The 63978-nt window shown below is 46.5% G+C and overlaps 1 protein-coding gene across 1 annotated transcript; it reads left to right on the forward strand.

Moving 5' to 3' along the window:
• The first annotated feature begins 24762 nt into the window (after positions 1-24762).
• LOC149452911 (uncharacterized) lies at positions 24763-42386 on the forward strand. Its single transcript, XM_089688812.1, has 7 exons — positions 24763-24825; positions 28256-28397; positions 34572-34677; positions 35241-35428; positions 35771-36058; positions 36786-37167; positions 42365-42386. Exons 1-7 carry the CDS (start codon positions 24763-24765, stop codon positions 42384-42386), a joined length of 1191 nt encoding a protein of 396 aa, XP_089544938.1.
• The last annotated feature ends 21592 nt before the right edge of the window (positions 42387-63978 follow it).

Below are 63978 nucleotides of genomic sequence, written 5' to 3' on the forward strand. Positions count from 1 at the left end.
TTTCGGAAATGGAGTCCCCGCTCAGTGGAAGGCAGTTTGTGTTCACTTCTGAGGAGTCTGGAGAGGATGAGGATACCTGGCCAAAGCCTGCCAAGCTGATTCCCAAGGACAAAGCGATGTTCGTGCGGCTGGAGCGGATCCCCAGCTCAATGATCCCTAAAGACCAGGTGATGGAAGTAGCGGCAAAGCCGGCAGGAGAGCCGCATGCAGGGACTGTGAATAATGGACCTGATCAGCGTGTGGTGCCAGCGGGGGCAGATGTTAGCATGCCTGTGAGTGCAGATGCCAGAATCCGGTTAATGCAGGAGTCGGCTTGCCGGTAATTGCAGATGTCAGCCTGCTGGTCAGTGCAGGTGTCAGCTTACCTGTGAATGCAGATGTTGGCATGACGGGGTGTGTAGGGGATGGTTTGCCAGTGTGTGCAGATGTCAGCCTACCAGGTAATGCAAATGTCAGCCCGCTGGTTAATACTGATGGTACCCGGCCAGGTAATGCAAATGTCAGCCCGCTGGTTAATACTGATGGTAGTCTGCCAGGTAATACAAATGTCAGCCCGCTGGTCCATACTGATGGTAGCCTGCCAGGTAATACAAATGTCAGCCCGCTGGTCAATACTGATGGTAGCCGGCCAGGTAATACAAATGTCAGCCCGCTGGTTAATACTGATGGTAGCCTGCCAGGTAATACAAATGTCAGCCCGCTGGTTAATACTGATGGTAGTCTGCCAGGTAATACAAATGTCAGCCCGCTGGTTAATACTGATGGTAGTCTGCCAGGTAATACAAATGTCAGCCCGCTGGTCCATACTGATGGTAGCCTGCCAGGTAATACAAATGTCAGCCCGCTGGTCCATACTGATGGTAGCCTGCCAGGTAATACAAATGTCAGCCCGCTGGTCAATACTGATGGTAGCCGGCCAGGTAATACAAATGTCAGCCCGCTGGTTAATACTGATGGTAGCCTGCCAGGTAATACAAATGTCAGCCCGCTGGTTAATACTGATGGTAGTCTGCCAGGTAATACAAATGTCAGCCCGCTGGTTAATACTGATGGTAGCCGGCCAGGTAATACAAATGTCAGCCCGCTGGTTAATACTGATGGTAGTCTGCCAGGTAATACAAATGTCAGCCCGCTGGTTAATACTGATGGTAGCCGGCCAGGTAATACAAATGTCAGCCCGCTGGTTAATACTGATGGTAGCCGGCCAGGTAATACAAATGTCAGCCCGCTGGTTAATACTGATGGTAGCCTGCCAGTTAATGCAAAAGCCAGTCTGCTGAGTCCAGTGGATGTGGTGAGCCCCCCCCCCTCCTGTGGGTGGCAGGGTGCTTAGTTTCTCTGCTGTAGTGAGAGGGGGAAGGAGTGTGGCAATGTCATCTGAGAGGAGTGGTGGAGTTACGGGTGTACAAAGGAGGAATGTGGTCCAACTGAGATGGGAAGGAAGGGGTTCCCCCCCTATAAGAAGGGAAGTGGTTGACCGCTTAATGGAAATGGGGTTTAGAGCACAGGAAATTTTTGCTTTTATAGCCCCGGCGGGCACAGGGGAGTATGATATATACTTTCAGAGGGCGGAAAGTTTAGATGTGTTTTTGATCCGTTATGAGAAGGATTGCAAGGGGACCCCAAGGTGGGAGGGGCTAGTCCCAAAAGTCATCTCAAGGCAGTCATTGGTGAAGAGTGTTACAATTCTGGTGCGAAACGAATCGATCCCACCAGCGGATATAACCGTTTGGTTGGGGAGGTATGGTGATATGCTAGCTCCATTGAGGAAAATGTTGGATGACAGGGGGATTTGGACAGGAGGGTGGGCAGCAACAATGAGACTACACACGGAAGATGATAGAATTAAGCACCTACCTACTTCAGCCTTCATTGGCAAGGACCGTTTAGTTATATTCTATGCGGGGCAGCCAAAGGTATGCCACAGATGTGGCATTAAGGGGCACTTTGCAGCAACCTGTGAAGTGCTCAAATGCTCACTATGCCAGGGTGTTGGGCATACGGCCCGTGAATGTAACTTAATTAGGTGCAATTTATGTCAACAGCTGGGACATTCTTATAATCGTTGTCCTGAGGCCCTTCATAATCTGCCAGGATTAATGGAGGAGCTCGTTAGGATGGAGGCTGAGGAGATGGAGGTGGTGCCATCTCCCCCTGGTAATCCTGCCACCTCAGGTGCTACAGCACCAGAGGCACCCAATGTGACCCCGAATGTGCCTGTGCCTCCCCCCTCTGTGAAGTCCCCCCCTGAGCCTTTGCCTCCCCATGTTTCTCCCCCAGTGTTGTCTACCCCTGCCCCCAGTTTTCCTGTCCCCCCTGCCCGGAGAAATCGGGGTGTGAGGGCTAGGAAGGCATCTGCAGCACCTTCTGTGGTACCGCCCCCAGTTCTGCTCCCGTTAGGTCGCCAAGATCCTGTAGGGGATGGGGTGGCTTCTGGTGGTGTTGGGAAAGGGAAGCTTTCAGTTCCTGCCCCTGAGGATAGTGGATCAGGAGGAAAAAAAGAGGGTAAGGGGGAAGGGAGGTCGGTGGTGAGGAGTGGGAAGAGCAGGGTAGTGTTATCTCCTGCATCCTCCATTTCTTCTTTTGAGGTGGAGGAGGTTTTTTCCAAAAATCGTTTTGATATCCTTTCAGGGGAGGAAGGAGACTCTGTGGGAACCCTCTCTTCAATGGATAAGGGGGAGACTGGAGGGTCTCTAAAAAGAGTCGGGTCCCCTGTAAAGCAGAGGAAAACAAAGGTTAAGAAACGACCATCTCAATTACCTTGATGGCAGTTCCCGCTCCGATAAATGTGGCAACCATTAATGTTGCCAGCATAAAGTCTGTAGGTGCTAGAAGTGTGGCCTTATTTTTGCTCAGCAGTATTTGTGCTGATGTTTTGTTTTTGCAAGAGACCCGGCTCAGCAGTCTGGCTGATGTCCATCTGGCGAAGAGGGAGTGGAGGTGTGGTCCCTCTTTCTGGTCTCTTGCGGCCGAGCCTTACAGCGGAGTTGCGGTGCTTTTTACCGGCATGGTAACGTGTCGGCGGGTCATTGAGGTGGAGATTGGAAGATGTATGGTCTTAGACGTCCTTGTGAAGGGGCAGGAGCTAAGGCTCATTAACATCTACGGTCCCCAGTCTACATGGGGTAGGAAATGCCTCTTTTACAAAGATTAAGCTTTTCCTTTTTACGTCCCGGCAAGTTGTCTTTGGAGGAGACTTTAATACTGTCACTAGGCTTAAGGACAGGAAGGGCTCCATTGGCAGGCTGGAGTATGACAGCGTTTTTTTAAATGCGATAGTCAGGGAAGCAGGTCTGGTGGATGCCTTAATTAAGCGCAGCTCGGACAGCACAGGATTCACTTTTAGGCGAGGTAGAAGTGAGAATAGAATAGATAGGGTTTTTTTTAAAGGGGGACTCCGCCTTCTCGGCACCTGTGTGTCAGGCGGTGGAGTTTTCCAACCACCTTTTGCTGACTGTGTCTTTGAATGTTTCAGATACGCCACTGAAGGGGAGGGGTGTCTGGAGATTGAATTCGACTCTGCTGGATGATGAGGATGTGAGACGATCCTTTGAGGATTTTTTTCAAGCTCAAGAGACCACCCTGGATTGCTGCAGCAGTAAGTCAGAGTGGTGGGAGCTTACCAAAGTGCGGATTGGCAGGTTTTTCAAGGCCCTAGGTAAGAAAAAACAATTTGATAGGTATGTTGCCTACCAACAGCTGCGGAGGAGGCTCGATCGCCTTGTCTCTGATGGTGGAGATTCTGGGGCAATCTCGGAGGTTAAGCTTCTCCTAAGGAAGTATCAGTATGACCGGAATGCCTCCTTGGTTCTGGAGAGGGATTATGGGAAGTACCATTCGCCTGACCCTTACCAGAACTGCAAGCAAGGTATAGCGATTAAGACGGTCACCGGTCTGAGAGATGGTACGGGATCTCTGATGAAATCCAGGTCAGGGATCTTGGAGGTCTCAAGGGCATTCTTTGAAGATCTCCTGGGGGAGAAGCACCTCGACCAGGCAAGGATGTCGAGCTTTTTGGAGTCTACGCCAGGTCTGGAAAATAACATTCCGCCCACAAGTTTGACAAGCGAGATCACAGTTGAAGAGGTTGTCAAAGCCATAGATAGTCTAGCCATTAAGAAGACACCTGGGCCAGATGGTTTGACAGCAGAATTCTTTAAGGCTTTTAAGTCCAGCTTGGCACCTCACCTTGTGGAGGTCTCTAATAGCTGTCTGGATGAGGGTTCACTCCCTCCCTCCATGAGGAAATCGGCTGTGATCTTGTTGTCAAAAGGTAAGGACCCTTCGATGATTGAGAATTGGCGCCCCATCAGCCTTCTCAATGTCGATAGGAAGATTCTGGCCAAGATCCTTTTCTGGCGCTTGTCGTCAGTGGCAGACGGGTTACTTTCGCAACGTCAGCACTGCTCGGTTCAGGGCAGAAGTATATTCACAGCGGTGTTAGCTGTCCGGGAGGTTCTGGAGCAATGCAGGGCTGATGGCAGTGGGAAGTATTTGCTGGCACTGGATCAGGCCAAGGCCTTTGATCGGGTAGATCATAAGTACCTCTGGCATCTCCTTGACCGGTATGGCCTGGAAGGGAGGTTTATTGGCTGGTTGAAAACATTGTACAGAGGGGCGGAGAGCTTAATGTTGATCAATGGTTGGGTTGGGCGACCCTTTGAGGTTGGCTCTGGGGTGCGCCAGGGGTGTCCACTGAGTCCCTTGCTCTATGCCTTTGCCATTGACTCCTTCGTTAGGAGGCTAGATGGCAGGGCTTTGGGTGGGGTGCCAGTGGGTGCTACTGGTGAGCCGCCTTTGAGAGTCGTGGCCTATGCCGATGACGTGTCTGTTTTCATCTCTGGGACTGAAGAGGCGCAGGAGGTGGTCTCGGAGATGGAACAGTATGCGGAGGCATCAGACTCCAAGATCAATCGTGAGAAAAGTGACGTTTTCTGGATGGGTAGGGAAGGTGAGAACTTCTCGCTTCCGGATACCTTCCCGGAGCCCCAGCCAAAGATCAAAGTGTTAGGCATCACATTTGGCCCTGATGATTATGGTAAATCAAATTGGGAATCCAGGTTGTCTGATGCTGAGGGTAAAGTGAGATGCTGGAAGGAGTGGCGGCTCTCCTTAAGGGAAAGGGTCGATCTGATCAAAACCTACCTGATTCCGGTCTTTTTGTACGTCAGTTACGTTTGTCTCTTGCCAGAGTCTCTCTATACGAGGGTCTACAGCTGTTTCTTCCAGCTATTATGGGGGAACAGACTGAACCTAGTGAAGCGGAATGTGACCTACCTGTCCAGGCGGGAGGGTGGCCTAGGGATGGTCAACCCGATCGTTTTATTCTCTGTTATGTTTGTAAAACATAATTTTGGTAATATGCTGAAAGAGAAGCCGCCTTCATGGGTAGGTTTGTTTCGGGATTGGTTTAGACCCTTTCTGAGCTGTTGGGAGAGTGGCGGGCCAGTGAGAAGCCTGAGAGTCAAGCACGGTAAGCTCCCAGCTTATGTTGCCCAGAGCTTGAAAATACTTAGGCGGTGGTGTGTGATGGCGGAGGAGGTCAGATCGCTTCCTGGGAAATTCCTCAGAGAGAGGGTCGTGGCCATTGCCTTTCATGCACCGCTGGCCTTGAAGGATTGCCCAGGCCATAGTCTGCGGGAGGGCTTAAGATTGATAAATATGGAAAGGATTGCCTTAAAGTTTAGGGACCAGGCCTGGCTCGCGTTCCATGGCAAGCTATATGTGAGAGGGAACTTGAAGGGCCGTTCTCTGGACAACCGTGGTTGTCCGAGGACGGAGTGTGGGGGTGAAGTGGAGACTATGGACCACTTCTTGCTTCAGTGCTCTTTCAATGTAGAGGTGTACAAAGAGGTGGGGAGGGCTCTAGACATCCCCTTCCTGCACTGCATGTCTTATGCAGAGTGGGTATATGGGGCCTTCAAAACACAAGTGGATTTTGATTTTGACACTCTTTTTTTTAGTTTGTCTAGTGGTCCGTTACTACACTTGGAACGCACGGTGTCAGGTTTCCATTCAGCAGAAAATTTTTCCTGTCTCGGTGGTGGTGTATGACATCCTTGGTGAGGTTGGGAAAATTCGGGGTCTTGAGAGAGACAGGCAGCGGTGAAGGACCTGGATAGAGGCGTGGAGGAATATCAGGTCTGTAGCCGCAGTCTGTTGAACTCGGTGAGCATTCTGTTCTTTTTTCCTCTGTGTTTTCACTCCTTTAGATTTTGATGAGAAGAGCTTTTTGAAAGGCTATGTGCATCTGAAGATCCATGTTTCTTGGCCTTTACTGTGTGTTTGTTAGTAGTATGTTTTTTTTTCTTTGCTAGTATAAAGTGGGGTATGTCCGTAATTGCCTAAAGAAGGTTACGGTTGGTTTTCATGTTTTAAGGTATTTACGGAATTTCTTTAATTTCTTTGTGCAATAAGATATTTGTTATGTTTGTGCTAAGGCACATATAAGCTATAAAGGCCCTATGTTATGTTTGCTGGTATGGCCATAAAGGCCTGAAATTTCTTTTTGCTGCATTTGTGTGGTTTCTAACATGTTTTTTTATTTTAGGAGGATGTTGTAACCAGATAGGGTTTTTCTTTGATAATAACCAGATGTATGGTTTTTTATATTTATTTTGTATATATGTATTTTATACCTTTTTGTAAGAAAATTTTGTTGCTGGTCACAAGATTTTATCTAATAAAATATTTCCAGCTATTCCACAAGCCAGAACCCCGGTGCTAATCACTCTTCCACTGTCCACACTCCCCTGCACCAGACACCACAAAGGTAGCCTGCCACCACCCAACAGTTTATCCGCAGAACGGTCTGTTGAGACACCACACACACACAGATCTCCGTCTGGCAGATCTGTTACCTTTGCAATCTGCGTGCAATCTGCCCACTCGTAGTGCAGTTGCATACAGATTGGCAATGAGCTTAACCGAGCATTTTAAAGGCACTAAAATACAATACAATCTAAGCCAATCTAGTCTCTCCGAAGATATGAGCACATGCTTAACTACACAGAAGTTCACTAATTAATTTTAAGATTAAATTTCCCAAAGTGGACGGGGCATAAAATATGTACAAAATATAAAAAGTTACAGAAATACAAAAGATATAAGAAGACACACAAATGACTAATTACTATAAAATAAAAAGGGAATAAAAAGACAGAATAACACTTTACCCTGCGGCTGGAGCAAGCCAGAAAATCAGCAATCCGCTAGTCGATCGACCAGCTCTGTACGAATCACAAATGTCCAAATGTCCGTGTACTCAATTTATTGGGATTTGGACATGGGTGGGACATTAGTCTTCGGCCAATTGACCCTGGGGGAGGTGGTCCTGACCTGCCCACAAGAGGTACTGTGTATGGACCAAACACCATCCGACTGTCGCCATCTAACCATTCCCTGCATTTTCCTGGCTTCCTCCCCAAGCCACAAATATGATTCTTATATGCAGATGTAGCGCACAGCAGGCCCTGCACAAAGGAAGCATGTTCATACCTCTTCAACTAATATTTTAGCTTTTATGAGAGATGAAACATACGTCTTTGATGTGAATTATACCTATAGAGCTTTCCACATCAGGCAGACCGTCTGTCTGCTGTCATTAGCTCCAAATCGGTTTTCCCAGAAAGTGATAACCTGATTGCCACACAAAAGGTGTCACATCCAGGAACCTGACTTTAGACTAATTTACGCTAATTAATGCTAAATGATGATTGAGTCTGTAAGGCCTATTGAGTCATTGTGTATACATACACATCTGTATCCCAGATCAATTTTTGACCATTGCTTGTACCTTCTATTCATTTCCCTACTGCCCAGGGGCTCAATATACATCCTTAATGACCAGGCTGTTCCTGCACACACATTTGCAATGAAAGGGCCTGACCTCATCTAATCTACTCAACCTGTTAAGGCTATGATTCCATATTTCCACTCAAATCTTACATGTCCGTTACAGTCAGGATGGTTAACCCCTTTGCCAAGATGGAGGTTGAAGCCAAAATGGTTGAACCGCGTCCATCTCTGTGTGTATGCGGTCACACCTCCCAAGTGTCAGGACAGTACCAATACCCCCCAAATGTCAGTACATTACAAATCCCCCCAAAATTTCAGGACAATACAAACCCCCCCCAAATGTCAGGACAGTACCAATACCTCCCAAATGTCAGGAAAGTACAAATACCCCCAAATGTCAAGACAGTACCAATACCCCCCAAATATCAGGACAGTACAAATCCCCCCCCCCCCAAATTTCAGAACAATACAAATCCCCCAATTGTCAGGACAGTACCAATACCCCCCAGATATCAGGACAGTACAAATCCCCCCCCCCCAAATTTCAGGACAGTACCAATACCCCCCAAATTTCAGGACAGTACAAATCCCCCCCAAATGCCTGAGCAGTACAAATACCCCCCCCCCCCCCCAAATGTAAGAACAGTAAATTACCCCTTTTTAGAAAGTAGACAGTCTGTGGTATTTAGTAAGAAGCATGGTTAATTTTTTTTCACAATTTTGTAGAAACAAATTTGTTGAGGCCCAAAAATGCCAGGGCAGTAAAAATACCCCCAAATATCAGGACAATGCAAATAATAACTGACCCGTTTTCTAATCCATCTTCACTCTGTCCAAAACAAAAAAAAAAAAAGTCTTGCCTTTATACTTTCACTCTGGAAACCCTAATAAAGATGTCTGACTTTCCCACATGAGTGACTGTAGTTTTAACAGATCCCTGGCAGCTCTCCCTCCTATCATAAATTAGCAATTCCTGATAGACTGGTCAGCACCCAAGACTCTAAAACTTCAGTATATTTCATAACTCATTAAATAATACCAGCACAGCCAGGACAAGGACATATTTACTCCCCTTAGATAATTTGTGGTGTTTTAAGCCCAAACATTCCTATATTAGAGGATATCAGGAAGCACTGGAACATCTTATCCCTCCTGGGTAAAGTAGACATCCGAAACATGCCATATTTATATCCATGTCAAAGCTAATTTCATGCGGACAATAATATGCAGGTTAGCAGACTGTAACCTGTAGGTATTCAGAGATATTGATACTTATAGAAAGCTGTACCTGGGATACAGTCATAAACACAGTCACATCCCGGGGCCACTCCTCAGCCGTCTAATTGGTCAGATGGTCTCTGTCAACACCCCCTTGATACCAAAGAAAAGTGGACTGCACACAGCGACTCTGAAGCAACTTTCAGGGAATGGTGGGTAATCTTCCTGTAATGTCGGATCCAAACCACATCAGTATAGATGAGGATCCAACTTGAAGGCAACTTCCATTAAAGTCTATGGGCACAAGTCGGATAGAAGTCGCCTTGAAGTAGTGCAGGAACCTGGTCTAATGTCGGAGCGACTTCAATAGTGCTAATTAAGACGGCTCTCATTGATTAACATGGGATTTCACATGTCATGCGACTTGGGGCCTCACAAGTTGGATCCCAAATTGTGGCAGTGGGAACCCAGCCTAAAGGTTTTACATGAAGAAATAAAAGCTGATACCTGTAAGCACCTCTATCAGTGGCAAATGGTTTGTCTTAACCTTGTAATCAGTATATCTGCAGGACAGCTTGTTCTGTTGAAAAAAAGCAGACTTATTGGCTGGATCATCAGGTGAAAAAATAGAAGGAAGAAAGCCTAAAAAAAAAAGAAAACAATTGCAGCCATGACATCTAAGAATTGGTAAGCTGCAATATAATACATGTTTGCTTTTGGGTTTAATACCGCTTAAGGCGCGGTTCACACCTAGGCGATTTGCGTTTGATCCGTTTTTGTGGTGCGTTTTGCGTTTCTGCACATGCGTTTCTAGCCATGTTTTGTGTCTTTTTCCTTTTTTCAACTTGTTGCTGAGCAGAATAAAATATAAAACACATAAAAAATGCATCAAAAATGCTTTTCTGCAGCATCTCCATTTAAGTTTATACAACAGAAAACGCAACATTTTGCGTTTAAAAAAGTCCCTGACCCTTTCCAAAAAAACGCACCGGGTGAAAATGTGGAAATGTGAACCTGTCCCATATGAAATCATGTTAAATGGACTGCTGCGCATTTCTGCAAAATGCTGCGAAAATCTCATAGATGTGCACCTAGACTTAAGCGGCTTGAACAAGCAGAACCTTTGTTGGTTTGATGGTCCTGACATGCCGTACAAAGCCCTCCCACCTAAACACTGCATTTGTTTGCTGTCTTGCTGAATAAAATCGCAGGACAAGCAAACTACATCTAAACTCCTCGAGCGCCTAGTCTACACCCGCCTATGCTCTCACCTCAACGACAACAACCTCCTCGATCCCCTACAGTCCGGCTTCCGTCCCCTACACTCCACCGAAACTGCCTTACTCAAACTCTCCAACGACCTGCTAACCGCCAAAGCTAATGGACACTATTCAGTGCTCCTACTCCTTGACCTCTCTGCGGCCTTCGACACAGTCGACCACCCCCTCCTCCTCAAAAAACTACACTCCCTCGGCCTCAGAGATTCTGCTCTCTCCTGGATCTCATCCTACCTGTCACAACGCTCTTTCAGCGTTACCTATAATGCTACCACCTCCCCCTCACTCCCCCTCTCTGTTGGGGTCCCTCAAGGCTCTGTCCTCGGGCCCCTTCTCTTCTCCATCTATACCTCCTCCCTTGGCCAACTCATACACTCTCACGGCTTCAACTACCACCTCTATGCCGACGACACACAAATCTATCTCTCAACCCCCCACCTCACCCCCTTGGTCTCAGCCCGAATCACACACCTACTGAGCGACATATCAGACTGGATGTCGCTCCACTTCCTTAAATTGAACCTCTCCAAAACCGAGTTTCTTGTCTTCCCCCCAGCCCGGACACCACCCCCCATTGATTTCTCCGTCACGTCCAACAACGCTACCATCAAACCCGCCCTGCAGGCCAGAGTACTGGGTGTCATTCTGGACTCCAACCTATCCTTCCAGCCCCAAGTCCAATCTTTAACAAACTCGTGCAGACTCCACCTCCGCAACATCGCCAAAATCCGCACGTTCCTAACCCCAGAAACCACTAAACAGCTCATCCACTCCCTCATCATATCACGACTCGACTACTGCAACTCCCTCCTCACTGGCCTGCCTCGCCGCTGGCTATCCCCTCTTCAGTCCATCCTGAACACGGCTGCCAGACTCATTCACCTTTCCAACCGCTCTGTCTCCGCCACCCCCCTCTGCCAATCCCTCCACTGGCTTCCGATTGCGCAACGGATCAAATTCAAAATCCTAACGCTGACGTACAAAGCTGTCCACCATACTGCCCCGAACTACATCACTGACCTAATATCCAAGTACCGCCCAGCACGCACACTCCGCTCCTCACAAGACCTCCTTCTCTCTAGTTCCCTGGTCTCCTCCTCCCATGCCCGCCTCCAGGACTTCTCCAGGGTGTCACCCATCCTCTGGAACTCCCTGCCCCAACCCATCAGATTATCACCTACTCTCCTCTCCTTTAGGCACACCCTGAAAACCCATCTCTTCAGGGAAGCCTACCCCACCCCCTGCTAACTTGCCTCCCTCCTCCACTCTTCCTACCACTCCATCCCCCACAGCTATCTCCTCCTGTGCCACCACCCCCTCCCTCCTAGATTGTAAGCTCGAAAGAGCAGGGCCCTTGATCCCCTCATGTTTTGCATTGTATTGGTATTGTTCTGTCACATGTTCTGTCCCCCTTTGTAATGTACAGCTTTGTAATGTACAGCGCTGAGCGAACTATTGGCGCTTTATAAATACTGTATAATAATAATAATAATAATAACTTGGACTATATCTGGGGGTTTCCTGTCTCATGCGTGGATATACACAGTATAGATTTCACATTCATACAGTACATCTAGAAATGTCTCACATTTTATTCAGGTGCAGGTAATCAGATCTCACCTTCGATCACATTCAGAATGTGATATCTATAGAGGGGCCATCGCAGGGCAGCGTGAGCGACTTCCACAGTCAGGACGGCTCTGTCATCTGTATCTGCGTTTGGAGTTAGAGAAATTCTGCAATCACATTTGTGGTTTCCATCTTTTGTTTCTTTCATCTCCACTTCCATTTCCACCGGTAACGTTGTATCATACGTTGTATTATTGCTCCCACCCGATGGACGGACCACAGATACCCATGAGTGGATGGGATGTTTTTTCATGTCATTACGTCTTTTCAGGTATAAATTTATGTGAATTTCCTTTGTTCTGAATCCGGTTATCCGAAAGAATAGAGTTGTCTCCTCCATATGAGGAAGCCACGTCTCCCCGATGATGTCTGATATAATAGTGTCACCTATAAAACAAGGAGAAGGAGTAACCATAACGTCACCAAAGGTCAGGATGACACTATGTACAGGTGGAGGTTTCATTATCCCACTGCAGCTTTTTATCTCCAAAAAAACAAAGTTTATTGAAAACAAGATACAAATTATCACACGAAAATGTACAGATGAAGTGTACATAGGACATACAGCAAAGCATGTATCACACAAAGGCAAATGAGGTCCAACACAAAACCAAACAGTGTGGATGAACTAGGCCACGACAGGGTTGTGCCTGTAATATTTAGGTATGCTTGTCAAGTGCTAAAAAGAAAGAGACGTTTGGCCTCCTACCATATTGTCTTGCGGTAAAAATCTGTACGGGGGAGACGAGCAAATACCATGCCTAAGTAGAAGTCAATACTACAGAATACGATGATGGAATTGTGCGAATGTAGGAGTAATTGTCGTGGGAACCGCTGACGAATTGCAGGAGGTGATGCTGACCACCTACTCAATGTTCTATTGGAAAAATTGTCCGAAACGTGTGTAAGCATATGAAAAGAAAAGAAAAAAGAAGGCGAGAAAAAAGGGAAAGAAAGAAAGAGAGAAAAAAAAAAAAAAGGAGGGGAGGGGGGGAGGGAGGAAGGGAAGCAAATATGGAGGGTATAATAAGAGAGGGGACAACCGACAAAAATATCTTATCCTCAATACAAACAGTAGCGGGAGTGGGTGGAACCTACGCTTTCATCGGCGTCGAAAGAATGCGCGTGTAACACAGGGGGGAGTATGATGGCACCCTCAGGTCAAATACTACTAAATAACACTATCGAGAAGTCCAAATCAGGTTCAGACGGGCTGCTCCATGAGGGATCGATACTCCGGGGTAGTCAGAAAATGGGTCCAACAGGCCCATACGTGAGAGAATTTCGTAGGAGTGTCGAGGGCAGTCGCAACCAGTTCTTCCATGTCTGCCGTTTTACCCACTCGGGTGAGCCATTCACGTATAGAGGGAGAGCGAGTGGAGCCCCACAGAACCGGAATACAGAGTCTGGCTGCCCACTGCAGCTTTTATTGCTTTTTCTGCTCACGCCATCAACTCCACGTTTTTTTCTGGCTGCCTCTGCACAGGTCATTGTACCAAAATAAAAACAGATGAAAGGAATGGAAAGAAGTCGGCCAGTCAGGTTTTAGTGCCGTCTGTGTGACCATTAAGGAGATCCATCTTAGTGTAACTCACTCTCTTAGAAACCACTAATTTAACAATTGTTTCTGAAACTAAAATGTTTAACCCCTCACCCTCCTGAGGATTTACCCCCCTTCCTGACCAGGCAATTTTTTGCGATACGGCGCTGCGTTATTTTAACTGACAATTGCGCGGTCATGCAACTCTGCACCAAATGAAATGTATGCCTTTTTTTCCCATAAATGGAGATTTCTTTCAGTGGTATTTGATCGCCTGTGCAGTTTTTAATTTTAGCGCTATAAATAAAACAGGCCGACAATTTTGAGAAAAAACAATATTTTTGACTTTTTGCTAATAAACATGTCCAGTAAAAAAATTTTAAAAATCAAATTTCATCATAAATTTAGGCCAAAATGTATTCTGCTCCGTGTCTTTGCTACTAAAAATCCCAATGTATGTAAATTAATTGGTTTATGTGAAAGTTATAGTGTTCCCAAATGGCGGTATATATACTGGGATATTTTTTTTACTAGTATAGCAGGAGTGCAGGACTGCAGCGGGCATTATGACATTGGGGGGAACTGACTTGGTGTCACTGACATCCCCAGTGACACCAATACAGTGATCAGTACTAATAAAAAACACTGACAGGGTACTAATGGCACTGGGCATTAAGGGGTTAACATGAGGGGTGATCAAAGGGTTAACTGTGTGCTGTTTTACTACATGGGCTGTGTCTGTTTTTCACTGTAAGCGTGCTGCTGAAAAAGGGGGATGGCTACTCTTAAGAGCTGTAATTCCTAAACCCTTCCTCCAATTTGGATGTACATACCCTCAAATTAAACCTGAGAGAGTGCACTTCCACCCCGTATTCATGATATAGCTTGAATATGTTTTGGTAAATACCTGAAAAAAATCTGAAAATTGTGCCTCTGACCAAATATATATGGAACTAACTGTAAATGTGCTACATAGGACAACCACCTAATAACAGTGTTGCGCTTTTCTCATACCACAGTGAACTGTGACTTCAAATAATATTCCCAATATCACTGAACTGGTAAAAAATACTACAAATAATATGCCAAAATCTGGTGAAATAGTTCCGTCATTCCTTATTCATAATTGTTCCAAATATAAATTTTTTCCATCAATATTCCTTATCTTCTTTCTTCATATACAGTGAACCTCCACCATCAGTGACACCAGCTGTGCCCTCATCTGAAATTTTTGACCTCACAACTAAGTTTGGTCAAAAATAACTTGTGTCCTCTAGGTGGACATATAGTGATGGTGTAACATCTACCGAAATCCTCCTTCCGTGTTGGTTCAGCTCCTTCTTATAACTCCTTCTCCACTCAGCATACATGATCAAGGTGCTCCATTGTACCTAATGATATTCGCATATATTGTATACAGCTGCTATTAGACACCATCTAATAATGGGAAGCTCCCTTTGTATTCCCCTTCGTGATCTCTCTCTGGACTGGGTCAGCTGACCATAAGCGTCGTGACTTCACCAAACCCCTCCCCCAGGGAATATTATTTGAAGTTACATTTTATTGTGCTATGAGAAAAGCGCAACACTGTTATTATGTGGTTGTTAAAATGTTTAACTAGTTGCAGACTTTGGGCATGCTACACATTCACAAAAAAAGGTCATACTTGTACACAGGGCATGTGTAGCATGTCCAGTCCTCCCTGTCCCAGTACACGGCAAGTCAGCTCTGATTAATCACAGCTGCATTGCTGTAACACAGAAAAGGTCCTGGAAGCTAGAACTGTCAAAAAAAAAGCAGCCTGACAATACTTGTTAACAACATTTAAGAATTGTCAGACGGTGGGAGCCTTCTTCCGGTGCAGAGCTTGACATTTTATTAAAGAACTTGTCAAACTCTGTTGTGTTTTTACTCACTTTTTACACTTTTTGGTGAATGAGTAGGGATACTATGTAACCATACTCTTTCACATGGGGGGGATCTGGGGGCCCCCTTGTTAATTGAAAACTATTTTAAAAAATGAACAGGGGTATATTTTTCTTTTTCTACCTGAATGCCTGGTTGGGATGTGAATGGGAGGGGGATAGACACTGCTGCAGTAGGGGGTAGTCTCTGGGACACTAGCATGGGCCCTAATTTTTGTGGCTGATGTTATAACACTCCACTACATGCTGGAGAAGTGCTCGGTACATCATCAGTATGTACTTCTCTACTGGTGCTGGTCTGTTGCAGTTCTGTAGGATGTTCAGTATGCCTGACTCTTAGTAGGGAATCATAGGTGGCCATCGCTGAATTGCTGATTTTGACAGGTTCATATTCTTAATCAGAATCTGAGAGTTCCTTCATGCTACCCCCATCTGTCATGTTCAGAATTTGAAAGATATCCTCACTTGTGTACTTTTTATGGGACATGTTTGGCAGTGGTTGGCACTGAGGACACTGGTTCTGGCTAGCACTCAGGTTACTGACACAGTCAGGCTCTGGTGACATTGTACTGGTGTGACAATGATCTTGTTTCATGTACAGGAATGAAGACAACACAAGCTGCTGGTGTGAGGAATCACGTTGAACAACAGAACTGCATCCAGGTCAGGCATAGAACAGGAAGCAGGAAGTATAAGGCGATGCAATATTACCGTATACAAGTAGGGTCACAGTATTTGTAGAATGACTCTATAACATCTCTCTTTTTTACATTCAATTCAAACCTTGTAAACAATTAAACTAAAACACATCCTGAACAGTCTTGAACATGGCATACTGTGTTACTGGTAGATACACTACAGATTGAGTCTATCTGGTGGTCTTGAAACTCGACCACTACGCAAGGCCACAGGGATTTTGCCTGGGGAAATCTGTTCAGCTCCAGAAGTTGTTGATAAGGAGCTACCCTCTTTCCTGGCTGGTGTGTTTGGCAGAGAAGAACTTGACGGGATATGTGGCTGCATTATGTCATCCTCATTGTATCCCGATATGACAGCAGAGTTCTCTCTGCTTTGAGTATATGGTCCAGTAGGACTCGGGGCATTGAGCACCTCAGGAGGATCACGTGCAGGATGCTCATAGGCTTGTGCGGTAAATCGTTCTGCCCTTCGCATGTCCACACAATTGCGGCGGTAGTATCAGCAGACAGGTCAGGAAGTAACTCAATCTCCCAAAAGTCAGAATAGTGATCAACAATTAGTAGAAAATCCTGGCCAGCAAAATTCAGTAAGTCCATGCTTACAATTTGCCAAGGCCGGGTGGGCAGCACATGCGACATCATAGGTTCTTTCTGTTGTGCCGCGCATATTCATTGCATGCCGAGCAACAGCTAACAAAGTCTCTAATCTCGTTCTGCATGTTGGGCCAGTATAGGGTATCAAGTGCTTGCCTATAGCATCCTTCTCCGCCAATGTGACTGGCAAGAATACGAGTCAGCATCTCCCATCTTAAAGATTTAGGAATGATGACCCTTGGCCCCTTGTACAGTATACCATCTTGAATGGCGATTTCATCTCTGAAAGTCCAATATTCTCTCACAAGTAATGGGGCTTCCAACTTGGAATCAGGCCAACCGTTCAGAACAACATATTTAAGAGCCTGCAAACTCTCATCAGTTTCAGTGTGCTGTTTTATCTGAAGCAGTCGTTGGTCCGTGACGTTTAAATAGTCTGAATGATTAATCTGTGACAGGACATCCAGGTCCCGTTGAACATTGCAAACTGTGTGTTGTGCATACTCCAGTGTACCACCTGCTGCTGTAGCTCTGCTAAGAGTGTCACTAATGTACATTTCAGGACCAGGTTTATAGACATTTAGGCAATAGTTTTGTAATGTGAGCAACATGCTCTGTAGACGTTTGGGTGCACACAAAAGTGGTTTCTTGAAAATAGGAATCAGAGGTTTATGGTCAGTTTCTGCCATGATCTCGTCGCGCCCATAGAGGTAGTGGTGAAAGCTTTGGCAGGCAAACACTATACTCAGACACTCCTTTTCTATTTGTGTGTAGTTTTGTTCGGTAAGAGTCAGTGCTCTTGAAGCAAAAGCGATAGGCTGGCCAGCTTGCAATAGGCAACACCCAAGTCCAGTTTTGCTTGCATCACTTTGAATAGTTACAGGTTTTGTAACGTCATAGTACGTCAGGACAGGTGTGTCCGTGACCAAGCGTTTGATGTCCTGCACTGCACTATCATGCTTAGGAAGCCAATGCCAACAGTGTCCTTGTCCAGAAGCCTTCTCAATGGCTCATAGACCTCTGAGAGGTGTGGTAGGAATTTTGCTAGGTAGGTAACAAATCCAATGAAGCGCTGCAGGGATTTCACATTTGCTGGCTGCCGCATATCCAGTATGGCTCTGATTTTTTTCTGGGTCAGCCTTCAAACCCTCCCAGGTTAGAATGTGTCCATGAAAGCGGACCTCTTTGAGCTTGAATTGCAGTTTTTTCATGCCAAGTCTCAATTTTACCTGCCTACAATGATTCATCAGTTCCAGCAGTTTGCCATCATGATCTTGCTCTGCTTCCTCATCTGTGTCCCCACAGCCAACCACAAGGATGTCATCCGCTATTGGTTCAATACCACTGAGTCCAGCCAATAGTTCATGTTGTATACGTTGAAACACCTCTGGTGCAACTGATACTCCAAAAGGCAGTTTGAGCCATCTTTTCCTGCCCCATGGAGTCCAGAAGGTTGTCATGTAACTACTTGCATTATCCAACTTACACTGTAAAAATGCATCCTGGGCATCAACAAGCGTGAACAGATGTGCCTTAGGCAGCTTGTACAAAACATCCTCGAGAGTTGGCATGATGTAGTGAGATTGTCTCAGTGCCATATTTAAGAATTTGGGATCTATGCATATTCGTAGCTTATTTGGCTTCCTTACAATCACCATGTTACTTATCCAGTCAGTTGGGTCAGTCACTGGTGCCAAGTGTCCATTGGCCTCATACTGGTCAAGCTGTGCTTTAACTGCTTGTTTTAATGCCACCGGCACATTGCGTGGTGCAAATTGGACTGGAGGGACACTCACATCAAGGTGGAAATGAACTTCCCTTGGTACAGATTCTACAGGCCCAGTAAACACATCACTAAATTCCTTTAACAGCAGTTGTTTTGTCAAGGGCCCCTTGGATAGATTGTCCATCACATTAAGCTCTGCAGGGACGGAGAAACGTATCAGCCCTAGATGCTCACTGGTTGAGCCAGACAACAGTGGCTTTTGGCAGGTTTCCACAATTTCAAACTCCAGCTTGTGTGTTAGTCCACGTATGGCACATTCTGTCCTGAAGAGCCCTAGAGATTTCATAATCGCACCTGAGTATAACTTTAACCTGGTGTCACTTGGCAGTAGACGTGCTTCTGGTGCGGACACCATTTGTCTCTTAAGCACATTATATCACAAGTTGCTCCTGAATCGAGCTGACAGGATTGGGGCTTATTATTTAAATGTAAAGTGACAAACCATTTCTTTCCTCTGGATTGCACAGCGCCGATCAATTCACTGCTGTATATAACTTCAGTGGTGTGTGTCTCTTCCTCATATGCGGATGTGTTCTCCACGTTGTGTAATTTGCCTATTGATGGCCGTCGTTTACTTGACAAACAAACGTTAGTAAAATGGTTTGTTCTTCCACAAGACTTCCAAGACTCCCCATAGGCTGGACACGGCTCTTTAATTCTTTGATGCACAGTCCCACAGTATTTGCAAGCTGTAGGGTTGGCAGTATTGGTGCTAATCAGGCGGCGTTGCTGAAGTTTGTTCATGTTGCCATGCTGCATTGCAATGTTTATGCTGTTGGTCTGCTGTCTGTCCTGTTCCATAACTTTCAGACGTCTGTCAGTGAGCTCTGCTGTACGGCACGTCTCAATGGCTGTGTGTAGAGTGAACTCATGTTCTCTTAGGAGGCGCCTGCGTGTGCTCTCTCGTTAGCTATACCAACAACAATTTTGTCCCTTATCAATTCGTCTCTGAGTGCCATATTCACAAGTTGCTGCCTTTTCTCTCAAGCATGTAACAAAGTGATCCAAAGATTCTCCCTCTTCTTGTTTGCAGCATCGAAACACATCCCTTTCATAAATGACATTTGTAGCAGGTATGAGATCATCTTCCAGTACATTTACAATGGCTGTAACATTGTGTTGCTGATCTGCTGTGAGGGTCACATTGTGTTTATACACATGCCTGCATTCACTGCCCATGACTCTTCTCAGAGTTGCTGCCGGCACTCCTGCACATTTCTCTTTCCAGCCTGTAGCCAGACAATAATCTTCACATTCAGCTCTGAAAGATTCCCAATTGCTGCTCCAATCCCCACTCATTGTCATCCCCTCTGGGGGAGGTATGCCATTCATGGCAGCCATATTGTCAGGAAGCCTCTGAGCTATCAAATCTCAGAAAATCCTCAGTCTCAGGCTGTAGTTCACAAACCTGTGTTTCCCAAAGCTGCTGTGCTCCAAACAAGAGGCTCAGTCCTGATTCTAGTCACTTCTGACACCATGTTTCATGTACAGGAATGCAGACAACACAAGCTGCTGGTGTGAGGAATCATGTTGTACAACAGAACTGCATCCAGGTCAGCATAGAACAGGAAGCAGGAAGTATAAGGCCATGCAATATTCCCGGATACAAGTTGGGTCACAGGATTTGTACAATGACTCTATAACAGATATGTTGCTGACTTGTGGCTCTGCTGACACTGGCACTGGTGTGGCTAGTGATCAGGACAATGTTGCTGGTTTAATTGGCTCTGCTGCTGGACTCTGATGCTGGTCAGGCAACACTGACTGGTGTGGTGATAAGGAATACTCTTGATGGCTGAGCTTGTCTGGTGACCCCTGAACTGGTGTGGTAGAGTTAAAAACACTCTTGGTTGGCTCACACTGGTCAGGTGACACTGTGGCTAGTTAGCAGTGCTGGGTTGGTGACACCTACACTGGTGTGGTGGTAATTAGAAATACTATCATTGTTTCTGGTGTACACTGGCCTGGCAATGATCAGAAACACTGTTACTGATGTGGCTACTGAGTCCGACTCGAACATCTAGCCCATCTCTAGCTGACTGCACTCATTTAGGGACACTGTGACTGGTGTGGTTAGTGATCAGGGACACTGTATGTGGCACTCCGTTACACTGTAATACACTGACAAACTCACTGACAGTAGAAACAGATCAGTCTCCTCTCCCAAGTGCTTGGTCCCTGCAAGGAAACAGAGCTGATGACTGCAACATGCAGCCTTTGTTTACTTTTGTGATCTCTGTGATTGGTCAAAGTGATCACATGGTGCAGGGCCAATTTCACTTGTCAAATACCGTCTCCTGTCTTCTTTTCACACTACACTTTTTTTGTGATGTACAGTATCTCCCAGAAGTGAGTCCACCCCTCACATTTTTGTAAATATTTGATTCCCTCTTTTCATGTGACAACACTGAAGAAATGAAACTTTGCTACAATGTGACGTAGTCAGTGTACATCTTGTATAACATGTAAATTTGCTGTCCCCACAAAATAAAGTAATCCACCACCCTCAGAGGAAGAGGGACATGGGGTGATTGGCAATAATTCTAATGTTCATGAAAATAAAGTTCATATATTATAATGAATCCAGTTGAGGATACACACTGTTACATTGTCAGCAGTCTCTCCTTCAAGCAAGTTCTGTAGTTTTCACCCCAATGGTCATGTAAACACAGAAAACAGGGGAGAGAGAGCGCCACTGTATGAGCGTGGTAGTGATAGGAATTCAATAACATTCAATAAAAGGGGATTCTGCCCCAAAACATTCACACCCATAGTGTGATGTCATCATGGCCGGCCCCTCTGGCCAGTCTTCTTGCTTCCTGCTATCCGCAGTAGCCTGCAATCATACACACCTTTGCACAGCATGCTCCCAGCAAAAGAGACTCGGCTGTCACTGGGATGCCCGGGCCCCATGACTCTGTTTCGGGTCACCTGATTGCTGTGATAGCCTCTGATTGGCTATCATAGTGGTCAGTCGCTGTGCAACCTAACCCTGTGGTTTTTTCTCTCTGAATAGGAAGAAAGAAAGAAGGAAAGAGAAAGAAATGCTTCCTGTAAGAGCTTTACTACTCCAGGAGACTATAACCAGATTCCCAAGGCCATCATGCACCCGATTTCAGCTCAGACATTCTGAACCCATGTGGAAGAAACCCGTGTATACAGGGGAGGAGGAAATCCCGCGGTTGCTCATCACAGCACTCGCTCACAAGGTATCTTCTAAATGCCAACAGGCCAAAATGTCTTAAGATGGCACCTGGAAGCAGCACACTTCTCCTGCCACAGGTGGCTCAGCCCTAGCTCCAAGTGGCGATGTTACTATACAACCTTTTCAAACAAATCTCATGGAGTAGCCATATTTATTCCCTCCTTTCTAACTTTGGATGTACAGCATTTATAGAAGGACCCGGATAGTAGATTTATAATACTTCAGGGGTTTCCGGGTGGCAATGCATTTACCATAGCTGCTGTATACGCCCCTAATGATTCTCAGGCCTCCTGTCAAGGTCCTACCTTTTCCCAGAGGTTATGCTGTTCCATGCGCTGGCATCCATCTTAGGTTTCTGCAAAGCATGGTGGGAGCCTTTTATGCTTTCAGGCCTCTGCGGTCCATCCCCCAGAGGGGTGTGGTTGATCACACTTAAGCCTGTTGTCTGCACTTGCTCTTTGCACTCGTGTCTTGTATGTTCGTGTTGCAACAAGCTCTTGTTCCACTCTCGTGGCTCTCCTGGAAACCGACTCGGCTTTGACTAAGACTATTCTCTGCCTTATCCCTTTATCTGACCTCCCGTTGCTGAACCCGGCTCGTGACCTGTGTATTCTTGCCTACCGTCTGGTACTACGTACAAATAACAATGGGGTAAGTGAGCGCAAAAAGTAATGAAAAAAGACACCATACAGCAGCTAGCATACAAGGTAAATCTCAACACCTTACAACTTAAAATCACATGAAAACAAGGTATGCAGCGCTAAACAAAAATTAAATGTAGAGAACTAAGTTCCCAATAGTTCCGTATGAATAAAGTTATGATGCTGGTAGCCAGTTCAGGTTCCAAATGTGATAGTTGAACCAAACCCGTTAGAGTACAAAAATGTTCATAACATCAAGGCATCAATATACAATCCTGAAGAAACCAACAAAATTATGCGCTTACCACAAGGGCATACAAACAAGGCGTTGTATGCATATACTCTGGTGTGTCGTCAGTGGGCAGGAGAGCCTGGTTCACATTGCAGACAGCATCCGGTCACCAGGAGGAGATATCAGCACACACTCTGGGATCCCATCCAGCTCATTAGATAGGTCCAACGGCGTCCAGCCTCCCAGCATATACTTCTCCTATGGTGGTCCACCTTTCATGACTCGCAAATGAATGAGTCATAAAGCAAAAACGATATGATAGTGAAGTATGTCTTTATTATAAATTTTTCCAAAAGAATGTATATGTGACTCACATGAGCAAAAAGCCAGGTCAGATGTCAACCTTCCTGGTGATCTAGAGCTCCCTGGTGTATAATGGCGTCAGCTGGGCGAGTCCTCTAACATGTTTCGAGCTATCCACGCTCGTTATCAAAGGGGTGACTCATGACCCAGGACGCCTGCTAAAATAAACGCGATCGCGCATGCGCATTCAGCACCGCGCGCCACTACGAGCCAGCGCGCATGCGCCGATGACGTCACCCGCCGACCACGACGGCACCTAATGCGCATGCGCGGGAACGTCAACCGCTGTGCATATAAGGAAATACCACAGCACCATTCACTAGTATAGAACTGGGAGACAAACAGGAAGTTCATTGGTATTGTACCCACCCGCATGCGCGCTGGCTCGTAGTGGCGCGCGGTGCTGAATGCGCATGCGCGATCGCGTTTATTTTAGCAGGCGTCCTGGGTCATGAGTCACCCCTTTGATAACGAGCGTGGATAGCTCGAAACATGTTAGGGGACTCGCCCAGCTGACGCCATTATACACCAGGGAGCTCTAGATCACCAGGAAGGTTGACATCTGACCTGGCTTTTTGCTCATGTGAGTCACATATACATTCTTTTGGAAAAATTTATAATAAAGACATACTTCACTATCATATCGTTTTTGCTTTATGACTCATTCATTTGCGAGTCATGAAAGGTGGACCACCATAGGAGAAGTATATGCTGGGAGGCTGGACGCCGTTGGACCTATCTAATGAGCTGGATGGGATCCCAGAGTGTGTGCTGATATCTCCTCCTGGTGACCGGATGCTGTCTGCAATGTGAACCAGGCTCTCCTGCCCACTGACGACACACCAGAGTATATGCATACAACGCCTTGTTTGTATGCCCTTGTGGTAAGCGCATAATTTTGTTGGTTTCTTCAGGATTGTATATTGATGCCTTGATGTTATGAACATTTTTGTACTCTAACGGGTTTGGTTCAACTATCACATTTGGAACCTGAACTGGCTACCAGCATCATAACTTACCGTCTGGTACTGTCTGTCCCGTTGTTATCAACCCAGCCTGTCCGACTACGCTATCGTTTCCCATCTGGTTCCCACCAGCTATACGCCATTACCGCAGCTGGGGTTACTTGGGGGCCGCAACCTGGTCCCTGACTGCGTCAAGTCCATCCCCACCATCAGGCGCCCTGGTGAAAGGCAGCCTGTGGCTTAGACTCCGCGCCCTGAGGGACTCCGGTCTGTGGGTGGTGTTTGTCGTCAGTCGGTGCGTGACCCTACCACTAGGCCTGCCTGTCCATTCCACCGCTCCTGCCCTGACATTACACGAATGCCATGAATCCTGATGGTGCAGGTATGCCTTTGCTCCTCATGTTAGTCGCCAGACTTGATCAACAGGATCTCCTGTTGGATCAGTTCGCTCAGGCGTTGCAGACTTTGCTTGCACGCACTGCGCACCTTGCACCTTGCTCCGGGTGCTATTAGGCTGGTTGTCACTCCGGTGGTTGCTCCCGCTGCTGCTCCGGTTGTTGCACCTACCGCCGCAGCTGCTGCTGCACCCGCGGTGCCCAGAGGTATGACTGGTTCAGCCCCTCTTCCACAGCGCTTTGGGAGTGAGCCGAGTCAGTGTCGTGGGTTCCTCAACCAGGTGGGCATTTATTTTCAGTTAATACCCCATGCTTTTCCCACTGAGAGGTCAAAGGTGGGCTTCCTAATCTCGCTGCTCTCAGACAAGGCCTTGGCAAATCCCTTATGGGAGAACAATAACCCGGTGATGCACGAGTTTTCCGGTTTTGCCGACGCCTTCCGTAGGGTATTCGACGTGCCGGCTCGCTCCGCCTCGGCTGTCAAGCTGCTCATGTCCATGCATCAGGGTTCACGGACCGTTGTCGAATACGCCAGAGAGTTTCGTACCCTGGCGGCAGAGGTGGGCTGGAACAATAAGACTCTGGTGGCTGCTTTTTATCATGGCCTTTCAGATGCGTTGACGGACGAGATTGCAGCCAAGGAACTGCCTGTGGAGCTGGAAGCACTCATTTCCTTCTTAATCCTGATTGACACCAGGCTCAGGGAGAGGCATTCACTTAAGGAGCACCTGCGGAGGCCTCCCAACCGACTGGCGCCTGCGTTTTCTGTCCCACCCGTTCCTCCCACGCCTCCTGGGGATGGCTTGTCTGGTGGTGAGCCCATGCAGCTGGGGTTTGCTTGCCTTTCCGAGGAGGAGCGGGCCGCTCAGCGTCGGGAGGGTCGCTGCCTGTACTGTGGCCTCGGTGGGCACTTTCGGCAGTCCTGTCTGGTCCGTCCGGGAAACGCTCGCACCTGAGATCCTGTCGGGGACAGATCTTGGGTGGAGTTTCCTCATCCCCGGCGTCCCGCAAAGATAAACCACTGATCACTGTTGTCTTTTCTTGGGTGGAGGGCTCAGTGACGGCCCAGGCGTTGGTAGACTCTGGGGCTGGCGGGTTGTTTATGGACAGCTCGTTTGCTGCCCAGTACTCCATTCCACTGCAGGCTCGAGTTACCCCATTGGTTCTCGAGGCGATAGATGGCAGGCCCCTGCAACCGCCGCAGGTTACCCACGAGACCCTGCCGGTTGAAGTAGCTATTGGGGCTGTTCACAGGGAGTTGGCCTGTTTCCAGGTAATTTATTCCCCGCACTATTCCATGGTTTTGGGGTATCCCTGGCTCCAGAAGCACAATCTGACCTTTAATTGGGGAACGGCCGAGATCCTCTCGTGGTCTCCACAGTGTGGGGCCGGGTGCATCCGTGGGCCGGTTAAGGTGTTGTGTGCCTCCTCGGACTCTGTGTTGCCTACTGACTATGGGGAGTACCTGGACGTGTTTGACAAGGTGCGCGCCGGTGCCTTACCTCCCCATCGTCCTTACGACTGCACCATACCCTTGCAACCCGGTGCCACTCCTCTGCGTGGCAGGGTGTATCCTCTTTCGGTTGTGGAGAATCAGGCCATGGAGGAGTACGTTGCGGATGCGCTTTCCCGGGGGGCACATTCGTAAGTCTACTTCCCCAGCAGGAGTGGGCTTTTTCTTCGTAAAAAAGAAGGGAGGTGAATTGAGGCCTTGCATCGATTATAGGGGTCTCAATCAAATCACAATTAAGAATGCCTACCCAATCCCGTTGATTACCGAGTTGTTCGACCGCCTCAAGGGAGCAACTGTCTTTACTAAACTCGACCTTAGGGCGGCGTACAACCTCGTACGGATCAAGGAGGGCGACGAGTGGAAGACCGCGTTTAACACCAGAACCGGTCACTATGAATTCCTGGTGATGCCCTTCGGGTTGTGTAACGCGCCCGCGGTCTTTAAGGAGTTCATAAAGGATGTCTTTCGTGACTTGTTGCAGCAGTGCGTGGTGGTTTACGTGGATGACATCCTGGTTTACTCGGTCTCCATGGAATCTCATATCCAGGATGTCAAGCGGGTGCTGCAACGGTTACGTGAGAACTAACTTTTTTGTAAGCTCGAGAAGTGTGAATTCCACCGATCCCAGGTTGCCTTTTTGGGCTACATCATTTCAACGGTGGGATTTTCCATGGACCCTCAGAAGGTTGCGGCGGTTCTGCAGTGGCCTCGTCCCAATGGTCTTCGGCCCATTCAGCGCTTTTTGGGTTTTGCCAACTATTATCGGAAGTTCATCAGGAACTTCTCCACGCTGGCCAAGCCTCTCTCAGATCTAACCAAGAAGGGCAGTAATCCTCATGAGTGGCCATCAGAGGCCATCGTAGCTTTCGAGGCTCTGAAATCTGCCTCATCCCAATCCTGGGTTGCCCTTTGTCCTCGAGGTTGATGCATCTCAGACGGAAGCAGGCGCCCTCCTGTCACAGCATCGGTCGCCCAATGGACCCCTACTTCCCTGTGGGTTCTATTCCAGGAAGCTTTCCTCTGCAGAATGCAACTACCAAATTGGAGACGGAGTTATTGGCCATCATTCAGGCTCTCAAGGAATGGAGGCACCTGCTCGAGGGCTCTGTGGTTCCGGTCCTCATTCCTACCGATCACAAGAACCTGACGTATCTCTTGGAGGCCAAGAGATTGACGCCCCATCAGGCCAGATGGACCTTGTTCTTGTCGCGTTTCAACTATGTGGTTTCCTATTTGCCTGGCTCCAAGAATGTCAGAGCTGATGCATTGTCGTGGCAATACTCTGAGTTGTCCAGGGAGGACTCTGAGCCAACCTCGATCATACCTCCGGATCAGATCCTGGCTGCCATTCGCACCAGCCTGACTTCTCCCCTTGGGGAACAGATTTTGGCGGCTCAAACTGACGCTCTTCCCGAGAGAGACCGGATGGTAGATGTTTCGTACCTGAGAGATTGCGTACCCGCCTGCTGCGTACCTACCATAACTCCAAGACTGCCGGTCATTTGGGGAGGAACCAATTGTCCTGGGTCGTCTCTCTTTTATTCTGGTGGCCATCTCTCCATTCCAACATCGCCTCTTATGTAGCGGCATGTTCGGTTTGTGCCCAGAATAAATCTCCTCGGCATCTTCCATTGGGCCTGCTGCAACCCATTCTCAATGGGGAGCATCCCTGGTCACACCTGGGCATGGATTTTATTGTAGACCTCCCTGTGTCTCGGTGCCATACGGTCATTCTCACGGTCATTGATAGTTTTTCCAAAATGTGCCATTGTGTTCCGCTCAAGAAATTACCAACTGCGCAAGAACTGGCCATGGTTTTTGCCAGGGAGATTTTTCGCCTGCATGGGTTGCCCATGGTGATTGTCTTGGACCGTGGGAGTCAGTTCGTGTCCAGGTTCTGGCACGCCTTCTGCTCCCAGTTGGGTAATAGGGCTCTCCTTCTCTTCGGCCTACCACCCGCAGTCCAATGGGGTTGCGGAGCGTTGCAACCAGGCCCAGGAATAATTCCTTTGCCGCTATATCTCAGACCATCAGGATGATTGGGCCGATCTCCTGCCATGGGCGGAGTTTGCCAGGAACTCAGCTGTCAACTCCTCCTCTGGGATGTCTCCCTTCATAGCCAACTATGGATTCCAACCTGCGGTATTGCCTGAGAGGTTCTCACCACAGGACATTTCGGCTGTGGAGAACCATCTTGCTGCCCTGCGTTCTTCATGGGGGCAGATCCAGAAGTCCTTGAAGGACTCCGCACAGCGCCAGAAGTTCCAGGTAGATCGCAGACGGCTCCTTCATACCAGGCCGGAGATCGGGTGTGGTTGTCTACTCGCAACCTCAATCTTCGGGTGCCCTCACCCAAACTGGCCCCCCGTTTTGTTGGTCCTTTTCGCATCCTCCGCAAGGTGAATCCGGTTGCCTATGCCTTTGCCCTTCCTCCTGGGATGCGTATCTCTAATATCTTCCATGTATCCCTGTTGAAGCCTCTGGTCTGTAATCGCTTCACTACATCTTTGCCTCGGCCTCGTCCCATCCGGGTTGACGGTCATGAAGAGTATGAGGTGGACCGTATCCTGGACTCTCGATTGGTGCGCGGTCGGGAGCAGTTCCTGGTTCACTGGCGCGGTTATGGTCCCGAGGAGCGTTCCTGGGTTCCTTCCGCGGATGTTCATGCTCCTGCCCTCCTCCGCGCTTTTCATGCCCGCTTTCCTCAGAAGCCTTTTGTTGAGCCGCGGAGGGGGAGGGGCCCTTGAGGAAGAGGTACTGTCAAGGTCCTACCTTTCCTCAGGGGTTATGCTGCTCCATGTGCTGGCATCCATCTTAGGTTTCTGCAAAGCATGGTGGGAGCCTTTTATGCTTTCAGGCCTCTGCGGTCCATCCCCCAGAGGGGTGTGGTTGATCACACTTAAGCCTGTTGTCTGCACTTGCTCTTTGCATTTGTGTCCTGTATGATTGTGTTGCAGCAAGCTCTTGTTCTACTCTCATGGCCCTCCTGGAAACCGACTCGGCTTTGACTAAGACTATTCTCAGCCTTATCTCTTTATCTGACCTCCTGTTGCTGAACCCGGCTCATGACCCGTGTATTATTGCCTACCGTCTGGTACTGTCTCTCCCGCTGTTATCGACCCGGCCTGTCTGACTACGCTATCGTTTCCCATCTGGTTCCCACCAGCTATACGCCATTGGCGGCAGCCATTACCGCAGCTGGGGTTACTCGGGGGCTGCAACCTGGTCCCTGGCTGCGTCAAGTCCATCCCCACCATCAGGGGCCCTGGTGAAAGGCAGCCTGGGGCTTAGACTCCGCACCCTGAGGGACTCCGGTCTGTGGGTGGTGGTTGTCGTCAGTCGGTGTGTGACCCTACCATTAGGCCTGCCTGTCCATTCCACCGCTCCTGCCCTGACACCTCCTTCTTTAAAAAGTATTTTGATACCCTAGATCAGTGCCACTCACCTCATCTGACTGGTGGTGACTTTAACCTAGTTGCCCATCAGGCATCAGATAAAAGCTGAGTCACTGGGTCATCTAAGGCTTCTCCTAAGTCTTTATTGAGGTGCCTGCATTCTTTGCAATTGATTGATACCTGGTGGGCTCATAATGTCAGAGCACGAGGTTATATATTCTACTCGCCCCCTCGTGACAGTTTTGCCCAATTAGACTACATATAGCACACAAATGCTCTTGGCCAATTCTCATCCTCCATTCCTGCTCTTGGTCCGACAATCATGTCTGTCAATTTTCTACTTTTCACATTGGTCTAGTCCCTACGTCATACACATGGAGAACTAATGATCCCAATATCACTCAACACATTTCTAAACAAATCAATGATTACTTTACCATCAGCAATTTAGTTTCTCTTTCACCCGCCTCCCTTTGGATGACCCATAAGGCTGTCATAAGTGGTCATTTTATTAGCCTAGCAGCAGCTTGGAATACAGCCAGACATCAATACCCTCACTAGGGATCTCGATCGTCTCTATAATCACCATAGTCACCATCCTTCCTCAGATCTATTATCCCAAATTAACTGTAAACGGGGGGGGGCTTGAATTTTTTCTTTCAGCGGTTACAGAAAAGTCTCTTCGCTGGTCTAGGGCTGAATTCCTTCTCCATAGTAACACTGCTTCTACTAGAAAGTTAAAACAATCAAAAAAGAAGTTCTAGACATTTTCACCAAACTTTCCCGCACATTATTATCCATCCCGCATGCCATCTCCTCTTCCTCCTCTCTTGATGGGCCCAACAAGGTGCTTGCTATGGGGGCACTTGACAGGCAGGAGGAGCCAGGTGCGCCAGCGGGTGACCTGAGAAGAGGAGGATCCAGGCTGCTCTGTGCAAAACCACTACATACAGCAGGTAAGTATAACATCTTTTATCACATAACACCATTAGCATTGCATTATCACTGTTACTAAACCCACAACAGTACAATCAGTCTGTAGATGCAATAAGCATGCTTGTTATACTCAGTGCAGAACCTAAGGGGTTAATCCTCTGCAGTGTGTAAAAATGCTGTTTGATCCTGTCTTCTCTGATCCTCCCTTTCTTATCTCCTAATAAGACATATCATGTGCAATCACTCTGCACATGCTCAGTTTGGTGTGTATTGCTAGAGAGGCTTTTTTTTTCTTGGAAGGGTGTATGTGATTAACACAGGATCACTCAGCACTGTCCATACAGAGGTCAGGGGTTCTGCATCCTCCTAGAGTGAAATGAAAACTCCTCCTACAAGTTTTAACATGTTCTCTTCTGGATGCTGGTAGAAGTCACAAGACTGCTATATACTGCTGATGAGAACAGGGATTTAGCAGTTTATATTTACTAAAATAATTGCATTTCCATGTTCTGTGTACTGTGGTAGAGCAGATATAGTGAATGCGGGGTCCGGGGAGAGCGGATACAGTGAATGCGGGGTCCGGGGAGAGCGGATACAGTGAGTGCGGGGTCCGGGGAGAGCGGATACAGTGAGTGCGGGGTCCGGGGAGAGCGGATACAGTGAGTGCGGGGTCCGGGGAGAGCGGATATAGTGAGTGCGGGGTCCGGGGAGAGCGGATATAGTGAGTGCGGGGTCCGGGGAGAGCGGATATAGTGAGTGCAGGGTCCGGGGAGAGCGGATATAGTGAGTGCGGGGTCCGGGGAGAGAGGATATAGTGAATGCGGGGTCCGGGGAGAGAGGATATAGTGAATGCAGGGTCCGGGGTTTAGGAACACTTTAAGTATAAAACCCTTTTTCAGTACCTACAGCATACCCACTACTTACCTGCTACTGTATTGTACACATTCAGAGTCCTGCATGCAGAGATGGGCTGTTTTAGGGAAGCGTGTTCCACCTCTACACCAAGCATGGCGCCGTCATCTATATCTGCACTCGGGGTGATAGTAATGGAGCAGAGATACTCGTACATTCCTATACAGGATTTTGTCATCTCAACAGGTAACAATGTATGATGTTTAGCATTTCCTTCCAGAAGAGGCAGAACAACAGAATTATTGGATGCTTTCCGTTTTGTAGATTCCCAGGAGGCAATAAGCTGTTTTTTTATGGCATTACGTCTTTTCAGAAATACATTTATCTGGATTTCTTTTTGTCTGAAATGTGTTATCCGGCAAGTTAGAGTTGTTTTCTTCATATGAGTAATACGACGATCCCCTGAGATCTTAGATATGGTAAGAACACCTATAAAACAATGAGAAGAAGTCAAATACATTTCTAGTTCATTTTACTCTATATGCCTTATGAATGTATTAACCCCTCGCCTACCGGGCACTTCTACCCCCTCCCTGCCTGCCGGGCACTTCTACCCCCTTCCTGCCTACAGGACACTTCTACCCCCTTCCTGCCTACAGGGCACTTCTACCCCTTCCTGACTACCGGGCACTTCTACCCCCTTCCTGCCTCCCGGGCACTTCTACCCCCTTCCTGCCTACCAGGCACTTCTGCCCCCTTCCTGCCTACCAGGCACTTATACCCCCTCCCTGTCCCAGGCCAGTTTTCAGCGCTGTGACATTTTGAATGACAATTGCGCGGTCATGCAACACTGTACCCATATGAAATTTTTATCATTTTTTTGAGACAGAGCTTTCTTTTGGTGGTATTTAATCACTTCTGGGTTTTTTATTTTTTGCTAAACAAACCAAAAAAACTGAAAATTTTGGAAAAACACGTTTTTTCTTAGTTTTTGTTATAAAATTTTGTAAACAAGTGATTTTTCTCCTTCACTGATGTGTGCTAATGAGGCTGCAGTGATGGACACTAATAGGCTGCACTGATGGGCACTGATGAGGAGGCACTAGTAGGTGCCACTGATGGGCATTGACAGGCATCACTGATGGGCACTGAAAGGCAGCATTCATATATGGCACTGATAGGTGGCACTGACTGGCACTGTTAGGTGGCACTGATGCACACTGATAGGCAGCACTGACTGGCACTCATAGGTGGCACTGACGGGTACTGATGTGATGGATTTGGTAAAATGCCTATTCTGTTTCCTGTTTAAAATATACATTTTATACATATTTATTTTTATTCTTTTATATTTTTTTCATATTTCTAAATATATGTGTTGTGTGTGTATATATATATATATTGTCTGCTGGGCTTTGCAGTCCTCCTTAACTTGTTTTGTTCAGAGTGATGCTCTCAACCCCTCCCTTCGCACTGAGAGGATTTTACTTAGACTTTGAGTATGTGAGGGGGAGTGAAAAAAAGATAACGGGATGAGAAGCAAGCTTCAGGTTTCTACATTTTTCCTATATTTCAGCCAAGCAAAATGTGCCTTTTAGAATGTGACTGTATATACGTAATAGTGACGTATACTCTATTGTTTTCTATGTATAAAAGGTTAAGCACCGCCCTGCAATAAACAGAGATGAGATGATGTGAAAGTGGTTGTACTGGACAGTTGTCTGTGTAATTATTTTCCGGCGTGCACACAATCCATATCTCAAAATTAGGAACAGCAGCAGAAATCCTACCCTGAGCCCAATTGTGGTTCTCACAACCTTTTTAGCTGGCTGCCCAACGAGGGGCCCCAAGTTCTGACCGATGGAAGTCCGCGTGAGGGACTGAGCGGCTGGTCGGGACAGACCAAAAGGGATTTGCGCAACCCTAAGTACGGTAGGTACTTTTTATACTTACCACTGTACGATTTGTTTCTGTCCAGTCTTAGCTGCCAGTTTTGTCGGCTTCCAGAGGTCATCTAGAGCGGCAGGTAATTTTTATTTCTCGCCTGGGGCTGTTTAACGAACCTGCCATTGGATCTCTGCTGACTGTGTATTTGTTCAGTGTCTGTCGTCCTGTGTGACTGTGATAACTCAGTAGACTGAAAGATAAGTTGCAATGAGTGTCCTGACCAGGTGAGCTGTGGGCCCCTGGAAGACGGAACCTTGCAATAAGTTGCAATGAGTGTCCTGACCAGGTGAGCTGTGGGCTCCTGGAAGACGGAACCTTGCAACAAGCGTCTACGGACGGTGACTCGGGGTTGACAGTGTGGGAGACCCCTGAGGGTTTAGCTCAGCTGCTGAGGATTCACGGAGCGAGGGGTGGCAGGTGTAATGTCCTGTTCTGAGTGTATTTGTGGATTACTGTTTGTTCTGAGATAAGACAGAAAGCAGCGGAGGAGGGATATTAATTTAATAGTTGCCCGCGCTGCCTCTGAAACCATTAGCTGAGACTACGGTGAAAGAACAGAACAGAGTGAGAAGAGTTTGGCTACGAGTTGGGTGACCCAGAGAGAGGGGGGAAGATGGGTCAGAAGACAGCCAAGCCAGAAAGGATTGCTAGCATGTGATATTGTGAAGAGGAGAGAAGGAAGTGAAACAGTTAAAAAGTTATCTAAAGTAGCGAAGGTTTGTAAGCTGAAGGTCAGCGTTGCCTGACTTCAGCCGGAGGACTGGCGTAAATTTATTGCAGGAACAGAGAGGATTGTTATGTGATAAAGGTTTGCTGAATGTGACAGAAGCCTGGTACAAAACTGGAAAAGCGTTGCATAAAAGGATAGTTGGAAAGAATTCAAGAAAATGGTGATTGTACATTGTATGTGTATCACAAAATTAAAAATGGAAGTGTGCTAAAACCACCGCCCTATGTTGGAATGTGGGGCGGAGGAGGGGAGGGACAGCCCTGCCCTTCGTCTAATGCCTACTTTATTCCCATTAGCAGCCATCTTACTGCACCTGTATTGTCACTTCCTGCCCTGCCCAGTACGCTTCCTGGTAGCAGCCATCTTGCTGCACTTGTATTGTCACTTCCTGTCCAGCCCAGTGCACTTCCACCTGGCGGCCATCTTGGTACACCCGGAAGGCCTAAATAAGGCATATACCCAGTTCTCCCTGTTCTAAACCAGGATGGTTCCTACCACACTCCCGTTTTTCCCAATATGGAAGCGTCACCTTCACAAGTCGGATACATGAATGACGATGCATCTGAATGGAGTGATCAACAACTGCAAGGGCGCCAACAGATTTGACTCCCAAACCCACGCACAGTGGGGTACAACCTAAACAGGAACAGTACACAAGACAGCCCCGTAATTCAAGATTACCGGAAGGGGCACCGGTAATGTATGTCACTTTTACCCCATCACAAGCAGCGGCCTTAGTGACGAGTCTGCCTGACCCAGAGAAACAGCCAATGCCCTTTTACCGCAGGGTAGTGCAGATACAAGAATCTTACTCAGCTGCTTGGAAAGACCTGCTCAGTCTATGCCAAATTAAAGCAGGACATGTTTTCTGGCCGGTTATGCAGACGGCCTTCAATGATGCCTGCCTGACAAGTGTTATTTCCTATTCTTCAGGCGTGGAGTTCTGTGCCCAGCTCCACGACTCGGCAAAGGAGAAATTGGTGGATCAGACTACCACGATTCAAGGCATCACCCAAGATATAGGGGAGTCTGTGGAGAAGTATTATGCCAGACTCATACAGGCCTTTGATGATCTGGGCTTCTCTCAATATGAAAAGGCACACACACACACATGCTCTCAACTGTTTTTGTTTCAGGGCTCAAAGAGGAGATCAGGAAAGGTCTGATGGTGGCCCGCCCTGAATACCACTCTATGAAGATGTCTGACTTACTGTTGGTGGCCAGAGGCATAGAAAACCAAAAAGGGAAAAAAAACAGCGCCCCTTATGGTGGTCAATGACGAAGATCCCACCTACACTCGTCCACCACCATTGTCCAATATGAGGGAAAGGATAACCTGTTATAACTGTTGGAAACGGGGACACTTTAGAAGAGAATGCAGAGCCCCAAAATATCCCAGACAAGACAGGGACCCCCGGAAGGGCAGCGCGGATATCAACCACCACACCCCAACTCTCGTTAGGAAATGGGCAAACCGTGTCACCCCTTATGGCAGTATCCTCGAACAAGACTGGGGGACCGTGTAGCTGTAATCCAGGATATTCCCCAACCTAAAGCAGCTAAATAACTGCATGCCTTTTTTGGACTCATATCCTACTGCAGGGCAAGGATCCCTGATGCATCGATCCTTATGCAACCACTCTATGATGCTCTCAAGTCTGTGCCATTTACTTTGTCAAGTGAGGCCCTGGACAATTTTATTCTGCTGAAGCCAGCAATATCCACTGCTCCTGCCTTGGGACTTTCAGATTATGAGAAACCTTTCAAACTGTTTGTGTCAGAAAAGCAAGGTCACGCCACAGGGGTCCTAGCTCAAGAACATGGAGGGCAAACCAGACCCATTGGGTACTATTCTTGCCATTTGGACCCCATAGCTAGGGGTGGTCCTTCATGTCTAAGAGCTGTCTTCGCTGTTCAAGCACTGTTGGACAAAACTTCAGACCTTGTTTTAGCACACCCCCTGCTTCTTCTGGCACCGCATGACATTGCTGCCATCTTGAATCAGATACAACCCCGACATCTGTCCACGGCCAGACATCTATGGTTGCAAATCTCCCTCCTCATTCCTGACAATGTGACCCTCCAAAAGGTGTCTCACCCTCAACCCAGCCACCCTTCTTTCATTTTTTGAGGGGGAGAAGAAGGTGAAGGAGACCCCTGCACTACTCCACATGACTGCCTTGAAATGATGCGTATGGAAACCACACATCTCCCTACAGTGAGTGAAATTCCTCTGGAAAACCCTGATTACACACTTTTTGTGGATGGCTCCAGATATGCAGATGAAGGAGGCAAGTACCACACAGGTTATGCTGTGACCTCGGAATTTGAAATTCTACAAGCAGGAGCATTATCACCAACTTTATCTGCCCAGGAAGCAGAGCTTCAAGCCCTCACTACAGCGTGTAAGATGGCAGAAGGTAAAAGAGCCAATATTTACAGAGACTCAAGGTACGCCTTTGGAGTAGCTCATGACTTCGGTATCATCTGGAAAGCCAGAGGCTGGAACACCGGTAAAACACGGTCCAGCCATCAAGGATTTAATGGATGCACTGCTCCTGCCTCACCAAGTGGCTGTCTTGAAGGTTAAAGCACATGGTAAACTGAATTCTCAAGAGGCCAGAGGGAATCACTTGGCGGATATAGCTGCCAAAGAAGCAGCGAAAAACCAACGAAAAACGTCTGTTGGCCGAAGGAGGAGAGTGAGACCTCAGCACAGATACTTTTGGCGGTGCATGTGCCATCTGACAAGCAATACCTGATTTCTATGCAAATGGCTGCTTATACAGAAGAAAGGCTGGAATGGATTGATAAAAGGAGCAGACTAGGATGGAGAATTGTATTCGATGAAAGGAAAGACTTGTTTACCAAAACATATGTATCCAGCAGTTGTCCAATGGGCGCATGGACATGCACATCTCTCTAAGCACTTAATGAACTCACTGATCAGCAAGTATTACTGGGCTCCAGGGATAACCACCTTAACCAGAAATTACTACGCCTCGTGTGTAGTATGTGCAAGATGCAACCCGGGGAGGACGGAAAAGACACCGCATAAATATCTGGCAAAACTCCTCTATCCATTCCAGAGGGTACAGATTGATCATATACAGATGCCAAAAAGTGGCCGATATGAATATGCCCTAGTGGTGGTGGACATGTTCTCTGGTTGGCCGGAAGCCTATGCTGTTACAAACATGACAGCCAAGATCACGGCTAAGAAACTACTGAGTGAGGTAGTCTGTAGATTTGGGGTCCCAGAGGTGATAGAGAGTGATCAGGGTCCAGCCTTCATAGCAGCCCTTACAAAAGAGATTTGGACAGCACTGGGGGTCGAGTTGGACCTACACACCCCATATCACCCTCAAAGCAGTGGGAAGGTAGAAAGGATGAATGGGACTCTAAAAAACAGGATGCTAAAGATGGCCCAAGAGACTAACATGAGTTGGCCAGACAGTTTGCCCATTGCTCTGTTTAGTGTCAGACACACCCTCTGGGGGAAACATGCCCTGTCCCCTTATGAAATTTTGTTTAGCTCAGCCCCCAGACTTGGCTGTTACTTTCCGCAACAGTTGCAATTACAATCTGATGTGTTAACTGATTATGTGACTGCATTATCACGTGAATTAACCCATATCTATGTCCAAGTGTTTTCTCCATTCCGGATTCTGAGTCAGATACAGGAATTTACATCCTATTACCCGGAGATTGGTTATTAGTAAAGACATTTATGAGGAAACATTCCCTTGAGCCAAGACATGATGGTCCATTCCAAGTTCTGCTGACCACAGCCACTTCTGACAAGGTGGCCAGGAAGAACACTTGGATACACGCCTCCCACTGCAAGAAAGTTCCAACCCTGAGGAAAAGGTGTCATCTACACCATGACAACTATGTTGTATATCCTTTTTCTTATGAGTCTGACAGAGGCTCAACAGGTGGATATCACCGAAATAGGCGACACCACTATATTTTGGTACAATTCATCCAACACTTATGTAGCTATTTTCACCTTTGATTTCTGCAGTATAGATCCCATGTGGTGCTATGACCATAATTCATATGATCTTGACACAACGAGCATGTTCCGATAGTAGTGACCAGATATATATATATATGTGTCATGGATGATTACTGGGGACCAAAAGATTAGAATCAGATTGGAAGGGATTTGGACTGGTGAGTATGTTTTTGCAAAGGTCATTATGCCTCTCCATATCCTAACAGAAGATACCCCTGACACATACACTGACTCAGCATCTAGGCACAGGAGGAAGCGGACAGCTCCCTCCGGAAGTTTTGACCCATATGTGTATATAGATGCCACTGGAGTCCCAAGGGGGGTGCCTAATAAATTTAAAGCCAGAGACCAGGTAAAAGCAGGCTTCGAATTTCTGATCCCCATAATAACTGTTAATAAAAATGTAGATTGGATAAATTACATATACTACAACCAACAGAGGTTTGTGAATTACACCAGGGATTCCCTCCAAGGAATTGTTGACCAGTTAGCCCCTACATCCTACATGACATTCCAGAATAGAATGGCTCTGGACATGATTTTAGCGGAAAAAGGAGGTGTCTGTAAAATGATAGAAGGAACCGGAACATGTTGTACATATATTTCTGACAATACTGGCCCGAATGGTAAGGTTACTCTGGCTATAAAGAAATTAGAAGATCTGTCAATGGAGCTGAAGAAGAACTCAGGTATTACAGACCCGTGGGATCAATATTTTAGCTGGATGAGTGGGTGGCAAAAAGTGCTCGCCCAAATAGGGGTAACGGTATTAATAATTCTAGTTTTTTTAGCTCTGATTGTATGTTGTATTCTACCATTTGTAAAGAAGTTAATAAGCAAGGCTGTAGACAACAGCACACCTACATTTCTCCATCAAGAAGAGGAGGACCCCCTTGTGATGGAAGAGGATAAACCTTTCACTCCTCTACAGTCCCTCCCCATCAACAGCAATTTCACAATTTTGTAGGGATAGCATCTGACTTCCTTATGTACAAGTCTGTGGCAAGGGGGGAGATGAAATAGTCATCACCTGTCTAACGTGCAGCATAAAAGAGTTCCAAGGTATATAAGGACAGATGAGCGAGGTCTTATAGGGACAGAGGAAAATAGTCATTTTAAGGGGGACTGTGATGGATTTGTTAAAATGCCTATTCTGTTTCCTGTTTAAAATATACATTTTATACATATTTATTTTTATTCTTTTATATTTTTTTCATATTTCTAAATATATGTGTTGTGTATATATACAGTGGGGATCGAAAGTTTGGGCACCCCAGCTAAAAATTTGTATTAATGTGCATAAAGAAGCCAAGGAAAGATGGAAAAATCTCCAAAAGGCATCAAATTACAGATTAGACAGTCTTATAATATGTCAACAAAAGTTAGATTTTATTTCCATCATGTACACTTTCAAAATAACAGAAAACAAAAAAATGGCGTCTGCAAAAGTTTGGGCCCCCTGCAGAGTTAATATCTTGTACTGCCCCCTTTGGCAAGTATCACAGCTTGTAAACGCTTTTTGTAGCCAGCCAAGAGTCTTTCAATTCTTGTTTGAGGTATCTTTGCCCTTCTTCCTTACAAAAGTCTTCCAGTTCTTTGAGATTTCTGGGCTGTCTGTCACGCACTGCTCTTTTAAGGTCTATCCATAGATTTTCAATTATGTTAAGGTCAGGAGATTGTGAAGGCCATGGCAAAACCTTCAGTTTACGCCTCTTGATGTAATCCCCCATGGATTTCGAGGTGTCTTTAGGATCATTATCCATTTGTAGAAGCCATCCTCTCTTTAACTTCAGCTTTTTCACAGATGGCATCAAGTTACCATCCAAAATTTGCTGAAATTTTATTGAATCCATTTTTCCTTCTACTCGTGAGATGTTCCCTGTGCCACTGGCTGCAACACAACCCCAAAGCATGATTGATCCAACCCCATGCTTAACAGTTGGACAGAGGTTCTTTTCATTAAATTCTGTGCCCCTTCTTCTCCAAACGTACCTTTGCTCATTCCGGCCAAAAAGTTCAATTTTAACCTCATCGGTCCACAGAACTTGTTTCCAAAATGCATCAGGCTTGTCTATATGTTCATTTGCAAAGTTCAAACGATGATTTTTGTGGTGAGGGCGTAGAAGAGGTTTTCTTCTGATGACTCTTCCATGAAGACCATATTTGTACAAGTATCTCTTTATAGTGGAATAGTGTACCACAACTCCAGTGTCTGCCAGATCTTTCTGGAGGGATCGTGCAGTCAAACGTGGGTTTTGAATTGTTTTTCTCACAATCCTGCGAGCTGTTCTGTCTGATATTTTTCTTGGTCTTCCAGATGTTGCTTTAACTTCCACTGTTCCTGATGACTGCCATTTCTTAATTACATTCCGAACAGAGGATATTGACATCTGAAAACGCTTTGCTATCTTCTTATAGCCTTCTCCAGCTTTGTGAGCGTCAACTATTTTCAGTTTCAGTTTTCTAGACAACTGCTTAGAAGAACCCATGGTGCTGATTGTTGGGGCAAGGTCAGATGAGTCTGGGCATTTAAAACCTTTGAGATTGACATCACCTGGTCTTCCCAGATGATGATTGAGAGCAATCCATGACACTGGCAGGTCTCAGCTTTGCAAAGGGGGCAGTGCATGCTATAAATTCTGCAGGGTGCCCAAACATTTGCAGACGCCATTTTTTTGTTTTCTGTTATTTTGAAAGTGTAAATGATGGAAATAAAATAGATAATTATTTTCCGGCGTGCACGCAATCCATATCTCAAAATGTGGAACAGCAGCAGAAATCCTACCCTAAGCCCGATTGTGGTTCTCACAACCTTTTTACTGATATGCGGCACTGATGCACACTGATAGGTGGCACTGACTGGCATTGATAGGTGCCACTAACAGGTGGCACTGAAAGGCAGGTCAGATGGTCACTGATGTGGCATTGATGTGCACTTGTAGGCACTGATATGTGGCATTGATGAGGCACTGATGGGCACTGGCACGAGGCATTGATGAGCACTGGCACGAGGCATTGATGGGCACTCACAGGTGGCACTTCTGGGGCCACACTGATCATCAGGGCACACTGATCATCAGTGCTCTGATGACAAGTGTCCATATCCCCTCCGAGGAATGCCGATTACCGGCTCGGCTCTCCTCTGTTAGCGTGACAGCTCGTGAGGAGAGAAATGCAGATAACTGACATTTCCCCATTTATATGTGATCAGCTGTGATTGGCCACAGCTGATCACATGACTGAGCCAACATCTTCATCTCTTTCCGTTGATCGGTAATCCACTGTGTCTGAGGGACACAGTGCACCACCGATCGCCATGCTGCGCACTCGCGGAGTCGCGCATGCGTGACTAGAGTGGGAGGACATCATATAACGTCCTCCCAGAACGAGAGAATCACCTTGCACCGTCATTACCTTATATGGCGGGCGGGAGGCGGCTAAAGGGCATCTTGATGGATAATTTGCTCATCATATCCCTTATAGTACAAATGTCAACCAAGAGATACAAAGATGTGTACACACATGAAAACTCTGTACATTTCAGCGCTCAGAGGTCTACCAAAGATGACCACAAATGATGTATGATATACAATGGATCATGGACTTTGCCAGGAATGTGTAGCAGATGCTGCCCTCCTCAACCAGGGAAGACTTGTGAAAACTACAAAAAAGAAAAATCAGGAGGGTGCAAAATGCCTACTGCATTATGAACGATTTATTGTTCACAAACATAGATGCCAAATGGATACTCACAGAAGTGGAAAGTAAAATCCCCCCCAAAAATACAAGATGCCACAGCAAGGCGAATCACATTTGGCCATGCACCCCAGCTAGGCTGGCAAGCTGACATGTTTCAGAGCATACTCCTCAGAGCTATGCTAGCCAACATCATGTTGGTGATGCTTCAGCTTGACAGTCCAGCTGGATCGCATGGATACATGTGATTCTCCTTGCTGTGGTATCTTGTGGTTTTTATGCTATTTTACTTTCTACTTCTGTGAGTATCCATTTGGCATCTATGTTTTGTGAACAATAAATTATTGGTAATGGCATTGCACCCTCCTGATTGTTCTTTTTGTAGTTTTCACAAGAGAAAAAAAGTGAGACTTTTTGAAGGTACTCCCTTTCAAAGGAGTAACAAAAGCATGCATATATACTGCTAAAAACATACACTATATTGCCAAAAGTATTGGATTCAGGTGTTCCAATCCCCTCCATGGACACAGGTGTATACAATCAAGCCCCTAGGCATGCAGACTGCTTCTACAAACATTGGTGAAAGAATGGGTCGCTCTCAGGAGCTCAGTGACTCCAAGTGTGGTCCCGTGATAGGTGGTCACCTGTGCAATAAGTCCATCCGTGACATTTCCTGGCTACTAAATTTTCCACGCTCAACTGTTAGTGGGATTTATAACAAAGTGGAAGCCACTGGGAACAACAACAACTCAGCCACCAAGTGGTAGGCCACATCACATGACAGAGCGGGGTCAGCGCAGGCTGAAGCGCACAGTGCGCAGAAGTCGCCAACTGTCTGCAGAGTCAATAGTCACTATTCACCATTTTCCTCCCGGCTGGTCCATACATCCTCTCATCCTTTATTCACTTGGGGGCAACAGGCAACAAAGATGGTACCTCACTTCTCGAACAGTGAGTCAGATGTGAGGTGTGGATTTGTTACACCTGTTGTTTCAATCATTTCATTTAGGTTGAAAATAAGAAACAAGTGATACAAAATAGAATGTAGATATGCATTACAGAACATTGAGCATAAAGGTTGCTGATAGCAATAGCAGTCGCTGGGATGTTGACAACAAGGCCTTAAACATGATCCACATAGGTGGATCCACAGAGCGAGTAAGATAAAAAAAATTCTACTCTAACCTCCACTAAAGAGGACACTAAAATCCTATGCATGAAGGGTATCCATCTTGGTCAGCAGTTCTGCAGGGTCATTAGACCGTATCTCTCGCTATACAAAAAGGTAACACTTGAGGTGAGCAAATGGATAAACATGAGTCGGGGTAGGTGTCCTGACAACAATGACCAACTTGCATTACAAGGACGAAAAAAATGTGGAAAGTAGGAATGAAAAAAGAAGAAGAAGAGGAATGCGAAAAGAGGAAGGAAAATGCAAGAATGCGTCCATTCAGGAATCCATCACCTTCACAGTTGGGAGCCACCCCTAGGTGTCTGGTACCTGTAGATAAGATAGACAGGGGTTCCAGACCTTATTGAATAAGGCTTGTTTATCCCAGAAGACACTCAATCTTTTCATTCAGCATGATCCAGGTTAGTTTACGCTTCATCAAGGCCAGGTCAATCACCGAACTTTTCCAGGCTGTCGCTATAGTGATTATGACTGCTAAGAACATGAAGTGAATCAAAGCTTGCATGTATCTTGGTATATCATCCACTGGGCATTCAACAATGCTGGTAAAGCATCTTTGAGAATGTTGACCATGGTGACTGAATGTATGAGAGAGTGGACCCTTGTCCATAAGCGGAAAACCTGGGACTGGTCGACCACATATGGAGGGCCGTTTCCACCTGGCCACAACCTCGAAAGAAGGAGGATGAGGATACATTTTGGTGAGGAATTCCAGTACCAGGCACCATCTGGTGTACACTTTGTAGCCCTCCTCAAAACAATGCTACTTGTTACACCTTCTGGATGTGGCACACCATATACACTATATTACCAAACGTTTTGAGACGCCTGCCCACACCCGCACATGAACTTTAATAGCATCAAAAACTTAGTCCAAAGGGTTCAATATTGAGTTGGCCCCGCCCTTTGTAGCTATAACAGCTTCAGCTCATCTGGGAAGGACGTTCACAAGGTTTAGGAGGGTGTCTATGGGAAGGTTTAGGAGGGTGTCTATGGGAAGGTTGGACCATTCTTCCAGAAACACATTTGTCAGGTCAGGCACTGATGTCAGACAAGAAGGCCTGGCTTGCAGTCTCCACTCTAATTCATCCCAAAGGTGTTCTGTTGGGTTGAGGCCAGGACTCTGTTCAGGCCAGTCAAGTTTTTCCACCCCAAACTTGCTCATCCATGTCTTTATGGACCTTGCTTTGTGCACTGGTGCGCAGTCATGTTGGAACAGGAAGGGGCCATCCCCAAACTCTTCCCACAAAGTTGGGAGCATGAAATTGTACAAAATGTCTTGGTATGCTGATGCCGGAAGAGTTCCCTTCACTGGAACCAGGGAGACAAGCCCAACCCCTGAAAAACACCCCCACACCATAATCCCCCCTCCACCAAACTTTACACTTGGCTTGCAGTAAGGCAAGTATCGTACTGTGCACTTCAGTATGCACTGACCCCGCTCTATCATTTTATGTGGCCTACCACTTGGTGGCTGAGTTGCTGTTGTTCCCAGTTGCTTCCCCATGGCTCAGTATCTAGCCTAGTCAGTGCTTCCAGGTAACAGCTAACAAACTCATTCACTATTTATACACTGACACTAATTGCAATTTAACTAGATAGCCGAATGACAGCTGCACTGCTGCCGGCCAGTTCTGGGAGGCATTCATATGACGTCCACCCAGAACGTGCTCTCCTGCACGCTCCCGGGGGGCGCACACCCGGCGATCTCTGTGATTGCTGTGTCCTACGGACTCAGATGATCATGTGATGTGCTAAAAGGCCAATCACAGCGGCCTTTTACCACATGATCAGCCGTGTCCAATGACACGCTGATCACAGGGAAATGCAATTGCCGGTTATCGGCTGCACTTTCCTCACGCTGTCAGAGCATGAGGAAAGTACTGCCTAGAACCGGCAGTTGTCAGAGCAGGGATCGGCACCGATCATCAGGGCACTGATAATCAGTGCCCTGATCGGTGCCCAGCAGTGCCACCCACCAGTTCCGCCCACCTGTGCCCATCAGTGCTGCCTACCTATGCCAAGCAGCGCCACCCACCCGTGCCACCCACCAGTGCCCATCAGCGCCACCCTTCTATGCCACCTACCTGTGCCCAGCAGTGCCACCCACAAGTGCCCATCAGTGCAGTCCAGCAGTGCCGCCAGTCAGTGCCACCAGTCAGGGCCCAGCAGTTGTGCCAGTCAGTGCCCAGCAGTTGCGCCAGCCAGTGCCCAGCAGTTGCGCCAGCCAGTGCCCAGCAGTTGCGCCAGCCAGTGCCCAGCAGTTGCGCCAGCCAGTGCCGCCTATCAGTGCCACTTCATTAGTGCTGCATATCAGTGCTGCATATCAGTGCCGCCTATCAGTGCCACTTCATTAGTGCTGCCTATCATTGCCCATCAGTGCTGCCTCATCTACGCACATCAGTGAAAGAGAAAAATTACCTGTTTGCACCTTTTTTGTTTATAGCGCAAAAAGTAAACACTCAACGGCGATTAAATACCACCAAAAGAAAGCTCTATTTATGAGAAAAAAAATTATAAAAATGTCATATGGGTAGAATCTTGCATGACCGCGCAATTATCATTCAAAGTGTGACAGCGCTAAAAGCTTAAAACTGGCCTGGTAAGGAAGGGGGTATACAGTAAGTGCCTGGTAGGCAAGTGGTTAAAAAGCCACGGATGTGGGACATTAACCTCTAATTGCCATTGTAACCCGTGTGTGTCACCTTGTGTGTCTGTACCAAGGACGAACATTCCAGGGGAGGAAAACTGCTGATTCGGGACATTTGGGTGATTTCTGTTATCATTATGATTTAAAAAGGAGTATTTGATAATAAAATGGCTTCATATGATCCTCATCCTTAAATAAAAGAGCATTTTTTAGCATGATCAGTCATATTTTCAATATCAATGCCAAAATTTCACAATTTCTGCCAGGGGAGGGAAACGTTTGAGCACAACTGTAATGTTCATAGTGTAAATATTCAATCACAAACTCCCCCTATATAAGTATGGGATGGTTTAGGCAAATGTAAAAAACATTAAAATTGTAAGTAGTCTTTATTATATAATATCTAAAAAATATAAAACATAATATGTTCCATCTTCCATACAGCATTGTTACAGAAATAGTATACAACAATGTGTCATGTATGCAGAGACCCTATATTGGGTACCCAGACACGTTTCGGGGACACAGCTCCTTCTTCAGGGATGACTCTGCATTCAATACATTCAGATCTGTGGCAAGTTTGAAAGTGTAGTTTTTTATATAAAAATATTTCTTATGAACAATACAGCTGAAGTTTAACCGCTTCCCCGCCACCCTATAGAACAAATACTGCTACAGGGCTGTAATTTGGGTGCAGCATTGCATGACCGCGCAATTGTCAGTTAAAGTAACACAGCGCCGTATCACAAAAAATGGCCTATTCAGGAAGGGGGGCACACCTCTGGAGGGCGAGGGATTAATAGTACTCACAGCTCAATCAAGATAAGGAATTGCTGGGAGCAGTATGATCAAATAACACCACATTAGAATTCCCCCCAAAAAATAAAGGAGTAGGAAGGGGTCTCCACGGCCCCCCAGGAATCACCGCATGTAAGCATTGGCAATGCCTAGAAACCAGCAAAGGGGAGAGAGACAGAAGGTGTGGCTTGTCTAGGTCTATTATATATATATATATATATACACACACACACAGGTGAAACTCAAAAAATTTGAATATTGTGCAAAAGTTCATTTATTTCAGTGCAGCAACTTAAAAAGGTGAAACTAATATATGAGACTCATTCCATGCAAAGCAAGATAGTTCAAGCCGTGATTTGTCATCATTGTGATGATTATGGCTTACAGCTCATGAAAACCCCAAATCCACAATCTCAGAAAATGCGAATATTGTGAAAAGGTGGAATAATCTCGGCTCAAAGTGTCCCACTCTAATCAGCTCATTCAGCCATAACACCTGCAAAGGGTTCCTGAGCCTTTAAATGGTCTCTCAGTCTGGTTCAGTAGGAATCACAATCATGGGAAAGACTGCTGACCTGACACCATCACTGACACCCTCCGTAAGGAGGGAAAGCCTCAAAAGGGAATTGCAAAAGAAGTTGGATGTTCCCAAAGTGCTGTATCAAAGCACATTAATAGAAAGTTATGTGGAAGGGAAAAGTGTGGAAGAAAAAGGTGCACAAGCAGCAGGGATGACAGCAGCCTGGAGAGGATTGTCAGGAAAAGGCCATTCAAAAGTGTTGGGGACTTTCACAAGGAGTGGACTGAGGCTGGAGTCAGTGCATCAAGAGCCACCACACACAGACGGATCCTGGACATGGGCTCAAATGTCGTATTCCTCTTGTCAAGCCGCTCCTGAACAACAAACAACGTCAGAAGCGTCTTACCTGGGCTAAAGAAAAACAGACCTGGTCTGCTGCTCAGTGGTCCAAAGTCCTCTTTTTTGATGAGAGCAACGTTTGCATCTCTTTTGGAAACCAAGGACCCCGAGTATGGAGGAAGAATGGAGAGGCCCAAGGACCCCGAGTATGGAGGAAGAATGGAGAGGCCCAAGGACCCCGAGTATGGAGGAAGAATGGAGAGGCCCAAGGACCCCGAGTATGGAGGAAGAATGGAGAGGCCCAAGGACCCCGAGTATGGAGGAAGAATGGAGAGGCCCAAGGACCCCGAGTATGGAGGAAGAATGGAGAGGCCCAAGGACCCCGAGTATGGAGGAAGAATGGAGAGGCCCAAGGACCTCGAGTATGGAGGAAGAATGGAGAGGCCCAAGGACCTCGAGTATGGAGGAAGAATGGAGAGGCCCAAGGACCCCAAGTATGGAGGAAGATTGGAGAGGCCCAAGGACCCCGAGTATGGAGGTAGAATGGAGAGGCACAAGGACCCCGAGTATGGAGGAAGAATGGAGAGGCACACACTGCAAGATGCTTGAAGTCCAGTGTGAAGTTTCCACAGTCTGTGTTGATTTGGGGAGCCATGTTATCTGCTGGTGTTGGTCCACTGTGCTTCATTAAGTCCAGGGTCAACGCAGCCGTCTACCAGGAGATTTTGGAGCACTTCATGCTTCCTTCCGCAGATGAGCTTTATGGGGATGCTGACTTCATTTTCCAGCAGGACTTGGCACCGCCCACACTGCCAAAAGCACCAAAACCTGGTTCAATGACCGTGGGATTACTGTGCTTGATTGGCCAGCAAACTCCCCTGACCTGAACCCCATAGAGAATCTATGGGGCATTGCCAAGAGAAAGATGAGAGACATGAGACCGAACAATGCAGAAGAGCTGAAGGCCGCTATTGAAGCATCCTGGTCTTCCATAACACCTCAGCAGTGCCACAGGCTGATAGCTTCCATGCCACGCCGCATTGAGGCAGTAATTGCTGCAAAAGGGGCCCAAACCAAGTACTGAGTACATATGCAGCTTCTATTTTTCAGAGGTGCGATATTGTTCTATGTACAATCCGTGTTTTATTGATTGCATGGAATATTCTCATTTTCTGAGATTGTGGATTTGGGGATTTCATGAGCTGTAAGCCATAATCATCACAATGATGACAAATCACGGCTGGAACTATCTTGCTTTGCATGGAATGAGTCTCATATATTAGTGTCACCTTTTAAGTTGCTGCACTGAAATAAATGAACTTTTGCACCAGATTCTAATTTTTAGAATTTCACCGGTAATAGTTTATATATGATATATACAGAAGATGGTAAATGTTTTGTTTCCTTAGGATGGCTGGATCCCCATTAATCTAATAAATCTCTCCCTATTGATACCCTTACACTCCATATTGTTTGTATAAACTGTCAGACACTTACCTGTTTTGAAATCTCTCCAGTAACGTATCCAATACGTAGGCAACATTAATAAAACTAAAATGATTAGAAGAGAAAATATCACCTTTGGCGCACCTACAAAAGAAAAGCAGAAGAGATGTAATATTAGTCACTCCCCAACATACTGACTATAATAAACCTATTGCTGCAATCACACAGCATTTATTTTACTGCAAGACGACGTTCACACGGAGGAGTTTTTGAAGCACTTTTGCATTAAAAAAATTGCCAGAAAAAGTTAAAGAAAAATGCGTGTCTGTGTGTCTATGTATGTCTGTGTATGTCTGTGTATGTCTGTGTGTCTGTCTGTCTGTGTGTGTGTGTGTATGTCTGTGTGTGTCTATGTATATCTGTGTGTGTTTGTCTATGTATGTCTGTGTCTGTGTGTGTCTATGTATGTCTCTGTATGTCTGTGTATGTCTGTGTGTCTACGTATGTCTATGTATGTCTGTGTGTATGTGTATGTATATGCGTGTGTCTATGTATGTCTGTATGTGTGTGTGTGCGTGTATGTCTGTCTGTGTGTGTCTGTCTGTCTGTGCCTGTGTATGTATGTCTGTGTGTGTGTGTCTGTGTGTATCTGTGTCTGTATGTATGTCTGTGTGTGTCTGTCTGTCTGTGTGTATCTGTGTATGTCTGTGTATGTCTGTGTGCATCTGTGTGTATCAGTGTATCTGTGTATGTCAGTGTGTATCTGTGTGTATCAGTGTATGTCAGTGTGTATCTGTGTGTATCTGTGTGTATCTGTGTATCTGTGTGTGTGTGTGTGTGTGTGTGTGTGTATCTGTCTGTCTGTCTGTGTGTGTGTCTGTGTGTCTGTGTCTCTGTGTGTGTTTGTCTGTTTTCACGCTGGGCGTTGTGCTTCCGCTGTGGTGTAAATACTTCTGCTTGCAGCATCTTTGGGGCATGTTTGTGCAGTTAATAAAAAAGCCCCAAAAACTCCTCTTCCCATTGAAATCAATGGAAAACGCCTCCGAGAAGTATTTTTGGTGCAGTTTTTAACCAGTTCCATGCCACCCTATAAGAGAAATACAGTTACAGGGCAGAACGGGTGTGCAAAATCACACATATATATATGATTTTGCAGTTCCGAGTTGCGGCCTCGGCTGTCAATCGGTGCCCAGTCAGTGATTTCTTGCCAGCACCTGGTGAACGCCAATGAAGGGAGAGACCTGCGTATAAACAACACAGATCTCTCCCGTCAGCTCCTGCACACTCCTTCTTTGTATGGCTCTGCGTAGCAGTGTGCTTACAGTGAAAAACAGCACACAGTAAAACACACACAGCACACAGTTAACCCTTTGATCACCCCAGAGGGTAACCCCTTCCTGCCTAATGTCATTAGTACAGTGTCAGGGCTTTTTATTCGCACTGATCACTGTATTGGTGTCATTGGGATGTCTGTGACACCAAGTCAGTTCCCCCCCCCCTCAGTGTCAGAATGGCCACTGCAGTCCCGCTATAAGTTGTTGATCGCCGCCATTACTAGTAAAATAAATAATCCCAGTATATATACCGCCATTTGTAGACGCTATAACTTTCACGTAAACCAATTTACACGTATCAGGATTTTGTTTTTAGCAAAGACACGGAGCAGAATACATTTTGTCCTAAATTTATGATAAAATTTTGATTTTTAAATTTTTTTTTGCGGTGTCTATGTTTAGTAGCAAAAAGTACAAAACATTGCTTTTTTCTCAAAATGGTCGGTCTTTTTTTGTGTATGTCGCAAACAATAAAAAACACACAGGCGATCAAATACCATCGAAAGAAAGCTCTATTTGTGGGAACAAAAGGACATAAATTTCATTTGAGTTGCAGCATTGCATGACCCAGCAATTGTCAGTTAAAGTAACGCAGCGCCGTATCGCAAAAAATGGCCTGGTCAGGAAGGGGGGGAATCCTCAGGAGGGCAAGTGGTTAAGTCACGTGTGTCGCAAAAACTGCTCAAGACACAGTGAAGTACGCAGTTCAACCATTTTGTAGGCACCTCCATCTTGGTACGGAGTATATATTGTGTCTCTCATTTCTCAATCTCCCCCGCCCCCCCTTCCTGAGATGTGTGTGTGTTAAAGATGCTGGTTCTAATTCAGAGTCCGCCCGACGATCCCTCCCTAAACAGAGTATTGGTCAGTTACTCAGAGCCACCCCCCTGCTGGGGGACTTTAAAACACAGACTAGCAGGCCTAAAAAAAGTTAAGTTGAAGACTTCTCCCATTTTTTCCATCGTAACAGCGGGAGATCAAAGCACCATTCTGCTCTGCAACCTGGATCTGCTTACATCAAATGCTTAAATGGCAAGTAACTTAACCCTTTAACTTCCTTCCTATTATCTCTTTGCTGTGCTATGGTTCTTTGTGTGTGTATATATATATATATATATATATATATATATATATATATATAATTATATATTAGTTACATCTTTTTCTGTAAATATTTTATTGCACCTGTTTAACGCTTTTAGAAAGAAAGATTTATTACTAAAAGAGTCAAACTGTTTCTAAAGCGCTTAATTGCAATTTACGAATTCCTGCCTCTAAAGAGACGCTGTGTTTGTTCAATCCTCTGCCCAATCGGCCTGCGGTGACCGTATTGGACAGATGACTTTTCAACCATATTGGATAAAGAGAGTTTCCCTTTTCTCTGTACAAAAAGGGGTGGTGGCAGTGAAGGGTTAGTTGCGTAATTAACCCGACCCAGTAACAATCACTCAGACTGATGGCACATCGATCGGTTGACCATTAGCTGGAAAAATCGCTGTGTAGGGTGCAGCTGGGTGTGGTATTGTTACATACGTCATGCGGTTTTAGATCGGCCAGTCCTTCGGTCACGAGTTTTGTGAGAAGGTCTGGGGTCTGATGCCGCGATTGTGACATATTGGTGGTCACGGTAGTGAGATTGTCGCATTTTGGTGGCGGCGATTTTGCAATCTGTGACATATTGTTGGCAGCGTACGTGGGATAATTGCATTAAGAGCTTCAGTGGTGTTAAAAAATTGGCTCTGCACTGAAGGATTGTAAGCTTTGTGGAAACAGTCCTTAGAAACAAGCGGTGTATAACACACACACACACACACACACACACACACAGCTCCTTCCTTTTCCTACTTCCTCTTCTATCTTTGCTTGCAATTATGCCTGGTGCAGCAGAATACAAGAAAATGAGCAAAGGTGTTTTGAGTGCGGAATGTGCCTCACGAGGATTGCACATTGGTCGCAAAAATCGTGATGATTTGATTAGTGATCTAGTGGAGTATGATATCCGAACAGATCAGAACTCGGGGGAACTTGAACATGAAGAAGTTCCCGCTACCCACATTCCCAGTGGCTCAGAGACGGCCTCGCAGGATGGGCATACAGAGACTGACACTGGAAGATCACCGAATGGTATCGTCACACCACCGCCTGAGCAGGCCAGCACTGGAGTGTCTGTAACCAGCAGAGACTCTTCTCAGATGCAGGAAGCCCTGAAACGCCTCATGGAGACAGATCTGGAGGCATACCTGCGGTTCATTGAACGCCAAGCAGCGTCTGACAGAGAAACTGCAGAACGCCAAGCTGAGAAAGAGGAACGCCAAGCTGAGAGAGGCGTTGCAGAGGGAAGCTAATCGTTGGCACAAGCTGGAGATGGCAAGGCTCCAGCAGCGACCGGGTCAGAACCTCGGGTTCCTAGATCACAGGGACGCCACTCTGGCCGTAGGCGCAGCCAAGTTTCCAGTGATGAAAAAAGACAGTGACATTGACACACTTACTGTCATTTGAAAAAACGTGCCGTCAGTACTATGTGCCCCCAACTCAATGGATTTGGTACCTGACACCAGGGCTACGAGGCAAGGTCCTGGACACGTTTGTTGAATTGCCAGAGGGGCAAGACGATGATTACTAAATTTTAAAAGATGCCATCATCCGGAAGTACCAGATGACCCCGGAAGTGTACCGCAAGCGGTCCAGGTCCATGCAGAAGGGACCTGGGGACTCTTACACGGATGTGGCAAGTCGCTTACGCACCACATTCCGACAGTGGACTAAGGGACTGAAAGCAGATTCCTATGAGTCTTTGGAGGATCTCATGATCCGAGATCAACTCTTGCACATTTGCCCGGCAGACGTCAAACTGTTCGTCTTGGAGAGGGAGCCAGCATCTACTAAAGCTGCAGCAGACCTGGCAGATACCTTCGTCCACAAGCGGGTGCCTAACCCTCGCAAGGCTCCTCCAAACAGCTGGAAAGGGGGGAAATCGCCCCTAGCAACCTCTCCTACTTCAGTGAGTCAAGCTTCACCTCCGCCCAACCCTGCAGCGCTTGGAGCCAAGCCATTCCTGCCTGACACCCGCAGATGTTTCACCTGTGGGAAAGCCGGACATCTCAGGACCCAGTGTCCTGAGCAGAAGCAGACATCATCTGGCCAGCAACTCTTCTTCTGTGCTGTTCGTTCGCAGGAAGATACGGGTAACCCCCGCCAACTTACAGCCCGTTACCGTGGGCAACCGCTCTGTAACTGGTTTCCGGGACACCGGGGCTGTCACGATATAAGGTCAGGTTCAGAGACCAGTTGCTACAGCAGTTGTAAGGCTTACCTGAAACCAGCAGGATTGGTACACCAGCGGCCCACCCTGGGAATGACGCAGGCTCACCTGAGGTGCGGGGTCTAAGCATCCACCTGTCTTCCCCAGAGCTCCTAATGGTGGAGATGGATTTGGCTGCGTGTGAATGCCAGGTCGCAGATCTCAGGATCACCCCACCAGGGAATGAGTAGGCTGGAAACCAAAAGCGGATCAAACAGTTCAGGGATCAAACAGAAGCGGAGTCAGTCACAAGCCAAGGGTCGGTCACCAATGGTAGTAGATAGGATGAGGCAGAATCGTAGTCAGTAGCAAGCCAAAGGTCGGTAACGTAGATGAAGACAGCAGCAGGACTCGTAAGCGGGATATTGGCTGGTAAGGCACAATAATCTGGCAACCAGGAAGTGCAGAGACATGGCTTTTATAGGAAGTTCATGGGAGGAGCAAGGAGTTTAAGGTTCAAGACAAAACAGGGCAAAGGCAGGATCATCCAAAGAATTGTCAAGAATTGTCATCATTCCAGGTGGCTCAGTGAGAAGAAACACTGTCTCTCACCGCAGAAGGCCCAGGTTCGATTCCAGACTCTGACAGGGGCAGAAGTCACCTTGATCCGGCCAGAGATGATTGAGCCATGGAACCTCATCCCAGGAAAGTTCCTTACCCTCACAGGAGTTGGGGGGACCCGTTCACGCATACCCTGTGCAAAGGTATTCCTAGACTGGGGTGCAAGGAGGGGGATGAGGGAGGTGGGGGTCTTGGATGAAATTCCCACACCTGTTTTGTTGGGTGCTGACCTAGGCACTCTTGTTTCTTATTATGCCCCTGCCGAGAATACCCGGAAGGGCCCCCTGGAACTCTCTGGACATGCCAAGGTACTGTGGGCAGATATTGGGGTAATGTCTGGGCCACCTATGGATGGACAGAGGGAGGGGGCTGGGAATAGAGTGGGGCTACAGGGTTCTCCATTAGCTGGAGAACGAGAAGAAATCCCCTTGCCTGGGGAGGTATCGAACTCATGTGTCATTGATATTATGAACGTGACTGTTGATAATGGTTGTGATGACAATGGGGATGATATTAATAATGTCAGCAACATTGATGGTAATGTCAGTAATGTCATTGATAATGTCAGTATTGTTAATGGTATGGTTGGTAATGCTAACAATGATTATGATATTCTTGATGAGACAAATGATGTATTTTCACTGTTGGGGGTCACCCACAGTGCTTTGACGGGGGCAGAGGTACAGTCTCTGGGGACTGTTCTGGATAGGCCTGTTCCTTGCCGAGGCCCAAGAGATTGTGCCTTGATAAGTGCCCAGCCGTTGACCTTGCATAGGACTAGGCAGCCGGCTGGGACTTGTAGTTCCACACCCCATGCAGCACTGAAATGCGATTCCCAAATGAACTTCAGAAGTCAGCTAGCTGTGGGTTGCCCTGCTAAGAAGGGTACACAACACCCGGCTGGGACTTGTAGTTCCACACTTCAGGCAGCACTGAAAAGCGAGTCCCAAAGGACCTTCAGAGGTAAGCTAGCTGTGACTTGTTGTCCCACGAGTAAGGCAGCTCTGGATTTCAGCCTGGGGCTAGGTGTGAACTCCCCTGCTGGGAAAAGTCAACACAGGCCTGACAGGACTAATGGCCTATTCACTGGGGGCTGGGAGCCTGGAAACCTGTTATTTGATCTCATGTGTCATGGTGTGTCAACAGGCAGACAGACAGCTGTCATAAGCAGAGACAGCACGCTTGGATTGGGGGTGCAAGGGGCCTTATTGGGGTGGATACGTGGATTATAGAGAGAGGGTTGCAGTCCTCAGATTCAATCACCCCTCCCTGCCCCCCAGGTTCCGAAGCTGCTGGCAATGCCTCTGATAGATGGTGTCTGGATTCAGGAGGTGCAGGCTGACTGGGGCACAGAGACCAAGGGAATGGCACAGTCAGGAATCCAGGGGTCATCTAGAGTCTGGGCATCCCCGGTAGTCTCGGTCCTCCAGCAGGATCCGATGACCAGGCTTTCTGAGGACCTTGGAAAACTGAGCGCCAGCCCTGTGGTTGTGGCCTACCCCATGCCCAGGAGCCATGAGGTCATGGAGCATCCGGAGGGTGCCCGCTGTTTTACCATCATGGACCTGAGCAAGGGGTATGGGCCGCCTTCTCTAACCCAGCAGGCTCAAGATGAGCCAGCCTTCGCTACCCCATGTGGCTTGCCTGAATCCACGGGAAAGCTAGTTGGGGTCGAGAACGCACCGACCACCTCTCCAGTGGTCAGGAATGGCCCGCAATGCGGAGTGGAACTGGGTGCAGTTGCCCACTTTAGGGGCCTCGCGGTGTTTGGCCCTGGCTGGGAAGAGCAACTTGGGCCCCTGTCACTAGTCAGGAACCAACTGCCTGCGCCTAGCCTGACAGTTGAGAAGAGTAACCGTCAGAGGGGCAGGTCAGTGGTTCAGTTTTGGAACAAAAAGCAGGTTATGTCAGTCATGGGTGCCGCTGGCTACAGTAGGACGCCTGGATGCAACTACTACCTTCAGGCCAGATGTAGTCCTAGGCCTGAGGACGAAGGTGGGAGAGGGGAATCGCCTTCTTTACCTCGACAAGAAGCTACATATTAATATGTTAGCAGGTGACCCCCCCTCAGCTGAAGTGCTCTGCGAACAGGTTGGAATCCCGGCAGTGGCCATGGTATTCGGACAGCCACAGCCGACTGGTGCCCACCCGTGACCACCACTGGGTCGGCATAGCAGTGTTCCTGGGGAGAACGGCTTCCCTGTCCGACGGAACTCGGTTCTCCCGCAGTGTAGGGGAACCGGATCAACCAAAGGTGAACCTCTGGACAGAGTTCGGTTGCGTCAGGAGGGAAATTGTAGTTCCCTCCCATGCAACCACCTGGAGGGGAGGTGTCGTAAAAACTGCGCAAAACACAGTGAAGTACGCAGTTCAACCATTTTGTAGGCACCTCCATCTTGGTACAGAGTATATATTGTGTCTCTCATTCCTCAATTCCCCCCCCCCTTCCTGAAAGACAGAGTGACAGATGTGTGTGTGTTAAAAGTTGCTGGCAGGCTAGAGCAGCAGGGGGGCCCAGAGCTACAAAGCCCCCCCAGAGAGACAGAGCCTGGCTGCCCAAGAACATGTGTAATCTCCCACCTCCTAACAGAGATAAGGCAGCTTTTCCCAGGAATTGAAAGAGATTTTAACCTCATAAAACCTAGCAGCATAGGTGACAGAATTAAATGAACATTCCTCAAGTCAGTTTCCCCCTATGTTTCATATCATGGATTATGAAAGATGCTGGTTCTAATTCAGAGTCCGCCCGACGATCCCTCCCTAAACAGAGTATTGGTCAGTTACTCAGAGCCACCCCCCTGCTGGGAGACTTTAAAACACAGGCTAGCAGGCCTAAAAAGTTAAGTTGAAGACTTCTCCCATTTTTTCCATCGTAACAGCGGGAGATCAAAGCACCATTCTGCTCTGCAACCTGGATCTGCTTACATCAAAGGCTTAAATGGCAAGTAACTTAACCCTTTAACTTCCTTCCTATTATCTCTTTGCTGTGCTATGGCTCTTTGTGTGTATAAATATATCTTAGTTACATCTTTTTCTGTAAATATTTTATTGCACCTGTTTAACTCTTTTAGTAATAAATCTTTCTTTCTGAAAGTGTTAAACTGTTTCTAAAGCGCTTAATTGCAATTTACGAATTCCTGCCTCTAAAGAGACGCTACTGTGTTTGTTCAATCCTCTGCCCAATCGGCCTGCGGTGACCGTATTGGACAGACGACTTTTCAACCATTACAGTGTATATTTGATAAAGAGAGTTTCCCCTTTCTCTGTACAAAAAGGGGTGGTGGCAGTGAAGGGTTAGTTGCGTAATTAACCCGACCCAGTAACAATCGCTCAGACTGACGGCACATCGATCGGTTGACCATTAGCTGGAAAATCGCTGTGTATGGTGCTGCTGGGTGTAGTATTGTTACGCACGTCACATCGCGGTTTTAGATCGGCCAGTCCTTCAGTCACGGGTTTGGTGAGAAGGTCTGGGGTCTGATGCCGCGATCGTGACATATTGGTGGTCGCGGCAGTGAGATTGTCGCATGTTGGTGGCGGCGAATTTGCGATCCGTGACAACATGTCCTTTAAAAAACAATCAGAAAGCGCAGCAAAACACATATATGCTTTTACCGTGTTTTTGTGGGGGATCAGTGTGAAAGAAGCCTAACAGCCACACAATTTAAACCAGTCACAGTTTATGATCCAATTGAAAAATGCATCAAAAATGCAACACACCTGTGGGAGGTTCGCAAGCCACCATTTACATAATCACATGACAAGGGAAATCACATTATATTCAATTGTGCCCTTCTAATCAACTTGGCGCAGTGCGATTTTGGAAAAGGTTCCTGGTGAGAATTCAGTCCCATAGACTTTCATGGTATCTCACTGAAGTCGCATCAGCATAGATAAGAAGCATTCCTATACACTTCCTTCAGCTGATCAGCTTTCTATGGTTGATCTCTCCTTTGTTCCATGATCCTGGTACACACTTTTTAGCATTTGGTAGACGTGCTATTCTCTTTGCTCCGAATCAAAACTGGGACTACATTTTCATAATTCAGAGAATTGGATATTTCCGAATTACAATAGAAACAAATTTCAACTAATCCAAAATGACGAAACAAAATTTAGTCCAAAATAATTTGAAGCGAATTTGAAAACAAATTCGAACTGTAAACATATTGCTGATTTCCTTTAAAGACTGTATATTAGTGTTTTTTGAAAAGAATAGAATAGAGTAAAACAGAATACATAACATAATAGAATAGAATAGCATAGGAAAGGATAGAAAATAAATTACAAGATAAAAAATAGAATAGAAAGAATATAACTGCCTTCCAAAATTCGCATTTCAAATAGAATAGAACCAGCTATTCTTCACAATGAATTTGGATCAATTCATTATTTTATATTCAGATTCAGTTCAAATCCATTCAAAAAATTAGAATTCGGATGAAAACAAATAAACTAAACTAAATGAATTTCGTTACAAATGCAACAAAACAAAAATGATTAACTTTCCCAATCACTCCAAAATTAAACACATTTTTTTCATTTGCACGTCTAGCATTTTGTAATTTTTACTTTTATATCTTTGATTTTGTTTGTTTATATGTTTGTATATTTGTATTTTTCTTACCCACTTTCTGACCGCCAATCATTGCTGCCCGTATCCAGTTTTAAGGTGCTAACTCTCACTGTGATTGTATAAAGTGGAGGTTTGTCAGCAAGTCCCGGCCAATGATTCTTTATTATTTGCATATTTGTCTCACTTAAATTATTCAGAAAAAAGCGGCACATACCTGCCTGGCCTTATGTGAAAAGTAATTGCCCTTCTCCCCTCCCTTGCTAAATCATGAATGAACTGTGATTAACCGCATTTATTGGAAAGCTGAGTTACATTTCACTTGCCATGCCCAGGCCTGATTACTGCCAGACCCGTTGAATCAAGAAATCAATGAAATAGAAAAATTTTAAGGGATCCAGGATGCTCTAGGCTTACTTGATGAGCTACTGTTGAGCATGGAGTTTACCAACCCAAAAATGTTTTGCTTTTGGTTTGAGATCATCATAAGCATGCATGTTATCATTTCTATGATCGTTGGTGAAGTAATTGATATTTCTTTGTAAAAAAGCAATCAGTCTCAAAAGAAATGAACAAAATAACAATTTCATGTGACATCACTAAACACCCGCCCCCTACATGCCTTTAGGACTTCCTGCAGAAGGCTCCTCTGGTCCACCAACATTCTGGTGTTACACCCAACTCTACTACCTGGGGCTGTGCAAGAGGCCTGTTGGCTGATGCATGGCTTACATTGTATACCAGATTGTGGACATATCTGGACTTTCACAAACTTACCACCAAAATTCCTCAGGAAGTATAATGATAAACCAGACAAGACCAATGATGTGATGGATAATACCGCAAAGATTACCCCCAAAACAACTTTCATCCTTGGACCCGATACTATAAAAGAAAAGCACAATAAGTGTAATTGTATTTCTGAATGTCTGGAAAACAATCCCAACAACATTTCTGCTTTTCCTGAATATAAACCAACATCTACGATGTCTCTTTCACTTTAACAGCTCCGCACCTTAACCTGGAGGATCTTCTGGTCCTCAAACAATCTGATATCACATGTTGTAGTATCTGAGGTAGAAATGTGCAATTCATTTTGTTCCAAAACGAACTTTGGATGACATTTTTGTTATTCAGAGATTCAGATGTATCCGAATTTCTGAATTACAATAGTAATGAAATTGAACGAACCTAAAATAATGAAACAAAATTTTGTCTGAAATAATTCTAAAGAAATTTGAAAATAAACTGATGATATTGCTGAATTCCTTTACAAACTTTGTGCATTGGTGTTAGAATATAGCCATCTCCCGAAATTCAAATTTTGAAAAGAATAGAATAGAAATAAGAAAAGAATAGAACAGTATAGAGTAGAAAGAATATAGCCATCTTTTGAAATTTGAATTTTGAATAGAATATAGCTGTCTTCCAAAATTCACATTTTAAAAAAGAATAGAAAAAATATAATAAATCAGAATAAAATAGAGACAAATAGAATAGAAAATAGAAAATAAGACTAGAATAGAAAATAAAAGAAAATGATAGAAAAGAATAGAATAGTTTAGAAAAGAGAGAATATAGCCACCTTTTGAAATCTGAATTTCGAATAGAATAGATTAAAATAAAACAGAATATAACTGTCTTCTGAAATTCACATTTCAAAAAGAATAGAATAGAAAAGAATAGAATAAAGCAGACTAAAATAGAAACAAATAGAATAAAAACATAAAAGAATAGAATAGAAAATAAAGGAAATGATAGAAAAGAATAGAATAGTACAGAAAAGAGAGAATATTGCCATCTTTTGAAATTTGAATTTCAAATAGAATAGAAAAAAATAGAATATAGCTGTCTTCCAAAACGAAATTCACATTTCAAAAAGAATAGAATAAAACAATAAAACAGAAACAAATAGATTAGAATCAATATAGCCATCTTCCAAAATTCAAATTTTTGTTTTTAATTCAAATTAATTTCCAATTCATTTCACATTTGACTCAATTCGAATCCATTGTAAAAAAAAAATTTAATCTGGTCAAAAACAAACAAAACTAAATAAAATGAATTTCGTAACAAATGCAACAAAACAAATCTAGTAACCTAAAATAGAATTTGAAACTAAATGAATGTTTTTGTTCTGCACGTCTAATCTGAGGTTATATAACAGTTCTAATGACATATACACACCTTGCAGCATTTATTTACTTCCAGATAAAATAGCAAAAACTTACTGTGAATATACCAGAACCTCAAACAGTATGTTACACATGTGATTATGAATGCAACAACTGAAGGAAGAGAATTACTGATCGCTGGATTCCGTCCTATAAAAGAAAAACACAACAGATATTATCTCAGTCCTGCATGTCTGGAGAACCCAACACTTCTATATATACTGACTGTACATTTATCATTGCAGGTGAAGCATTTATATTACTGGATTAGAATAGGTAGAATAGGACGCTACTAGTGTTCAGGGTATCCGCTCACTAAATATACACTATACTGCCTGAAGTACAGGGCCCGCCCTCCCAATCATATGATTCAGGTGTTCCAATCCCCTCCATATCATGTGATTCAGGTGTTCCAATCCCCTCCATGGACACAGGTGTATACAATCAAGCCCCTAGGCATGCAGACGGCTTCTACAAACATTGGTGAAAGAATGGGTCGCTCTCAGGAGCTCAGTGACTCCAAGCGTGGTCCCGTGATAGGTGGCCACCTGTGGAATATGTCCATCCGTGACATTTCCTGGCTACTAAATATTCCACGCTCAACTGTGAGCCCCGGTTCACATATATGCGGCCGTACGGGCCACATTTTGCGGGGGCACGAGAGCCCATTCGTTTAAATGGACTCCCGTGCCCCATAACATGCAGGGAAGAAGTCCATGCACTTCTTCCAAAAATGCAGCCCACATGGGAACCTCGGTTCCCAGTACGGTTGCATTTTCCAGTGCAGGTGGCGTGCCATTAACGCTAATGGCACCCACCCGCGGGTCCGCATTTCTCTGTGCGGGTGGTGCGGCTGCACGTATTTTCGTGCCGATCCGCAGCGGCACCACCCGCACAGATGTGAACCTAGCCTTAGTGAGATTATAGCAAAGTGGAAGCAACTGGGAACAACAGCAACTCAGCCACCAAGTGGTAGGCCACATCACATGACAGAGCGGGGTCGGCGCATGCTGAAGCGCACAGTGTGTAGAAGTCTCCAACTATCTGCAGAGTCAATAGCTAAAGACCTCCAAACTTGGTGTGGCCTTCAGATGAGCCCAACGACAGTGCATAGAGAGCTTCATGGAATGGGTTTCCATGGCTGAGCAGCTGCATCCAAGCCTTCCATCACCAAGTGCAATGCAAAGCGTCGGATTCCGTGGTGTAAAACCTGACAGAACACCTTTGGGATGAATTAGAGCGGAGATTGCAAGCCAGGCCTCTTCCCCCGACATCAGTGCCTGACCTCACAAATGAGATTCCGGAAGAATGGTCAAACCTTCCCATAGACACCCTCCAAAATCTTGTGAACGGCCTTCCCAGATGAGCTGAAGCTGTTATAGCTACAAAGGGCGGGGCCAACTCAATATTGAACCCTATGGACTAAGTTTTTGATGCCATTAAAGTTCATATGTGGGTGTGGGCAGGCGTCTCAAAACTTTTGGCAATATAGTGCATTTGGTGTGCCACATCCAGAAGGTGTAACAAGTAGCATTGTTTTGAGGAGGGCTACAAAGTGTACACTAGATAGTGCCTGGTACTTGAATGCCTAACCAAAATGTATCCTTATCCTCCTGCTTTCGAGGCTTCGTGGCCAGGTGGAAATGGCCCTCCATACGTGGTGGACCTGTTCCAAGGTTCTCCGCTTTTGGACAAGTGTCCACTCTTTCATACATTCCGTCACCATGGTCAACATTCCCAAAGATGCTTTACCAGCATTGTTGAATGCCCAGTGGATGATATTCCCATATACACGCAAGCTTTGATTCACTTCATGTTCTTTGTGGGAAGAGTTTGGGGATGGCCCCTTCCTGTTCCAACATGACTGCGCACTAGTGCACAAAGCAAGGTCCATAAAGACATGGAGGAGCCAGTTTGGGGTGGAGGAACTTGACTGTCCTGCACAGAGTCCTGACCTCAACCCCATAGAACACCTTTGGGATGAATTAGAGCGGAGACTGTGAGCCAGGCCTCCTTCCCCGACATCAGTGCCTGACCTGACAAATGTGCTTCTGGAAGAATGGCCCAACCTTCCCATAGACACCCTCCTAAACCTTGTGGATGGCCTTCCCAGAAGAGTTGGAGCTGTTATAGCTGCAAAGGGCGGGGCCAACTCAATATTGGACCCTACGGACTAAGATTGGGGGGCCGTTGAAGTTCATGTGTGTGGAAAACCAGGCGGCCCAACACTTTTTGCAATATACTGAAGATTTGGTCCCAGTAACCAAACACTACTTATCAACAAAGAGAGGTTTTTGTGAACTAGATGTCCACCAGAAAGTGGTTACATTAAGGGACCAATGTGGTAATGTCAGGGATCCCCTCGATCCCTGCCGCGATGGTCCCGGCGCAGCCGCACTGCTCCGCCCTGTACAAGGGCACTAGGTCCGGGCCGGCCGCGGCGTTCGAGTTCGCGCATGCGCAGTAGAAGCTGCGGCCGCCCGCTGGGCACCAATGGCAGCGCAGGGCAGGATATTTAAATGTCCCTGAGCTGTCATTTCGTGGCCTTCTGGTCTTACCTGCTTCCTGTGATTCTGAACCTGTGCCTTGTAAGTTAGTTGACCCGGATTGTTCTTGACCTGCTGATTTCTCCTGCCCAGACCCTTGCTTTGCCTGACCTCTCTCCCTGGATGCCCCTCATTAGATCTGACCTACTGTTGCTGACCTGGCGTGTGACCCGACGATTCTCTGCCTGCTCCCTTGTACCTTACCGTCCTCTACGTTACCAACTCGGCCTGTCTGACTTCGCACTTGCTCAGCCATCCATCCATCCCATCGGGGTCACCCGACCTCCTCACATCTGGCTCTCCCTGGTTGGAGCCCCTGGCGAACACCCCTACCACTGACAGGTGTGCTCAGTAGTGGCGACCTGGTCTCGGGGTACTACAAGTCCATCCCCACCATCAGGGGCCCTGGTGAACAAGTACCCTGGGGCTTAGACTCCGCGCTCTGGGCACGCCTGACCAGTGGAGTGCTAGTGGTGCCGCTCGGCGGTCCCTCACAGTACCAGAAGGCCCTGACTGAGCCTCGAGGAGGACCCTCCCCGATGGAGGAGGTTTGCAGGCACCTGGCTACCCTGACGCAAGCAGTAAACTCTTTGCAGGACAGATGTTTGCAGATTGAGAATCGGTTTCAGGCCTGCACCATATCTGCTCCTGTTTCACAGGCCCCGGCTCCTGCACCTCCGGTCGCAGCAGCCCACGAGCCGGCTCCTGGGCCTTCCGCATCACTCCCTATGGCGGAACCCCGAGTACCCTTACCCGAGCGCTTCCACAGGGATCGCACACGCTTTCGGTCATTCCGTGACTCCTGTCTGCTCTACTTTGAACTGCAACCACGGACCTTTTTGACAGAATCGGTGAAAGTGGGGTTTGTTATCTCCCTGTTGCAGGGTGAACCCCAAGACTGGGCCCACCGACTAAGGGGAAATAATGATCCCCATCTGGTTACGGTTGACAACTTCTTTAACGCTATGGCCATCTTATACGATGACCCACAACGGGCGGCCTCGGCCGAGGCCACATTATACGCACTCCGACAAGGTCGGCGAGCGGCTGAGGAATACGCCTCTGACTTTAGGCGCTGGATGGGAGACACTCGCTGGAACGAGTTCGCACTTTTGCACCAGTTCCGTATGGGCCTATCTGAGGCTCTGAAAGACGAGCTCGCCCGGGTGGAGGTGCCCGAGACATTAGA

This window comes from Staurois parvus, unplaced genomic scaffold, assembly GCF_062004578.1.
Source record: "Staurois parvus isolate SC_StPar_1 unplaced genomic scaffold, SC_StPar_1.0 ptg000455l, whole genome shotgun sequence".
In the NCBI taxonomy this organism is placed as follows: domain Eukaryota; kingdom Metazoa; phylum Chordata; class Amphibia; order Anura; family Ranidae; genus Staurois; species Staurois parvus.

What these genes read in the sequence shown, in the direction of transcription:
- LOC149452911 (XM_089688812.1), top strand. Translation starts at nt 24,763, where the DNA reads ATGCATCAGGGTTCACGGACCGTTGTCGAATACGCCAGAGAGTTTCGT. An exon ending in TTCGTACCCTGGCGGCAGAG is followed by an intron (nt 24,826 to 28,255) that starts GTGGGCTGGAAC and finishes TCCCTGTTGAAG; the next exon opens with CCTCTGGTCTGTAATCGCTT. An exon ending in GTTTGTGTCAGAAAAGCAAG is followed by an intron (nt 35,429 to 35,770) that starts GTCACGCCACAG and finishes TCATTTTTTGAG; the next exon opens with GGGGAGAAGAAGGTGAAGGA.